Below are 72,089 nucleotides of genomic sequence, written 5' to 3' on the forward strand. Positions count from 1 at the left end.
TTTTTCTTTTATTCATTCATTGAATTAATTTGATTAACTTTTACTTCAGTTTAACAAGATTCCATCATGTTTTCACAAAAAAATTCGGTTTAGATCATTTTATTTACTGATAACATGAATTGATATACCAAACACAAACACCTAGACACTTAGATAACGTAAACAACCAAACCACAAATGTAATTTACAAACCATTGAAATCGAATCAAAGTTCGTGATTTTAAAACAAGACCAATGATCTTTGATTCGATTCGTTGAACCCCACCATAAAAGTGTATCCGTGCATCTGCTGACGACACCTGTTGTTGCTTAGGTTAATGGATGATGACATCGGCATTGGAGGGTCGAGGTGGACCAATTATCACTGTCGGTGTTAAGGTTAGGGTTTTCCTTTAGAAGTGGAGGAAGATATGGAAATATGATACGGCAGAGGGTAATTTACAGGCGACGGCGGGATTGTTAACGGACGGAATCAAGATGAGTTTAAGACGGGGAAGGGGAAGGGGAAACTGAACTTTAATTCCGACGCATGTCTTTGCTTCCTCTGATCTAGAATGTAATTAATTCAAGTTGTGCTCCTGTAAAGCACAAAGTCAAGATGGCCGAGTTGGTCTAAGGCGCCAGTTTCAGGTACTGGTCCGAAAGGGCATGGGTTCGAATCCCATTCTTGACATTTTAATTTTTTATTAAAACATTTCTGAATCTCTTTTACCCTGCAAAAATGGAAATTTGTAAAGTTGCAGTAAGGTATATAAACTTGATTAAAGGCTTAAATCATTTTTTTTGATAAATAGTTTACAAGTTAAATAATCTACCATCTACTCTAATAAATAAAAGTTTTTTGCCACACGTCTTCTTCTCTTTCATTTAGACACATGACATTTTTTAAAGATTTTAAATTTTTTATTTTCCACTTGTCATTTTATTGTATTTTTCATTTTATTAAATTAAAATTCTACATTTAATATGTAAAGTATTTATTAGAAAATGTTTATATATGTAATGTATTCAATACATTAAAGCCTCATTAATTTTAATAATTCAAAAAAATTCTCACTTTTCTTATAAATTCAAACTTTTCAAATTGTTAAAATTATATATATATATATATATATATATATATATATATATATATATATATATATATATATATATATATATATATATATATATATATATATATGTATGTATATATATAAACTCATGTAATACATAGGTGTCACACCTAGTTCTTTAATAAAAGTAATTACTCTATGTCACATGTCAATTTCTCATAATTTTTATTTTTTTCTCATATTCTCTAAAAATGACATGTGTAATTTTCTATGATTTTACTTTCAAACTTAAATAAAATCATATTGATTAGCATTAAGTCATTAAGATAACAAATCAAATTCATAATCCGTAATTAATTAGGATTAATGGTAATCCCTTATATTCAGTCGGTTGACAATTATAACATTTTATTCAAATTCAAAACTCAAACCAATCCATAAATCTCGCATGCTAAAGTGAGATTTATGGTCAACTCTCTTTTGGGTAAATGGTCTGTCAACTCTCTTTTTCTTTCTTTAATCTTTAAAATTGTCTTTTTCCTTGAGCATTTTGAAAGCAATTATGAAGTTCTTATGTGTTTCTCCCCCACGATGTCGATTGAAATGGAAAATAAACCTCCATGAATCGACTCCTACACCAAAGTTGACATCAACCACAACCGTCGCCACCATGGCTTGCAAATCCCTAATGTTTCTGCTCTTGGATGTGTGTTTTTCACTACCATTGATGATGGTTTTCGATTTCACACGTTTGAATTTTGGTTTCACAGGTCAGCCTTTTATACTCTTATCTTCATTTTGAATTCCCTATCTATATTTCCACCTTGTAGTTCTTCCTCGAATCACTTTCTTTCACTTTATTTAAGATTAATTTTAGGGTTTCATCAATTCCTCCCCCCTTTTCCGATAACATGCTTGTTTTTTTGTGTGTTCTTGAGTGGAAATGGCGAGAAAATGTTGTACCAATTGCACCTGACCACCACCTGATTGTTATGTTATCTTTAATTTTCAGTTTACATTTATTTTGAGAGATTCAAAATTCTCCCCTAAATGTTGGATCTGATGAGGAACACGTTTTTCTCCTATGGCATTCTCCCCTTAAAGTGTGAGAATCATCAAAGCACATACATCTGAAAACTCGAACTCCTCCTTGAACAAACAACTTTCCCTTTTAATCATCAAACACATGTTATGTTCCCATACATTCGCATAAACTACAAAATCTTCGAAGAACCAACGAATATTTGATAAAATATGAAATGAACCACTTGATAAAAGTTTTAACTAATTTGTAATAAAATTGACTACGATCCACTACAACCCACTACGATTGGTCGGAACACGTCACAACATGTCGCAACAAAAACAACATGTGTTTTGATAGGAATACATTTGGATCAGTAATACCAACGATCGCATCTGAATCCTTCCACATCATAACCATTTTCACATTGGAACATAAACCCGTTGCAAGATATCCAGACTCTAAAATACAACCTCTGAACACAAAACTCCGAACTTCAAAGTTTGGTGAGGTCCAATTATATGTGACACTTGCAACCTCTCGTAAAAAATTACCTTATATGTGCGAAATGGTCAAACTTCCGAAATCCCATTCATATCAGAAATTGAGGACAAGTTACGAGACTAATAGATGCGACCAAAAATGCTTTCGTTCCGAATGCTTTCGCTACGAACGGTCTCCATAACTCCTCATTTTGCGAACACGTTTTTTGATTTCAGATGTGACATTCGATGACACGCTTTTCAGAACAAGTTACCATTAGTGTCGGCTATCACACATGTTTTATCCTATTTGCTTTAATTCATTTTCGATCGGTTAGTAAACAAACGAAATACATTTTAATGTCGTGAGTCAGCACCCATTTGAATTAATATTGCGAACTTCATTTTACATTGACCCGAGATACATGTATTTTTCCAATAATATGAGCCCTCCCTCAAAATAGGCTTTAGTAACTATCATGGAATTTTAGGGACATGTTTGAGATTCAACATGACACTTTGCAAACTCATTGCTTTGAAGAAATATTAATGGTTGTTTTATTTTTATAATTAATTTAACATTTTATTATATCATTTATTTTAATTTTTTCACAAATAAAAATTGTCTCATATATTTTGAAAAATAGTTTCAAATATTAATTTGAATCAACGATCATAATTTTTACATAAATAAAAAAAGCATAAATCTCTTAAGTAATATTTTATTTAAAATAAATTATTAACAGCTTTTACTATAAAATTTTAATTATAAAAAACAACCGTGGTTAACACGGGATACAACCTAATATATTTAATATTTAAAAAATTAATTAGTTCTAAATTTCAAAACTTAATTATGAAAAAATATTTATAAATCAGACAACTCGATTAATGACTTCATGTATAGTTTTTTTTTTTTTTTTTTTTTGCTACATCAGTTTTCTATTATTTGTTTTTTCTAACAAAAACATATTATGTTAACCATTCTATGGTTATTCACCATTTGGAAATGTTTTTTTTTCAATGATTAACTTATTTAAAATGAACATCTATATGGAACTAAGTGATAACATGTAACTTAGCGGTTGAAAAAGTTCAAATAACTTAGAGATAATAAAAACTTAGTCATTGATAATAAAATATGTAAATAGTTATTTGCATACAACAATAGATGTTTCGTTTGTAATTTTATGATCGTTATTTTTTATTTGTATTCAAAATGTTTTGTAAACATTAGTATTGTTTTTTAAGTTGGGATTAATGATAAAGTTATTATGTTGTACAATAAAATATACAATTTAATAGATTAAAAAAACAACACAATCATACATGGTAAACCATAGTTTTATTTAAAATCAAAAAGTACAGTAATATAACAAACATATATGTACACAAAATGAATAAATAAGTCACAACTCACAAAGAATAAACATGTATTCTTAATAATTACTAAAGAAAAATATAAATAAAAAATATACTATTTTTAATAAATTTCAAAACACTTTTTTATATACAATACTAGTTGTGAGACCCATGTATTACATAAGTTAATTTAAAAAAAAAAGTTAAATATAAATGTCTAAATAATTGAGAACTTTGAATTTATAAAAAAATAAAAAAATAATGAATTATTAAAATTGAAACGATTTTTATATTTTAATTTTAAACAAATAATTTAAATAAATAAACAAAAGAAATCAATAAACTTTAATTTAAAATTTTTAAAATTAAAAGGTAAGCTCATTAATGAAATTGATATATATTTATTACTATTTTTATTGCAATTATTACATTAAAATATTATATGGAGTTTAATAAAATAAGAAAACCCATAAAATGATACGTGGAAAAAAATTAATTCAAAATTACCACAAATTAACATTTGTCAAATTGAAGGAGAACATGTAATGTGACAAAAAAGTTCTTATTTTATTAGGGCGGATTGGAAGTTGTAGTAGTAAGTCTACCATCATTATCTTAAGTTAACAGTTTTATTTATTTTCGACTTTTAACTCTATATAAGATAACATACAATCTGTTCATGCGTGAAAAACCAATTGATTGTAATTATTTTGTTAAAATGACTTAATGATATTCTTGGAATGAATGTCCAGTTTTCATTATTACTTCTAGATATTATCACTACTTTGATAACGCGTTTTCTCAATTATATCACATATAGTCTAGTACCATTACATAATCCATTTTGTATCAATGTTTTCCATTTTTTTATCAATGTTTTCGATAACCTAATGGGAACACCAACTTTTAAGAGTAACTTATGATTTAAAAAAATCTAAGAGTTTAAGACTACTAAGATCATTAGTTGAGTATAAACTTGCATCAAATTAATCATGAACATAATTAGATTGACAAAGAGTATCTGAACCCATACATTCATTTTCATCTCCTAATAACAATCATAATAAATGATTGCTTACTTTCTTAACTACTTTATGTTTCGTGTAAGAGATGTAGATATAAATCTTTCATAAACAACAAAATAAAAACCGTAAATAGGCTCGAGAGAATCCAAACACTTTACAATAGTTGTTTTATGATAGAAAATAACCCTTTATTTTTACCTATCACTAATAGCAAAAGTTGCACGATTCTATCCAACAATTAGAGATTTTATGAAAAAAAAAATGAAACTTTCCTCAAATGTGTGTGATAACTTAGAACCATTTTTGATAGACATCGGGTTGAATTTTGGTTCTATATTAACATAAAGAATTAAATTTTTGTTAAGAAAACAAATTCGTGCGTATTAAAGCAATAGATTATTGAAAAAACATAAATATATACTATAAATTTGTAATATACATTTTCATCCATAACTATAAGTGATTAATTTCGAAGGTTTGAATTTTATTTGATTTTAGGTTGCTATAAACGGAGTATGTGAAATTTAGCCACTCAACTTCCAACCCCCACACTCCACATTCTAAGAACGACTCAAACCGACTTTCAAAATAGTGGAAAAACGGCAAAAACCACTCCAATCAACCTCCAAATGCACCATTATTTTTGTGTTGAGATATAGTGACCGCCATATATAGTGGACCTTCAAACCAACACCAAATCCATTTTTTATATTATGATATTATATTATTTTAGTTTACATATTGTTTTTAAGGCTACCATAATTATCATAACTATCGATAACTATTTATTATAACTCATTTAATAAAAAATATATTGTATTATATTTTATTATTGTTAATAATATGATATTAACAATATTATAGAAATAAAAGAATAAAGACAATACGATTTTATTGTAATAAACTTAAAAATATATTTAAAATTCAAACTTCAAAAATGTTACAAAGATAATTAACAAATAAACAAAGAGAATCTAGAAAATATTAATTGAATCATATAAACTTAAGAAAATTATTATTTTATTATATTATTATTAAAATATGTTTTTAAGGTAAACTTTTGGTAAGTGAAACCGGTATTTTAATGTTAAAAAAAATAAAATAAAAAAATAAAAAAAATCACTTTAATGTTTTTTTAGTTATTTGTGGTTTGAGTGGTCTGATACTGTTTTTTTTTTTTGCACCTATGACCTCAACAAACTTCAACGGGCTTTTAAATTATTTCTTAGTTAAATTTGGGCAAATAAGAAGGCCCTTCAATGGGGCCCAACAACAACTCGTTTCATTTGGAGCATGGGGAAATGACAATTCGTTTCACTGGGTCGGGCTTTGCTTAAACAAGTCAGAATCCTTGTTTTTGGCGAAGCAATCAAGCAACTGCTTCTGTTGATTCAACAACCGATAATTTAATCCAGAATGTTAATTTATAAGTTAGATTTTAAGTTTATTTTTTTAGTAGAACAATTTGTAGAATTTGATTCTCTCATCCAATTATTAGCGAACAAGTGTTCAATGTTTGATAGCCTCTTGATTGGCATATGTTGTAACATAAAAAAAGTCAAAGAAAAGAAACATATATGTAGCGATAAAATATGTTCTTGATCATGTGCAATAAATTAGGTATTTTAGAATCAACAATATACAAAATAACAGCAGCAGTAATCAAACCAAGTAACCAACAAAAATACATTGTTAACTATGCCTTCATTGCACTAATGAGGAAGAAAAAGTATACATTTAAAGGTCGCAATAAACAAGCTAACAGAAGTACTTACTTGTATGTGACTATATTATATGTCTATATATGTGTGAAGTTATCTTTGGGGAACATTATTTTGCCTTGCGGGTAGAGAAAGGCATCAACTATACTATAGTAGTACCAACTGCATAAGTAAAGTATGGTTCTTTCTTGGTTTGTAAACTAGAAGTGGCCACCATGAACCACCACAAAGAACAACCTGAAGCCACCATCGACCTATCTTCTTTCATAGCACAAATCATGTCGTCTGAGAGCCGACTGAGAGATCGTGGTGGTGCCGCCTTCCAACCACCATATCTCAGAAACCCGAATCTTGAAGGCACGAATGTTGGGGCCTTGATGATCATTCACCGTGGTGGTGGCTCAGGGTTGTTATCCGGTGAGGTGAATGATAGTTGTGGTGTTAATATCTATGTAAATAATAATATTCAAGGGTTGAATAATTCTATAATGATTGGAAGTCGGTTGCATATGGGTGATCCTGGAGTGTGGTTGACATTGAAAGATTCAAAGTTGAAGAGATGGTTTTCCAAGAAAACTGATACAATGTGTTTATCTATTGGATTTTATGTGTTATTTGTTCTTGTGATTGTTTTGGCCTTCGTTGTGATGTTCATGTAAGTTAAATTGTTTTTTTGTTTATGTATACGGATTGTTATATATATATATATATATATATATATATATATATATATATATATATATATATATATATATATATATATATATATATATATATATATATATATATATATATATATATATACTAGGTTAAATACACGGATTGCCAAATTAAAATAGCAAAACTAATACATAATAAGTGGTTTGCAACAACAAAAAAAAGCAACAATATTCAAATCTATTTGCCGGAATGAATCGCAAAATGTTTCCGGGAGGAAAGGAAATTTGAATATGAGGAAATTCGATTACGAAGGAATTGTAATTCGTCATTGATAGGATATGTAACGAAATTCAATAATAAAATGTAAACAATTTTATAATTTAACTTAGTTATTTTTTTCAATATATAAAGAGGATAGTTTTCTTTTTTTATAAATGAGAAAAGAAAGAATGGAATTGAATTGAATTCATTCAAACCATATCTAGGACTTGTGAAAAGCATTAAACTTGGAAACCGAAGGAAGCCGGTGGAATTGGATTCCTTCCATTTAACAACCAAACACAAGATGGGATGGAACCACAAATTCCGATTCTGTAGGATTCCACCAGAATTTGCAAACTAATTTAAAACCAATATCACCTTGTATCCATGGGTACACCACCCAATGACAACAACAATCCGGGCCATTGAAGCATATATATGTAACTATAGTATTTATAATATCCTACAAAAAAATAAAAAACATATGTTACCATTTATAATCAAACTTACATCAATCATATCAGCAAGTCAAGGAATGGGGTTAAACTTCCACCAACACCTTTCGATGTAAAATCAATTCTAGGTTTTGGATGAAAATTTATATAAAGTTATTAGAAAATATGAAAAATACACATTAAATGATGAATTCATACGTCATACCTCGGAATAAAGGGTAAAAGTGTCCAAATTCATCACATCCTTTCCACCTGACAAAAATATTGCAAGACACTACCATTAGTACCATATAATAACCCTCAAAACTATTCCTCGTAGTAGTAAAAAAAATAAGGGGTAAGGAAGGGTATACCATCCTTGCAATCTACAACTTGGGTATACCAATAAGCAAAACTGGGACAAATACAGAAAAACTGATCTTCCCAAAAGCATTATCAATTAAAGTTAAATCACTAATTTGAGATCATTCCTGAACCATCCATCCCTAAAGTTCTTTCTATCATAGCTATGCCCATTATATGTAAAACCCCGTTTATTTATTAAACAAATAAATTAATTAATGGATGACTCGTAGCCCTAAAATTTATAATTATATAGCAAGGTGTTGATTTTGGGAAGCCAAATGTCATAAGTTGGATTATTCGGGGGTAAAATGTAAGTTCAGATTTAAATTGTAAGTAATTATGAAGGCAGGGACTAAATGGTAACTTCTAGGACTTCATTTGAAGTGATTTTGAGGCTAAGGGGCTGTTTGGTAAACTTGGGATCGGATTTGTGAGGAATTATGGAAGCAAGGGTGAAATTGGTAAATTTCGTACCTAAGTTGTAATGAATTTTTAATGTTGGGGGTTTAATGGGTAAATATAGGATTTGATTGGAAAAGGATCCTATGGGGAGGGACTAAACTTGTATTAGGAGCAAAGTTTTGAGAGGAGCGGGATTTAAACCCGATGTCCTTCCTTCCCGTTTAGAACATCGCTACCAAAAACCTAACCCAAAAACGTGGAGGCAGCCGTCATCTCTCCCAACAGCCGCCACCTTTACACCTTGTCCCTTCGGCCGCCACTCCAATTGCTGCGATGTCCGGCCGACGCCTCCTAGCCAACCGGTGTCGCCATTGAAACCAATCGTCGGATCGTGCAGCGTTGCGGTTGCTGCCGTTGCTGTAGAAGAGGAAGTCGCCGACGAGGACGGATATCGCCGCTTGCCGTCGTCGGTGCAATCGGGGAAAGCTGCGGTCGTTGTGTTTGACCATGTTATCCTCCGCTGTTAGCTGTAGCGTTGTCGGCCGCTAGAGCTGCTGCTTCACTTCGTCTTTTCCTTCTTCCTTAAATCGTCGAGACGCCACCAGCCATCGTCGTCGCACCGCCGCTACCTTTGTTTCTATGGTCACTTCGTTGCGCCACCGTCTGCCGCCCTCCGGGATTCCTCCATCAAGTTGCCGCCAACCACTGCTGTTAGGCGATGCATGGTGTGTGTGTGTGTGTGTATTTCATGTGTGCCTTAGCTTCAGTCAATCATTTGGTGTTAATAGGTGTTGTTGGTGCTTTGTTTAGCCGGAAATCGCAAGGCTGCCGCCATGCGCCACCGCCGGCCACCACTAGGTGGTTGTGTGTGTGTGTGTGTTTTTATTTAGATTAGGGTGTGTGCGTGTGTTAATCAGATTGGCAGTGTAAAATGTAAAAAAATGGAATAATGGAAAGAAATTCATAACCACCACCGGCCGCCGTGTCGGGTGGCGGTGTGGTTGCCTTGTGAGTTGATTCGTTTGGGAGGGGTGCTTGAAACCATAATGGGCTCAAAGGAGCTCTAATGGGCCCAATGAAGCTTAATGGACTCTAATGGACCCAATAAAACCCTAATGAGCTTATTAAGATTTTAGTGGGCTTAATAGGCCCAATAAAGCCCTAATTGACATAAGAGGCCAACAAATTGATAAGTGAGCTAATATTTGGATTGGAAAACCCTAATGCCAATGAAAACCAAACTTTAAGAATTAATTGGGTCACACACACAAGAATTATTTAATAACTTGAGATATTAAATAATAAACTTTGGCAAAGATTAATCTAAGAGATAATGGGCTTAATGGATTAAGTCCTTAATGGGTTAAGTAGGAAACTTAACCCTAATCATCATTTTATGTGAAACCCTAATTTCACTTGGGTTTATTGTTGGGCCTTTCTATTGGGCCTTGATGATTTGGGTTATTAAATGGACTATCCAAGATCAAGCAAATGGTCTAGAGTAATTTAATGGGCCTAGGGTAAGGCCCATGTATGGGGCTTGGGCCTAATTTGGAAAATTGGGCCATAGCTTAGGCCTTAATGATTATATGATGTTGGGCCTTAGAATGAGACCATGTATAGGCCTAGGCCCAATTTGGAAAATTGGGCCATGTGTTGGGCTTTGATTCCTAATTGACTTTGGGCCTACGGATTGGGCCTTGGGCTTGAATAAGCCAAGCGAGGGGTAATGTAGTAATTACCCAAAGAATGTACGTATGGTTATGTATTGGGACCCAATTATTAATTGGGTGTTATTTTGGTGTTGACAGTTCGGGAATCTGTCAGCCAGCAGCTGGGGTCGAGTCTGCGGGACTTCAGCAAGTGTGGGATTGTGTCTTCGGGACTTCAGCAGTGTGAGGTGAGTTACCTTCCAGTAGCGGTGGGTCTACGGCCACAATGCCGACCCACCAGTAGGAGTTGTATGTTAGATGATTGTCTTTGTGATATCATCTAGGTTTGCTACTACCTGATATGTTATATGCTGGCATGATATGTTATATGTGATAGTAGTAGAGTTCGGTTGTTAGGACTGAAGGGTAGGTCAGACACCCCAGATATGTCTGACAGTATGTGATGATATGTTTATATGCTGGCATGATATGTTATATGTGATAGTGGTAGTAGGAGGGGAATAGTCTCCAAGTTCGGTTGTTAGGACCGAAGGGTAGTTCGGACACCCCAGGTATGTCTGATAGTATGTTTGTGTTATGATATATGTGATAGTAGTTGAGTGTGGGCGAGGCCCGTATCTCAGAGATAGTGGAGTGTGGGCGAGGCCCGTATCTCCCAGTTAGTGGAGTGTGGGCGAGGCCCGTATCTCCTAGTTGTTCAGTATATGATTGTATATACTTGTATGTTATGGTTTAGTAGCTGAGTGTGGGCGAGGCCTGTATCTCAGAGATAGTGGAGTGTGGGCGAGGCCCGTATCTCCTAGCTAGCGGAGTGTGGGCGAGGCCCGTATCTCCATGAGTGTGGTCGAGTCTCGTATCTCCTAGGTGTTCATTATATGATTGTATGGTATGTGGTATGATGGGGGAAATCACTAAGCTTTGTGCTTACGGTTTACAGTTTTGGTTTCAGGTTCTCGTTTTCAAAGGAAAGGAGTCGGCTTGATCGCAGCGCATCACACTATGTTTTCCGCACATGAGATCCTTGGGGATTACGCTCTGATATGGTTTTATGATACTATGTTTTGAATTACTGACACTTGGGTTTTGACATGAGACGTTATTATCAATGTTTTTATACATATGGTTTTATGTAATAACATAATTAGAACAAAATTTTTGGCCTGTATTTTTGGGATGTTACAAGTTGGTATCAGAGCCTTGGTTTGAGGGATTCGGACATACTCGCGGGTGTATCTGAACTCAAACTAAGGGCTTGGTATGAAAGTTTTCAAAAGTAAAACCATTTTATAAAAGGAGTTTGAAAAGAATCTGAAAAGAGAAAAGAACTTTGAGAAGAACAAAGTGTGTGATGCGTGCAATCAGCCGAGCTCAAGTAAATTTTTCTCAAGATACCCATACATGTTATGATATGATATAATATGATTATGATAAATGTGTGCTAGATTAGGGCTAAGGATCTATTAGGATGCCTTATATGCCTATTGTATGTGCTTGTAGACTTGCATGGTAGTATAGATCATTCAGTGATAGGATATCCTGTTTAGGTTATGCCTGATTGTATGAGCCTTTGAATTGCATGTACAGATTCCTGATTAGAGGATAGAATGATTTGATTGGAATATGATGGTTAGAGTTTCCATTGTCTGAATGCTGCTTGCTTTGTGCTTTATGGGACTTTTAGTAATTTGAGCTAACTATTAAGTGAATATGCTAAGTCACATGTGGCACAGGCTGGATAATCTCAAAGTGATAGATTTGACCCTATTGTGCAGCTCTTGTTTGAGTCCAACCGTTCTAGGGATGGGTCTTTACTCGAAGGATTATCTGATCTCTGTTGCATGTGGCTATATTCATGAGGTAGCTAGTTGACATTACTGGGAATCTTTCAGCAGCGGAGGACTGGGTGAGTTCGGGAACCTAGGAAAGCCTAGGATACGTTTCAGTGGGTTAGTAGTGAGGTTCAGTGAGACTTGGGTGTACCAATTTGAGGAAGTGACTTAGAGGATTCGGGAGGATTGCTGAGGAAAGTATGGATAGGTGTGGAAGGTAGTATTGGGCCCGTACTACTGAAAGCACAGGATCCATACTCGAATCAGTGAGAGTCTTGGAGAATCTAAGAAGCTTCACGGAAGAGTTTGTGACCCAGTTTGGGGACATAGGATGTTCCAGTTGTTGCCGCTTAGCCATTGGTAAGCGAGCTAGTGCGCGTGATAGGGTGTCAGACCCTGAAGGACATGATTTCCAAGAGTTGCGGATGCGGGATTGATTTGGGAGCACCCTGGAAAGAGAGGTGTGTGCCAGGTGTGTATAGTAGAGGGTCCCAGGAAGAGACCCATGACTTTTGATCATCGGGTGAAAGGCCAGCAGGGCCTGAGTCAGTGCAGCACGTACGAGAAAGTACACGAGGGATTTTGTCACTCCAAGGGTTTAGGCTGCTACAGGGTAGCAGGATTGGTCATATCAGCAGAAGGGGTCAGTATTCCTCCAGTTGTTGCGGGTATGTCATCTTCTATGATATTATGTGGATGTTTGGAATGCGTACCGCTTTGGAATTGTGAGTGAGTTTGGATAAGTCAGACCTCGGGTCGGTTTTCTGCTAGTGTTTGGTTACCAAGGATCATATATGCCATCCTGCATGCCGAAAGATCCTTGATGAACCCAAAGCGGGACGCATCTTGCGGAGTGGGCTCCGCGCATACGGTAATCATTTCAGATCTTTGTCGGGATCTATGCAGGAGTATTATTTAGAGGATACTCGATCAGGGTTGGAGTGATTGTTCTCCAATGAAGTCAGCGCTCAGAGGTTCTATCATTGTTCAGGTATGGTCGGTAATTGTTTATGGATGAACTTTGGAGTTCAAGGCACTACCGTTGCTAGGACAGAACTGGTGACAAGAAGAGGATAGTGCCAGTCATGGGTGTTAGATGCATAAGTGGTTGGTCACTGGATGTTCAAGAGAATTGTGTTTTCGCATGGGCTGTGTTCGATTAGAGTTTAGTGGTACTGCAAGATTGGCAGTGGGAACGAGGATTCGTCAGCTAGAGTGAAGATTAAGGTATTCAATTGATAGCATGTTAAATGGATTGAGGTGTCAGACTGGATCAGATTTCAAGAGTACTCATCGAGACTTCTGAGGATGGGAGATCTCAAGGTTTAATCGGCGATTAAACGTAAGCATTCGCAGGAACAGGTTGTAGCACCCGGTCCATGGTACGTAAATGTTATTTGAGTATTTCCTTTCTTTTATCCTTGGACTCGGCGAGTCATAGGTCTGACTCGCCGAGTGGATGCGGGACCCGGGACACGTTTAAGTTGGCGACTCGGCGAGTCCATATCCTGGACTCGGCGAGTCACAGCTGTTGGATGAAACCCTAAGTTTCAGGGGTTTGCACCCTATTTAAAGGACTTATCCGCCCAGGCCAGCCCCCATTCTCTCCCCAGAGCTCCCAACCCTCGTTCTAAGCTTGTTCCTTGAGAGTTTGAGGCTATTGTGTGTGTTCTTGAAGGTTTTGAGGAAAAAGGAGAAGTAGATCAAGAGGAAGGAAAGGAATCCATGCATCTTTGCACTCTTTCAACAGTTCCTTTGAGGTATAATCCGTTTTTCCCCTGTTTCTATGCTTATTACTTCATGTAAGTCATTCTTGAGCCAAACCCCAAGTTTGTATGTGCAAATTACTTCGTAATAGGCTGATTTGCTCTTAGATCTAGGCAAGATTGAGCTCCAGGAGCTCAGATCTGTTAGCTTTATGGCCCCATGTTGCTTGTTCACCCTAGATCTACCCTTTTGAGGCATTTTGAGCCCTAAAATCCATATTGGTGAATATCCACACGTAAAGTTGGAAACTTTACGTGTGATTCGTGTCCTAGAAGTCCAGATCTATGAATGGCATGGACTGGAATCGAGCAAATCTGTGTATTTAGTGGGTGCATGGCAACGACTCGGTGAGTCGTTCATGTGACTCGGCGAGTCTGTTCGTGAGTCTCCAAGTTTGTCCCCTTTTCGTAGTGTCGAGTGAGCAGTGAGTCACGGGGTGTGACTCAGTGGGTCGGAAGCTAAACTCATCTATGGAGGTACTCGGCGAGTCAATGCCCTGACTCGGCGAGTTCAAGGCAATCTCCTTAGATCAAGAACAGACTCGGCGAGTTGTTCATACAACTCAGCGAGTCTTAGCATAAGTGTTCATCGGATGAAGATGAACTCGACGAGTTGTTCATACAACTCGGCGAGTACGATGAAGGACTTGAATATTGGTTAAGAAGGTAAACCCGTCGAGTCGTCGCCTAACTCGACGGGTAGGATCGGGATTCAGGGCAGTCGTTTGGGTAGGGACTCGGCGAGTTGGAAAGCCAACTCGGCGAGTCGGGTCAACTGAAAGTTGACTCTGACTTTGACTTAGGGCGTGGTCAGGGGTAAAATGGTCATTTTACCCAAAGGTCAGTGAGCAGTGTTTGATTGAGTATGTTGTGGGAATTGCAGCCGGAGGATTTCCGGAGCAGCAACAGCAGCAGTAGGCAGTCAGTTCCCGATCAGATCAGCAGCTACTTCGAGGTGAGTTACCTTCCAGTAGCGGTGGGTCTACGGCCACAATGCCGGCCCACCAGTAGGAGTTATTTGTAGATGTTTGTCTCTGTGATATTCATCTAGGTATTGCTTGCGTTATGTTGTGTGCCAGTATGTTATGATGCTGTGTGCTAGTGACAATAAAGGGGAGATAGTCCCCGAAGTATCCGGTTGGTAGGACCGAAGGGGAGGCCAACTTCCAGATATGCTAGGCAGTGTCCGGTCGGTAGGGCCGAAGGGGAGGCCAGCACCCAGATATGCTAGGCAGTATCCGGTCGAAAGGACCGAAGGGGAGGCCAGCACCCAGATATGCTAGGCAATGTCCGGTCGAGAGGGCTGAAGGGGAAGGTCGGGCACCCAGATATGCCTGACGATATATGTATGTTATGAGATTATTTGGTATGTGGTACGATGGAGGAACTCACTAAGCTTTGTGCTTACAGTTTTCAGTTTTGGTTTCAGGTACCTCCTCAGTTAGGGGAAAGGAGCCGGCTCGGTAGCAGCATGTCACACACACACTCTCCGGTTTCCGCATTACGAGCTTCACTGGGATTTGTACTCTGATATTTTGATTGAATGTATGAATTGGCTTTTAGACATGGTTCACTTTGTGTTATGATTTGATCAGACAATGTTTTTAGTTATTAATATTTTCTAAAGTAATGTTTTTAAAACAAAATTTTTGGTCATGAAAATTGGGTCGTTACACAGGTTGTCATCAGTGGGATATTAGAAAGTGAGAAGGATTGGTAACCCTTCAATTCTAAAGTAATGTGAAGACTTAGTCGAATCTAAGTGGGGGAGAGAATTTTATAAAGTTCTCCAACTGTGAGTTCTGGTTGCGCAAGGTGCAATCTCTTGGCCACCTTATCAACCAGAAGGGTTGATTCGGCCAAGATAGAGGCCGTGAAGCAGTGGGAGATTCTGAGGTCTCCATCTGAGATTCGGAATTCCCTGGGTATAGTGGGTTATTACCGGAGATTTATGCGGGACTTCTCCGAGATTGTGGTTCCTTTGACCCGACTAACCAAGAAGTCGGTGACCTTTTGTTGGGGGCCTGAACAGCAGGCAGCCTCGAGACTCTCAGACATTGGTCGTGCGAGGCACCGATTCTCACCCTGCCAGAGGGTGTAGATGATTTTGTGGTTTACTGTGACGCTTTGATCATGGGCATGAATGCAGTACTGATACAGTGGGGTCACGTGATAGCAGGTTTCGGGAACCAGGTTAGAGTTCCGGTTAGGACTCGAGTTCAGTTGAGGGTTAGGTCGAGTGCGTGTTCGACCCGGTTTGGGAAGTGTTGTAAGACTACGGGGGTAGCTGTAGCATTCACTAGTGGTCAGATAGTATGGAAAGTGTTGTAAGACTACATGGGTAGCCGTAGCATTCACTAGCGATCAGATAGTGTTAGAGTGTTGTAAGTCTGCGGGTGTAGCCGTAGCATTCGCTAGCAGCTAGATAGTGATAGAGTGTTGTAAGTCTACGGGTGTAGCCGTAGCATTCACTAGGTTGGTAGATGGCATGAGCGTGTTGTTAGAACGCGAAAGGTGATGGGTTTTTGGTCATAAGACATCCTATGTGCTCATACAAACCCTAAAGCTCGGATCTAGGTTTCTCTATTGTACATACTTTGAATCTAAGACTTTGAACCCTAATTCTAGCATATGGAAATCAGAATTCACATGTAAATAGGTTTAAGAACATACCTTGATTGTTATATAGCAATAACAATCCAATTCCTCCTTGAATTGACCTTGGAAAGCAAAGAGTCACAAGTGTCACTCCTCTAATGGCTTACAAACACCATAAGCAAGTGGAGAAGGTATATAGAGAGAGGAGAGAGGTTAGAATTCGTATTTGGGACTTCTTGGGAAGGGATACACGAATTCATGACCTTGGGGTTGTTTATATAGGTGTAGTGATAGGGTTTCAGTCATTATCCTTATCTAGTTGATTATCCATTAAGCAACCAATAAGATAATCCTTGAATCCTTATCATACTCGAATTCTAAGGCTTTCCAACCTTAAATTCGTCCACCATATATAAAAGATAATCCTTACCTTATTTTGTAACTATCACATAATTACAAATCAGCCCCTCTAGTTTAATTAATTACATTTGATCACAATACTAATTCTTAATTAATTATCGACCAATATTAATTAAACAAATATGATTTCTCCTTTAATATATTATTCTTATAACATATTAATAAATCATATTATCCTCTCTCTTTATTCATTTCTCCAATCAAGTTGCTTTGGTGAAGGCAACCCAAAAGGACCATGCACCATCGGGTCAAGTACATACCAAAATAGTTATGGACTTAGACACTAATCCAACAGTCTCCCACTTGGATAAGTCTAATAACTATTCTGCATATGACTTCGGATCCCGATCTGCAATCGTAGCTTTCCAAAGCCGCTGTCAACTCTGATCATATCAAATACGCGTGTCCTTAGATAAGGGATCATATATTCCTCCATTCTAGATATCATATGAGATATGATTTCAAATCATTCTCTTTGTACTATATCTCGATTTCCGATTTATGACGACAGACTAATTGAACAAATCAAATTAGCCCTAGCCCGGCCGAGCATTTACGTTTGTCATCACTAAACCATCGAGGGGCCCAAAGATATCGCTTTTATTCTACTTTGAATAAAAGGAACGGATAAACTTTGATACAATGCTTGCTTGCACTCACCCACCGAATTACACACAACAATATGTTTTATAACACCAAGTTACTAGTGCGTTTACATATTATCAATGTGCAACCGATTTGCAAGATACAACTCACACATCTCGGTTTCAAGAATATAAGATGTTATCGTCTCACTAATCACTCGTGATACAATTCATGGAGTGATCCAAGCGAGCGTGGGTCTAATCCAATGCTCAAATCACATTCATAAGCACTCATGAACGTTGCAGCAAACATTTGCTTATGTCTAATACTCTTTTAGACAATCCACACACCAATTCATGACAGTCTTCATTCATATCTACTTCCAACATATGAACGACTGTGGCCCGTTTGAATAATTCGATTATTCTTAACAAACTCAATTATTCTGGAAGTCAAAACATGCAAATGTGAAACACAAGAATAATACTAATCCCATATGGCCTCAAACCTTTGAGCATAAATAAAACACCTTTTATTTATCACCATATTGATTACTCATTATTTGTCGTTTCGGGTAATCAACTTCTTACTTGAATTACAACACTTGTCCCATGCTCCTAGCATGCACACAATGTTTACCTATGGTTCTTACTTTGTGAAATAGATCACATTGAACACATTTCCAATCCTTCTCATTTCACAACTCCAAATCCGTTTTTCATAAGTCAAAGAATATCAAATTCTTGCTACTTATAGAATATGCTAGATTCTAACATTCTATGCAACTATCCTTTCGTAATGTCACTGCACCAAAGTCACAAAGACTATTGCCAATGATATTACAAAGTCCTCTATCAGAGATTGTTACAAGACAATTCCATAGACGTGATGTCTCTCACTCAAAGTACATTCTTTGAACATCCTTTTGCATAGAAGTGTCTAATCTAGTCATAGATTTCTCAATATTCAATTCCCAATATGGACACACTTCCATATGTTCCATATGACAACTCATTCTTAATAGAATCTTATCTATTCGTAATGATGTCGATACGGTCCATCCAATATGGAAATATTTCCATATTTTCCAATACTATACTTCCAACTACTCACAAGCGACCAATCTTCGTCGAACTTGGATTGTCCTTTGATAGTTGTTTGATTATTTTAGTCAAAACCAATTCTAGTCCCTTTTCCCTCTAAATGCGTTCGACATTTGGAAAATTTTAGAATGGTCAAACATTAAGCATTTGCAATCGATCCTATACCCGAAGCGTATGGGACACGACGCATAATGTTTTATTTGCTATGTTCTCAAAATTCGGATTGTGAAAAGGGATGCCGTAATCATAATCGAAATTTTAAGAACACACTATGTACCTTTGACTAAATTTATTAACATTTCTCAACCTAATCCTTTAGATTTGAAATGAAGCATAATATTCTCTCCCTTAATTATAGTAAAACAACCTTTCAACTCTTACAACTTTGCAAAGTATGACTCTTGTTTTCTATAATTAATATTGCTAACCTTGCAATACTTTCCTTAATAATCATACAATCATAACATTTATGCTCCCACTATCATGATGATTATTATAAAACATAACACTTATGCTCCCACTAGCTTCGACATGTATTCATAAACATCTTAACTTTCAGAAAACAATACTTATTGAATTTCTTAAGTTCATGTTTCTAATACTTAGTGCTTTGATAATCCTTTATCAATGCTTCTTGAACTTATACACCTTTGCCTTCGATAGTTCATATGTGTGTCTAAACAATTAAGACTAATTGCCAAACCTCACAATTCAAATTATGGAAAGGGATGCCGTAACCATAATTGAATTCGAGAATGCAATTTTACAATCACTATCTTCTTAAAATCTGTCTTAGTGAAAGCATTTCCTCACAATCATTTTCATGAAGGAGGAAATCTTATGACACTTAGATTTAAATGGTGTATATGTTCCTATCCATGTGAATTTGTCAAAAACAAAGTTTACGACGAATTCAAACTCATATGGATCGAACTTTCTTAATCTTGATTTCTTGCCTTATGGTAGCACAGCTGCCCACCACGTCTTCCAAGTAGTTAAGCAGCTCACCTTTTCCTATCAATGTACTTTCCATTGATCAAGGTCCTTGCCTTTTATGCATTCAAATGAGAACTCATAGGACTCACATATATAATTAACTCGATTGGATTGGCACATAATCAAAATAATGTCAACACGATAGGTTGTAAACCTCAACTCGTGTGCTAGTGATGATCGATAAGGTTTATTTGATTTGTTCTTGAAACCTTTCAAGACAGTTAAGACTCCCACTGACTCCTTGACATATAAGGTTCTCTTGTCAATAACCATTTCTTGACAAACAAATATTCAAGAGTTAGTGTAGCTTTTATCAAAACACTTCATAAATTGGTCCTAGTTGGTCTTTGTCTTATCCAAGACATCACAACTTTCCACATTTAATGAAAGTTACAAACCTTCTTAATACCTTTTCACTCAATGCCACAATCTTAACTTTAAGACTTGTTTTTGGAACGAAGTATGATTGACTTTTTGATTTAACCATTTCTTCAATCTTTTATTCCTCTTCTTGGACATACAATTGTACCAAGACTCACTTAGAGGATCAATTGAGATATGGTTCTTAATCATTAAGACCTATCATAAAGCATAAAAGGTACTCTCCCTTCTTCTTAGAATGGAGAAACTTTTATCTTTCTGCCTACTTGATTCTTTTTATTCGTTCTGCTATTGATTTAAACATTTTCAATCAATTCAGAATTACACTTAATCTTATAAGCATAATCATATTTACTAAATCTTTAGTAAATCATGTCGAATATCTCGTTACTCTTGTGGTGGACTTTGATCAACACACAACTTTGTGTACTCGATCTCCTAGTCCTTCACTTGACACTTTGTCAATGAATTAGTCTAATTTCCAAATACGAAATTTCTCATTCATCGTGCATCCAAGTTGCATGATTCCAAATTTCTGTCCAATTGAAACTTGGGCGATGAGAAAACTCTCCCTATTTGGTAAATTCTTGACTTTTCCATAAACACCATAAATAAGAATCATATCCATTTGTTGTAGAAATATGCAAACACCAATTTTCATAACGATTTCATTGCAAGGAAATAAATAAATAAATAAGTCAAACAAAAATTTATTTTATTTATAAAAGCAGCGGAAAACATTTGTCCTTACAATGCAAAATCCATTGAAAACTATGTATTTCAAAAGAAAATTTTCTAACAACTCTATCATAACTATCTAAGCTCAAAATCTAATCTTCAAGTCCATGCGATCAAGATCCATTCCTTGTGATTAGATTCATCTTGCTCTTTCACCAAGCTTCCTTTCTTTTCACCGATCCTGTAAAACATTCAAATGCAATCTTATTACATTATGTATTAAGAATTAATGAATAGGAACTTAATGGAGTTAGATAGTGGATTTTACCTGAAGCGCAGTCATACCTTTGACTCTCCCATCTCTTAGATCTCTTAGGTAATTAGGGCAACTTCGTCTCCAATGCCCCTTCTCTTGGCAATAAAAGCAAATTGACTCTTTTGGAATAACACATGGAACTACTTCAGACATCGCCTTTCTCTTATGATCAAACTTTTCGATCATTGCATGTCTTTCATTGCCATTGTCTATATCCATAGAGTTCTTGAAGGCAGATTCACCAATCAACCTTGCTTTTCTATTGCGCCAAACCATTGCTGATTCGGCAGCAATAAGCATATAGGTGAGATCTATAAGGGTCACGTTGTGGTTCGTCATATAGTACTCTCTTACGAACTCACTATATGAGTTGGGAGGTGACTGAAGAACCCAATCAACAGCCATCTCTTCACTAACAACGGATCCCATGTCTATCAATGCGCGACTTCATCCCTAGGACGTGTGCACACACCGACTTTCCTTCTTTATGTTTACTTGCCAAAAGGGCTTGAGTGATATTGAACCTTTCAATTTTACAATCTTGTGGGTTAGGGAGAATAATTGGAGGAGGAGGAGGAAGTGAAGCATGATTTCTTGTTCCTCGATTGAATCGTGGAATACCATCTTCATGTGGAAAGCTTGTTCCACGGGATTTGGGAAAACCATAGTTGTCGAACTTTGACATCTACAATACGGGAGAAAACGAATTCAAGTTAGTTGATTGATTGAGTCCTTGGTAAATCACCCAAATGAAATTCCAAGGCTAGGACCCAACACAATATTCTACAACTCGGGAGAGGGATGCCGTAACCCTAATTGCAGAATATTTGAAGGTAAGTGAATGACGATTCACTAATTTCCACCATGAAAAACGAAAAAGAAATTTAAGTTTTAAATCTATGAAAATTCCTAGATCCTTTGAGATACATTGAACTTTCAATGACATGTTTATATCTCGATATGCCCCTCTTGTTTGTGACTGGGATGCCGAGGATCACAAAGCGGGTGTGAATAACCATGCAAACTACATGGTGCCCTCACATGTTACGGTCACCTATTCGATGTGCCGGTAAACCACACACGCTCCACCGAACTATGACAAACATTGAGTCACCCTTTGCTACCTTTGCTTAGAACCATTTAGTGTGCCGGTAAACCACACACGCTCCACTAACGTCTTCGCAAGGGCACAAAGTGTAATTTCATGGAATTGCATCAATTCACTTTTGCCTAAGTAACTAAGATTGGGAATTTTGAAAAACATTTAGTTACTTTTATAATTTATTATACTTATAATGGAAGGTTTCGTCCTATCCTACCCGTTCAGCTAACGACTCTCCACTAGTCAAGAGTGCGGTGGGTAAGAGTGGATACCCATTCAATCGCCATTTTATAGGCAATTTCCTTAAACACCCCTTATAGACCAGCTTCGTGAATGAGGCCTACTAACGGTAAGACTGACTTTTACTCATACATATATATAATGTTAGACTTTTAATGTTATATATAGTATAGGGTGTATTTTATAACTTTTAAAATACTATGTGGTTAACTTTAACAATTACACTTTTAATCTATTAAATGGTTAACCTAAACTTTTATGGATTTATTAAACCTCTTTTAATTATACACCTTAAATAATTAATAAAACCATAAGGGTGTGATTTGAACCTTTTCAAAACTTCTTAGAGTTTTAGAATTTAACATTCCTAATTAAACTTTTAATCAACTTTTAAATTCCAAAACTTGAGGGCAAGTTTTGAAACATTTCAACACATTAGGGTTTAGAATTTAAATATGCATCAAAATTAAACTATTTAATCAAAATTTAAATTCCAAAACTTGAGGGCAAGTTTTGAAACCTTTTTTTCAAAACATTAGGGTTTCAACTATTTAAATTTCAAAACAACAAAACTTTTGGGGTTCAAATTTAAACTATAAAACCTAAAGGGCCAAATATGAAACTTTTCACAACAACAAGGATCAAATAATTCAAATTAACATTTAATCACATAATTATCCATATTTGATTTATTTAATGATTTCTTGCAAAACAATTTATCAATTTACTCAAAATAATTAATCAATTATCTTATAAGGAAACAATTATCTTATTAATTGATAAATATCTTCAATTAGATTAAAATTATAGTCAAATATATCATATAATCGGATTAATATTAATCTAACATGATAAGGTAATTATCCCAATGCAAAAACAGCAAGAAATCCCGAGATAAGCACTATCTGACGCACCGACTCGCCGAGTCACCCTCTGGAACTCGCCGAGTAGGGCTGACTCGCCGAGTCCAAGAGTGACTCGCCGAGTCAGGTCGAACAGTGAGGCCAAAACACGATTTTCAGTTACATCAAGCATCAATACAATAGAAACCAATCATGGCTCTGATACCACTGATGGGTTTTTGGTCATAAGACATCCTATGTGCTCATACAAACCCTAAAGCTCGGATCTAGGTTTCTCTATTGTACATACTTTGAATCTAAGACTTTGAACCCTAATTCTAGCATATGGAAATCAGAATTCACATGTAAATAGGTTTAAGAACATACCTTGATTGTTATATAGCAATAACAATCCAATTCCTCCTTGAATTGACCTTGGAAAGCAAAGAGTCACAAGTGTCACTCCTCTAATGGCTTACAAACACCATAAGCAAGTGGAGAAGGTATATAGAGAGAGGAGAGAGGTTAGAATTCGTATTTGGGACTTCTTGGGAAGGGATACACGAATTCATGACCTTGGGGTTGTTTATATAGGTGTAGAGATAGGGTTTCAGTCATTATCCTTATCTAGTTGATTATCCATTAAGCAACCAATAAGATAACCCTTGAATCCTTATCATACTCGAATTCTAAGGCTTTCCAACCTTAAATTCGTCCACCATATATAAAAGATAATCCTTACCTTATTTTGTAACTATCACATAATTACAAATCAGCCCCTCTAGTTTAATTAATTACATTTGATCACAAAACTAATTCTTAATTAATTATCGACCAATATTAATTAAACAAATATGATTTCTCCTTTAATATATTATTCTTATAACATATTAATAAATCATATTATCCTCTCTCTTTATTCATTTCTCCAATCAAGTTGCTTTGGTGAAGGCAACCCAAAAGGACCATGCACCATCGGGTCAAGTACATACCAAAATAGTTATGGACTTAGACACTAATCCAACAAAAGGAACAGTAGTACCCACCAGTTCGGGTGAGGCAGTGAAGATATGGAAATCTCCATGTTGGATTTCGGTATTACCCAGATGGATTAGATCTGATTGAGCCAGTGATAAGACTGTAGGAACGCCACTATAGTTATGAGATCAGGGAAGTAATGGACTACGTAAGGGCGTTGGTGATGTAAGGCTACCATTGGTTAGGTAGCGATCACTTTTATTCTTGGATTGGATGATGACAGGATGCAATGCATGGACCTGATCGGTTAGATTAGGAGGTTGTTAGAACCACAATGACATGATAACTAGTCGCATCTAGTTCCAAAGAAAGATTTCGTTTAGAAGTAGTGTGAGACGACTAAGTGGGAGTCCTTGGGTTTCGCAGCTGGGCGGAAACTCGGTATTTCAGAGGATTGGCGAACGAATTGAGACTCAGGAGGTCTCGGTAGCTTTTGGTAAGTGGCCATGTGGCAGCATACTGCATCAGGCAGTTCAGTGTTCGGGAATTTTTAGCGTCTGGGAAGTATTAGTACTTGTGTCTTAGGTTGCAAGTACACATGGAATAACTGGTTTACTGCAGAGTGACAAGTCACTCATAGCAGGAGTATCTGGGCCTTGGCCAGGTACAAGTGATCTACAGAAATGATTAGGTCGGTGATCCTATTTTATAATGGGAACCTCGAGTTATCAGAAATTGAGTAGCCGGTTGAAGGATAAAGTGGATTGGGTCCAACGATAATAATTCAGTATGAGTGGTCTTCCAGGGATTCAGACCATCTCGAGACAACAAATTCAGATCGAGTAAATGTTACCTTGTTGCGAGAAATTCGTTCATCTACAAATTGTAGGGCCTTATGAGGATTGGTCATGGCTACCCTGGGAAGGCCAGGGTGTGCCCAAGTTGGTGAGCATGCTACTAGAGTGGTTGGGCGAGTAAGGAATGATTTCGAGGACGAAATCTAATTTAAGTGGGGGAGAGTTTTAAAACCCCGTTTATTTATTAAACAAATAAATTAATTAATGGATGACTCGTAGCCCTAAAATTTATAATTATATAGCAAGGTGTTGATTTTGGGAAGCCAAATGTCATAAGTTGGATTATTCGGGGGTAAAATGTAAGTTCAGATTTAAATTGTAAGTAATTATGAAGGCAGGGACTAAATGGTAACTTCTAGGACTTCATTTGAAGTGATTTTGAGGCTAAGGGGCTGTTTGGTAAACTTGGGATCGGATTTGTGAGGAATTATGGAAGCAAGGGTGAAATTGGTAAATTTCGTACCTAAGTTGTAATGAATTTTTAATGTTGGGGGTTTAATGGGTAAATATAGGATTTGATTGGAAAAGGATCCTATGGGGAGGGACTAAACTTGTATTAGGAGCAAAGTTTTGAGAGGAGCGGGATTTAAACCCGATGTCCTTCCTTCCCGTTTAGAACATCGCTACCAAAAACCTAACCCAAAAACGTGGAGGCAGCCGTCATCTCTCCCAACAGCCGCCACCTTTACACCTTGTCCCTCCGGCCGCCACTCCAATTGCTGCGATGTCCGGCCGACGCCTCCTAGCCAACCGGTGTCGCCATTGAAACCAATCGTCGGATCGTGCAGCGTTGCGGTTGCTGCCGTTGCTGTAGAAGAGGAAGTCACCGACGAGGACGGATATCGCCACTTGCCGTCGTCGGTGCAATCGGGGAAAGCTGCGGTCGTTGTGTTTGACCATGTTATCCTCCGCTGTTAGCTGTAGCGTTGTCGGCCGCTAGAGCTGCTGCTTCACTTCGTCTTTTCCTTCTTCCTTAAATCGTCGAGACGCCACCAGCCATCGTCGTCGCGCCGCCGCTACCTTTGTTTCTATGGTCACTTCGTTGCGCCACCGTCTGCCGCCCTCCGGGATTCCTCCATCAAGTTGCCGCCAACCACTGCTGTTAGGCGATGCATGGTGTGTGTGTGTGTGTATTTCATGTGTGCCTTAGCTTCAGTCAATCATTTGGTGTTAATAGGTGTTGTTGGTGCTTTGTTTAGCCGGAAATCGCAAGGCTGCCGCCATACGCCACCGCCGGCCACCACTAGGTGGTTGTGTGTGTGTGTGTGTTTTTATTTAGATTAGGGTGTGTGCGTGTGTTAATCAGATTGGCAGTGTAAAATGTAAAAAATGGAATAATGGAAAGAAATTCATAACCACCACCATGAGGTGGTGGCTGCCGCCACCGGCCGCCGTGTCGGGTGGCGGTGTGGTTGCCTTGTGAGTTGATTCGTTTGGGAGGGGTGCTTGAAACCATAATGGGCTCAAAGGAGCTCTAATGGGCCCAATGAAGCTTAATGGACTCTAATGGACCCAATAAAACCCTAATGAGCTTATTAAGATTTTAGTGGGCTTAATAGGCCCAATAAAGCCCTAATTGACATAAGAGGCCAACAAATTGATAAGTGAGCTAATATTTGGATTGGAAAACCCTAATGCCAATGAAAACCAAACTTTAAGAATTAATTGGGTCACACACACAAGAATTATTTAATAACTTGAGATATTTAATAATAAACTTTGGCAAAGATTAATCTAAGAGATAATGGGCTTAATGGATTAAGTCCTTAATGGGTTAAGTAGGAAACTTAACCCTAATCATCATTTTATGTGAAACCCTAATTTCACTTGGGTTTATTGTTGGGCCTTTCTATTGGGCCTTGATAATTTGGGTTATTAAATGGACTATCCAAGATCAAGCAAATGGTCTAGAGTAATTTAATGGGCCTAGGGTAAGGCCCATGTATGGGGCTTGGGCCTAATTTGGAAAATTGGGCCATAGCTTAGGCCTTAATGATTATATGATGTTGGGCCTTAGAATGAGACCATGTATAGGCCTAGGCCCAATTTGGAAAATTGGGCCATGTGTTGGGCTTTGATTCCTAATTGACTTTGGGCCTACGGATTGGGCCTTGGGCTTGAATAAGCCAAGCGAGGGGTAATGTAGTAATTACCCAAAGAATGTACGTATGGTTATGTATTGGGACCCAATTATTAATTGGGTGTTATTTTGGTGTTGACAGTTCGGGAATCTGTCAGCCAGCAGCTGGGGTCGAGTCTGCGGGACTTCAGCAAGTGTGGGATTGTGTCTTCGGGACTTCAGCAGTGTGAGGTGAGTTACCTTCCAGTAGCGGTGGGTCTACGGCCACAATGCCGACCCACCAGTAGGAGTTGTATGTTAGATGATTGTCTTTGTGATATCATCTAGGTTTGCTACTACCTGATATGTTATATGCTGGCATGATATGTTATATGTGATAGTAGTAGAGTTCGGTTGTTAGGACTGAAGGGTAGGTCAGACACCCCAGATATGTCTGACAGTATGTGATGATATGTTTATATGCTGGCATGATATGTTATATGTGATAGTGGTAGTAGGAGGGGAATAGTCTCCAAGTTCGGTTGTTAGGACCGAAGGGTAGTTCGGACACCCCAGGTATGTCTGATAGTATGTTTGTGTTATGATATATGTGATAGTAGTTGAGTGTGGGCGAGGCCCGTATCTCAGAGATAGTGGAGTGTGGGCGAGGCCCGTATCTCCCAGTTAGTGGAGTGTGGGCGAGGCCCGTATCTCCTAGTTGTTCAGTATATGATTGTATATACTTGTATGTTATGGTTTAGTAGCTGAGTGTGGGCGAGGCCCGTATCTCAGAGATAGTTGAGTGTGGGCGAGGCCCGTATCTCCTAGCTAGCGGAGTGTGGGCGAGGCCCGTATCTCCATGAGTGTGGGTGAGGCCCGTATCTCCTAGTTGTTCATTATATGATTGTATGGTATGTGGTATGATGGGGGAACTCACTAAGCTTTGTGCTTACGGTTTACAGTTTTGGTTTCAAGTTCTCGTTTTCAAAGGAAAGGAGTCGGCTTGATCGCAGCGCATCACACTATGTTTTCTGCACATGATATCCTTGGGGATTATGCTCTGATATGGTTTTATGATACTATGTTTTGAATTACTGACACTTGGGTTTTGACATGAGACGTTATTATCAATGTTTTTATACATATGGTTTTATGTAATAACATAATGAGAACAAAATTTTTGGCCTGTATTTTTGGGATGTTACATTATACTTTACTCACAGTTCAAAAGCGGATATCCAAAAAGCATAAGAATTTAGCATCATTGCATATCTGCAGGTAAATGAAATTCAAAGAAAATGAGAAAATTAAGATATCATGTATTTGAAACTCTCTTTACTATATTCATCAATTACCTAAAGTAATCTTGACTCTTCGCCTGTACCCTCAAACTCCACTGGTAATCGATGACAGTTATCACCAAAACTTGCAAGAAATCAAGATTCATGCACTATAAATGGTAGTAAAATTCCCACGAAGTGAGGATGCAATCAAATGAGCAACCAAGTGAGGATCTTCAAAAGTCTCAACACTTACTAATAAACAAAGAAATCCAGTAAACAACCAAGTGAAGATCTTCAAAAGTCTTAGCACTTACTAATAAACAAAGAAATCCAGCAAAGCTCAAAAACTTCATCACTTACTAATAAACAAAGAAAAAAAAAATATATATGTTTCCTATTTATTTTATCACTATTCAGAAAGAAAACCTAGCAAATAGATTAGATGCAAAACACATATGGGTAAATGAAAAAGGAATTAAACCTGGTGTCAACTTTTGAGCTATTCTATGATTTTGAAAATATTGGTATGCTCATCATCGAATAATCCCCCGTATAGATCTGGTTCTTCGTCTTCTTCATCATCTTGAGGAATCAACTGTGGAGTTAAAGGACTATCACCTCCTCCTCCTCCTTCATCGTCGTTTACCTCTTTCGTAATCGTGGTCCGAATGACACCATTCAGCAGCTGCTGATGATTTACATTCAGACGACAACTGTGACACTGTTGTGTGCATAAAGTTGCTTGATAATTCTATCTCTACGATGATTAAGCTTTCCGGAATAATCCATTGAAGCTAGGGTTATTGCCGCATTAATGATTCCTAAACATCCAATCCTAAAGTCGATAAAATCATCCATCTCATGCTATTGATTTGAAAATTTTAATTGATTGAAAGAAAACGGCGAGAAAAGGATTAGGGTTTAAGAGAGAATCTACCTTTTAAGAGTTGGTGATTAAGTTTAGATATGATTATGATTCCTTATTTCTTGCTATGAAATTGCTAATTTCTTGCTATCGAATTTGAAACTGATTGCCGATAATTTTGTATATCAATTCAAACGTCAATATTAAAGCTGAAGCAGAGGGCATTTGGGGAAAATCACTTTGATATTTTGAGCGGGAAAAATCTATTGGGGAGGGCTTAGAGAATGACTGGCAAAAATCTACTTATTTATTAGATTAGGGGATATATATATATATATATATATATATATATATATATATATATATATATATATATATATATAGGGTTAGGTTCATTTGAGACCACCTATATTTTGTGAGACCGTGAGGCGCATTTTTTATTTTTTTTATATTTTTTTTAGTTAATTCAAGTTCCGAAAATAATATTTAAAAAAAGAATTTTTTGATTTTTCCATTTATTTTGCATTTTAAAATTATTTTTAAAATATGTACAGTGTAATATTCTATTTAGAATATTTCACGTATTTAAAAAAAATAGATTTTATTTATTTATTTTTTATTTTTTTTAGTTAATTCAAATTCCGAAAATAATATTTAAAAAAAGAATTTTTAGATTTTTCCATTTATTCTGCATTTTAAAATTATTTTTTAGAATATGTCAGTGTAATATTCTATTTAGAATATTTCACGTATTTAAAAAAAATAGATTTTATTTATTTATTTTTTATTTTTTTTAGTTAATTCAAATTCCGAAAATAATATTTAAAAAAAGAATTTTTAGATTTTTCCATTTATTCTGCATTTTAAAATTATTTTTTAGAATATGTCAGTGTAATATTCTATTTAGAATATTTCACGTATTTTTAAAAAAAAACAGTTTTTTTTTTATTTATTTTTATTTTTTTTATATTTTTTTAGTTAATTCAAGTTCCGAAAATAATATTTAAAAAAAGAATTTTTGGATTTTTCCATTTATTTTGCATTTTAAAATTATTTTTAGATTTGGTCTCACGGTCTTACAAAATTAGATACAAAATTAGAATGGTCTGAAATGAACCTAAACCTCTATATATATATATATATATATATATATATATATATATATATATATATATATATATATATATATATATATATATATATATATATATATATATATATTATCAATTTATACAATCACGTTTCAATTTATGGTGGTATGTTAGAACATCAAAAAAAACAAACAAATCTTTGTGATTTGATTTAGAATTTAGATTAAAATAAATCCTTAAAGAAACAAACTTTTGTATGCTTGTTTGAAGCTGATCCAGGTGCCAAGAAAGTATATAAAAAAAAATCATGCAACATTTGTAACGTAAACAACCGAAAAATCAAGAGTTCTTGTTGGGTCTGTTTGATTTGGTGTCTCTGCGGATCCGCAGCCTTTTCACAGAACAAAGAAACATCCTGAAAAGAAATTACGAAAAACAGAGTCGATGTCAATCGTCAAAGAAAAATACTACTAAAACAATTTTTGTTCGTTTGTGCTGGAATCTGAGGTTAAAAAGGCAGAAAGCTTACTGCCATGGAACGTCTCCAACAAGCATACAGTCGCCATCTTTGTCTTCATAAGTGAGCAGAAACTCTGATGTTCCGTTGAATAATCTTGAGGATCCTACTGCAAAACAATGGAAGCTTCAAAAGATCAAATTTTGATCAATATATGAATATGAATGTGGGTTATGATGAATAAATCGTAAGCTCGACTTACGACTTCCATGGAACATGTCCTCCAAGGTCTGAGCTAATGTTTCGTAGGAGGTGTGAGCATTGAGATCGAGTTTTCTCCCGATTAGGGTTCCATCAATGTTCACCTTTACAGATAGATAACCATTGGTTATGTCGTTGTTTACTGGTCTTGAACTAAACTCGTCGTGTTCCGGCTTAATCCGGTTAGCCAATATTGGATTCCGATGAGCTCTTCCTATCGGAGGCCATCCAACCACACTTCAAGAACCCAAATCCCCATTAATCGATATCCTTTTTGATACAAGAAATTAAAAAATTAGATTTAATTACCTGGTAGCATTGGGAGATGAAATAGAGTCAACAGCAGCTCTCTTGGTACCAACAATGGAGGAACTGGGGATATTCACAGAGGAAGACGAAGAAGACGAACAAGAAGAGAAACCTTTATCACTCAAGATTCTAGAACCTTCTTCCTTCGTCTTCAATCCACCACCGATACTCAAGCCTAGCCCCAATTCAAGACCACCACCATCATCATCATCGTTATCATCTTGGTACGATGAACAAGATTCTAGAACCATATTATTGCTGTTGTTCTCTTCGTCATTTGACATGGCCACGATTGACCCACACGACGCCACTCCTCCTCCGCCACCACAGCCGTCGGCGCCGGGAATTCGACACAGTAAGCCAAGACTACAGTCCATTTGTCAAGAGCGTTGCAACTGAAGGAAGCTATTTGAAGGTGAAGAGGAGAAAGAAAACAGGTCCAAAGAAAGAAAGTTGAGGAAGATGTAGATGTAGGTGTAGGTGTGGGACCCGTGTGTCGGCTTCGTGCGCCTTAATTCATGATCGGTTTATAGGAACAAGTCCCCATCACGCACAAACACACACTTCTTTGTTTCCATTTGAACCAGACACTCTGCCCCCGCCATGAAAGAAAGCCTTCCGGAATTTCCCTTTTTCGTCAAAAGTACAACTATTCATGCAATGTATACATGACTACATGTACATGTGCCTGTACAATACAATACAATACTGTACTGCTAGTCATTTCATTCAGGAAAGGCTCCTAAAATATTATTTGTTCTTGAACTCTACCAAGTTAAATGAAATAATAATAAAAAAAACATTACTTAAAAAGGGAGGACAAATCAATAAAAATAATCGAGACAAAATTTCACAACTGGCCTATATGGTTTTAGAAAGTGACACTTTCAAAATATCTTTCTAAATTGTTACACCGATGTTTTTTATGGTTCAAAATCAAAGAATGGTAAAGTCATTTTTGTTAACTTTGTTAAAAATAAGGGTTAAACATTTGTTAAATGAACAATTTACTCCTGTCATTTTATTTCGATTTTATTGTATTTTACATTTAGCATTTTATTATATTGGAACTTTCAATCGTTACCCTTACCCACCCTTTTCCGCCTCTATCCACCACATTTTCATCTTTACCTCCTACTTTTCCTGCATCCTCTATTGTCCGTCTATCCCCATCATCTTTATCTAAAAAAAACAATGGATAATGAGGTAAGAAAAGACCAACAAATTGATTAGAACATATTTTAATTTTTGGGTTACATGGGAATTCCCAAATATAATGAAATGTATCACAGGTTTGAAACTAAAGCCAATGATTTCAAGGGAAGATTCACCTGTATTGGAAAATTGGTGGTCTCGCTAGCAGCATTGTAAAGACTAAGGAGACACATTTCGCTTCTTTTTTCCGAGTCAACTTGGGCGAAATAGGGTTCTACCGGGAATGTAAAAACAGGCAAGAAATAGACAACACCAAAGTTCGTCATGAAATTAGGGGATGTTAAATCTGGTAAGCAATAAGAGCAACAACATGATGAGATTGAATTAAGGCATCAACTTAAGATTGAATGAAACCATAAAAAAAGCAGCATCATGAAAGTAATATCCTTCTGACATCATAAGTTTCTTGTAACAAATCCCAAATTTCAAACCAATTTTTTTAAATATATTTAAGGGATAATGACTTAGGAGGGTAATAAAGTTTCAAGTTTGTCCGTATTAGGTCACTAAGGTTTTTTTTGTGCGTATTAGACCAATATGGTTGTTATTACCGTTTAGAAATAATCCTTTTTACCGGTTAAAAACCGGTAAAAATGACTATTTCTAAACGGTAATAAGTACAAAAAAAACCTTAGTGATCTAATACAGACAAACTGGAAACCTTATTACCCTCTTAAGTCATTAACTCTAATTATTTAGAAAACATGATTACTAATCAATGCGACTGATTTGTTTGACTGAAAATAGTTGCTTCCATTTAAACTTATCTCATAACCCTTCCAGAATTTCTAAGTCCAAAAACTCATATGATTGATGATCTTCATTATATAAATATGCAACATTTTATCAATAACTTCTTTTTTGTCATTTAAATGTTTATATGAACACATCCATATGTATAAAAACAATCTTACTTTGATACCTCCCATCAATGTCTACATTTGATAATGAATGAAAATGTAAAACCAACGGGGACTTGTAGAGGATGTCTATTATCAATTATTTTGTAAAAAGCAAAACCACAACATGAATTAAGAAACTGAAGTTGCAAAATGAATAAAAAAATCAGCACATAAACAAACACATACAAACTATGTACAACACATAAACGGAAGTTTATAAAGCATGAAACTTAATGACAAGAAAAGTAACTTAAAGGAGACTTTATAGAAAGAAAGATCACCCTTACTTGCCACACATGGTTGAAGACATCAACAAGAAGATCAATCTGACCATGGAATCCACATGTTGTCTGATCATGACTTCAGTAGATGAACTACTGGAACGTAAGTATTGCAATTGAACTCTGTTAGCATTTGAAAAGGGAATGAGGGTTCCAGAGAAGACGACGAAGGGTTAAAAAATTTTTTGGACCATTTCTCGATTTGTGTGTGTCATCCTTGCACAGGGGCCATGCTAATCTTCTCTGTATCGTTCCAATTTTATCGGATGTCCCCAAAGGGACGACTATAGATGAAGAGCTTCGCCATATAAAGGAGTAGCAGGTTATATGAGACGACGCGAGTTCTAAACGAAGTAGTTTACTGTTGATAGTCATATATTCTCAATGTCTTTAAAATTAGGGATAATGACTTAGGAGGGTAATAAGGTTTCCAGTTTGTCCGTATTAGGTCACTAAAGTTTTTTTGTGCGTATTAGACCAATATGGTTGTTATTACCGTTTAGAAATAGTCCTTTTTACCGGTTAAAACCGGTAAAAGGACTATTTCTAAACGGTAATAACAACCATATTGGTCTAATACGCACAAAAAAAACATTAGTGATCTAATACGGACAATCTGGAAACCTTATTACCCTCCTAAGTCATTAACTCTAATTATTTAGAAAACATGATTACTAATCAATGTGACTGATTTGTTTAACTGAAAATAGTTGTTTCCATTTAAACTTATGTCACAACCCTTCCAGAACTTCTAAGTCCAAAAACTCATATGATTGATGATCTTCATTATATAAATATGCAACATTTTATCAATAACTTCTTTTTTGTCATTTAAATGTTTATATGAACACATCCATATGTACAAAAACAATCTTACTTTGATACCTCCCATCAATGTCTACATTTGATAATGAATGAAAATGTAAAACCAACAGGGACTTGTAGAGGATGTCTATTATCAATTATTTTGTAAAAAGCAAAACCACAACATGAACTAAGAAACTGAAGTTGCAAAATGAATAAAAAAATCAGCACATAAACAAACACATACAAACTATGTACAACACATAAACGGAAGTTTATAAAGCATGAAACTTAATGACAAGAAAAGTAACTTAAAGGAGACTTTATAGAAAGAAAGATCACCCTTACTTGCCACACATGGTTGAAGACATCAACAAGAAGATCAATCTGACCATGGAATCTACATGTTGTCTGATCATGACTTCAGTAGATGAACTACTGGAACGTAAGAATTGCAATTGAACTCTGTTAGCATTTGAAAAGGGAATGAAGGTTCCAGAGAAGACGACGAAGGGTTAAAAATTTTTTTTGGACCATTTCTCGATTTGTGCGTGTCATCCTTGCACAGGGGCCATGCTAATCTTCTTTGTATCGTTCCAATTTTATCGGATGTCCCCAAAGGGACGACTATAGATGAAGAGCTTCGCCATATAGAGGAGTAGCAGGTTATATGAGACGACGTGAGTTCTAAACGAAGTAGTTTACTGTTGATGGTCATATATTCTCAATGTCTTTAAAATTAGGGATAATGACTTAGGAGGGTAATAAGGTTTCCAGTTTGTCCGTATTAGGTCACTAAGGTTTTTTTTTATGCGTATTAGACCAATATGGTTGTTATTACCGTTTAGAAATAGTCATTTTTACCGGTTTTAACCGGTAAAAAGTACTATTTCTAAACGGTAATAACAAACATATTGGTCTAATACGCACAAAAAAACCTTAGTGACCTAATACGGACAAACTGGAAACCTTATTACCCTCCTAAGTCATTATCCATATATTTAAACAACACCAAAACCACCTTTTTCAAAAGTACATTAAACCCATTTGTTGAATATAATAAAAAAATAGTATCAAATCAGAGTTATATCATAAATTTAGCGGAAGTTTCAAAGCAGATTGAACACCAACGCGAGTATATTCACGCCACACTCTTCATTTTCCATTTAAATAACCTGAAAACATTGAAACTTAAAAGAGTAAGCATAAAGCTTAGTGAGTTCCCCAATAAACCATATATCATTGTTGGATTAGTGTCTAAGTCCATAACTATTTTGGTATGTACTTGACCCGATGGTGCATGGTCCTTTTGGGTTGCCTTCACCAAAGCAACTTGATTGGAGAAATAAATAGAGAGAGAGAGAGAGGTTATTATGATTTATTAATATGTTATAAGAATAATATATTAAAGGAGAAATCATATTTGTTTAATTAATATTGGTCAATAATTAATTAAGAATTAATTTTGTGATCAAGTGTAATTAATTAAACTAGAGGGGCTGAATTGTAATTATGTGATAGTTACAAAATAAGGTAAGGATTATCTTAAATATAGGGTGAACGAATTTAAGGAGATAATGCCTTAGAATTCGACTAGGATAAGGGTTTCTAAGACTTATCTTATGGTTGCTTGGTGGGCAAGCAACTAGATAAGGATAAGGACTAAAACCCTAATCTTTACACCTATATAAACCCCCTAAGGCTCATGAATTCATCTAAGCCTTCCCAAGAAGTCCTAAGGACGAATTCCTACCTCTCTCCTCTCTCTTTATACCTTCTCCATTTGCTCTTGGTGTTTGTAAGCCATTAGAGGAGTGACACTTGTGACTCTAAGCCTTCCAAAGTCAATTCAAGGAGGAATTGGGATTGTTATTGCTACATAACAATCAAGGTAATATCATAAACCTAATTATATGTTAATATTTATTTCCATATGCTAGAATTAGGGTTTATAGTCTTGGATTCAAAGCATGTACAATAGAGAAACCTAGATCCAAGCATTAGGGTTTGTATGAGCACATAAAATGTCTTATGACCAAAACCCATCAGTGGTATCAGAGCCTTGATTGGTTTCTATTGTATTGATGCTTGATATGTTTGAAAATTTTGAATTTTGTGTTTCTGGAGGCTGGACTCGCCAAGTCCAAGGTGACTCGACGAGTCCATGCCTGACTCGACGAGTCGGCTCGTCAGATGGAGGGTATTCCGGGATTTCTTGCTGTTTTTGCTTATGGATAGTTACATTATAATGTTAGATCAATATTAATCCGATTATATGATATATTTGACTATATTTTTGATCTAATTGAAGATATTTATCAATTAATAAGATAATTGTTTCCTTATAAGATAATTGATTAATTATTTTGAGTAAATTGATAAATTGTTTTGCAAGAAATCATTAAATAAATCAAATATGGATAATTATGTGATTAAATGTTAATTTGAATTATATGTTATTTGATCCTTGTTGTTATGAAAAGTTTCATATTTTGCCCTTTAGGTTTTTATAGTTTAAATTTGAACCCAAAAGTTTTGTTGTTTTGAAATTTAAATAGTTAAAACCCTAATGTTTTGAAAAAGGTTTCAAAACTTGCCCTCAAGTTTTGGAATTTAAATTTTGATTAATAGTTTAATTTTGATGTATATTTAAATTCTAAACCCTAATGTATTGAAATGTTTCAAAACTTGCCCTCAAGTTTTGGAATTTAAAAGTTGATTAAAAGTTTAATTAGGAATGTTAAGTTCTAAAACTAGTATAGTTTTGAAAAAGTTCAAATCACACCCTTATGGTTTTATTAATTAATTAAGGTGTATAATTAATAGAGATTTAATAAATCCATAAAAGTTTAGGTTTACAATTTAATTGAATTAAAAGTATAATTGTTAAATTAGACCACCTAGTATTTTGAAAGTATAAAATACACCCTATACTATATATAACATTAAAAGTCTAACATTATATATATGTATGAGTAAAAGTCAGTCTTACCGTTAGTAGGCCTCATTCACGAAGCTGGTCTATAAGGGGTGTTTAAGGAAATTGCCTATAAAATGGCGATTGAATGGGTATCCACTCTTACCCACCGCACTCTTGACTAGTGGAGGGTCATTAGCCGAATGGGTAGGATAGGACGAAACCTTCCATTATAAGTATAATGAAGTATAAAAGTAACTAAATGTTTTCATAAAATTCCCAATCTTAGTTACTTAGGCAAAAGTGAATTGATGCAATTCCATGAAATTACACTTTGTGCCCTTGCGAAGACGTTAGTGGAGCGTGTGTGGCTTACCGGCACACTAAATGGGTCTAAGCAAAGGTAGCAAAGGGTGACTCAATGTTTGTCATAGTTCGGTGGAGCGTGTGTGGTTTACTGGCACATCGAATAAGTGACTGTAACATGTGAGGGCACCATGTAAGTTTGCATGGTTATTCACACCCGCTTTGTGATCCTCGGCATCCCAGTCACAAACTAGAGGGGCATATCGAGATTTAAACATGCCATTGAAATGTTCAATGAATCTCAAAGGATCTAGGAGTTTTCATAGATTTAAAACTTAAATTTCTTTTTCGTTTTTTCATGGTGGAAATTAGTGAATCGTCATTCACTTACCTTCAAATATTATGCAATTAGGGTTACGGCATCCCTCTCCCGAGTTGTAGAATATTGTGTTGGGTCCTAGCCTTAGTATCTCATTTGGGTGATTTACTAAGGACTCAATCAATCAACTAACTTGAATTTGTTTTTCTCCCGTTTTGTAGATGTCAAAGTTCGACAACTATGGTCTTCCCAAACCCCGTGGAACAAGCATTCCACATGAAGATGATATTCCACGATTCGATCGAGGAACAAGAGATCATGCTTCACTTCCTCCTCCTCCTCCAATTATTCTCCCTAACCCACAAGTTCGAAGGCTTGAAAAGTTCAAGCTCACTCAAGCCCTTTTGGCAAGTAAACATGAAGAAGGAAAGTCGGTGTGTGCACACGTCCTAGGGATGAAGTCACACATTGATAGGTTAAGAATGTTGGGATCCGTTGTCTGTGAGGAGATGGCTGTTGATTGGGTTCTTCAGTCACTTCCTAACTCGTATAGTGAGTTCGTAAGAGAGTACTATATGATGAACCGCGACATGACCCATATAGATCTCACCTATATGCTTATTGCTGCTGAATCAGCAATGGTTTGGCACAATAGAAAAGCAAAGTTGATTGGTGAATCTACCTTCAAGACCTCTATGAATATAGACAATGTCAACGAAAGACATGCCATGATCGAAAAGTCTGATCATAAGAGAAAGGCAATGTCTGAAGTAGTTCCATGTCCTGTTCCAAAAGAGTCAATTTGCTTTTATTGCCAAAAGAATGGGCATTGGAGACGAAGTTGCCCTATTTACCTAAGAGATCTAAGAGATGGGAGAGTCGAAATGTGTGGCTCTAATATAGGTAAAATCCATTAACTAACTCTTTTAAGCTTTTATTCTAGATTCTTAATACATAATGTGATAAGATTGCAATTGATGTTTTGTAGGATCGAAGAAAAGAAAGGGAGCTTAAGGGAAGAAGTGAGCAGAATCTAACCGTGAAGGAATGGATTTCGATCGCATTTCTCGAAGATTAGATTCTTGAGCTACTACTTAGAGTTAGAATTAGATTGCTAAGAAAGATGTATTAGCATAAGTTTTTCAATAAGTTGCATTGTAAGGACAAATTTTTCCGCAATAAAATAAATTTTGATTTTGAATTTTATTTATTTATCCTTACAATGGCGTGTATGAAAAATTGATGTTAAAATGTTTCTATTATTAGCAATAATGGAGTTGATTCTTAATTATGTTGTTTATGGAAATGTCGAGAATTTACTAAATAGGGAGAGTTTCTCATCGCCCAAGTTTCAATTGGACAGAAACTTGGAATCATGCAACGTGGATGCACGATGAATGAGAAATTTCGTATTTGGAAATTAGACTAATTCATTGACAAAGTGTCAAGTGAAGGACTAGGAGATCGAGTACACAAAGTTGTGTGTTGATCAAAGTCCACCATAAGAGTAACGAGATATTCGTCATGATTTACTAAAGGTTTAGTAAATATGATTATACTTATAAGATTAAGTGTAATTCTGAATTGATTGAAAAGGTTTAAATCAATAGTAGAACGAATAACAAGAATCAAGTAGGCAGAGAGATAAAAGTTTATCCATTCTAAGAAGAAGGGAGAGTACCTTTTATGCTTTATGATAGGTCTTAATGATTAAGAACCATATCTCAATTGATCCTCTAAGTGAGTCTTGGTACAATTGTATGTCCAAGAAGAGGAATCAAAGATTGAAGAAATGGTCAAATCAAGAAGTCAATCATACTTCGTTCCAAAAACAAGTCTTAGAGTTAAGATTGTGAAAATGAGTGAAAAGTATTAAGAAGGTTTAAAACATTCATTAAATGTGGTAAGTTGTGATGTCTTAGATAAGACAAAGACCAACTAGGACCAATTTATGAAGTGTTTTGATAAAAGCTACACTAACTCTTGAATATTTGTTTGTCAAGAAATGGTTATTGACAAGAGAATCTTATATGTCAAGGAGTCAGTGGGAGTCTTAATGGTCTTGAAAGGTTTCAAGAACAAATCAAATAAACCTTATCGATCATCACTAGCACACAAGTTGAGGTTTACAACCTATCGTGATGACATTATTTTGGTTCTGTGTCGATCCAATCGAGTTAATTATGCATGAGAGTTCTATGAGTTCTCATTTTGAACGCATAAAAGGCAAAGCACCTTAATCAATGAAAGGTACATTGATAGGAAAGGGTGAGCTGCTTAACTACTTGGAAGACATGGTGGGCAGCTGTGCTACCATAAGGCAAGAAATCAAGATTAAGAAAGTTCGATCCATATGAGTTTGAATTTGTCGTAAACTTTGGTTTTAACAAATTCACATGGATAGGAACACATACACCGTTTAAATCTAAGTGTCATAAGATTTCCTCCTTCATGAAAATGATTGTGAGGAAATGCTTTCACTAAGAAAGATTTTAAAAAGGATAGTGATTGTAAAATTGCATTCTCGAATTCGATTATGGTTACGGTATCCCTTTCCATAATTTGAATTGTGAGGTTTGGCAATTAATCTTAATTTTTTAGACACACATATGAATTATCGAAGGCAAAGGTGTATAAGTTCAAGAAGCCTTGATAAAAGATTATCAAAGCACTAAGTATTAGAAACATGAACTTAAGAAATTCAATAAGTATTGTCTTTCTGGAAGTTAAGATGTTTATGAATACATGTCGAAGCTAGTAGGAGCATAACTGTTATGTTTTATAATAATCATCATGATAGTGGGAGCATAAATGTTATGATTGTATGATTATTAAGGAAAGTATTGCAAGTTGGCAATATTAATTATAGAAAACAAGAGTCATTCCTTGCAAAGTTGTAAGGATGGAATAGTTGTTTTGCTATAATTAAGGGAGAGAATATTATGCTTCATTTCAAATTTAAAGGCTTAGGTTGTGGAATGTTAATAAATTTAGTCAAGGGTACATAGTGTGTTCTTAAAATTTCGATTATGATTACGGCATTCCTCTTCAAAATTCGAATTTTGAGAACATAGCAAATAAAACATTATGCGTCGTGTCCCATACGCTTCGGGTATAGGATCGATTGCAAATGCTTTAATGTTTGACCATTCTAAAATTTTCCAAATGTCTAGCGCATTTAGAGAGAAAAAGGACTTGAATCGGTTTTGACTAAAATAATTAAACAACTATCAAAGGACAATCCAAAGTTCGACGAGGATTGGTCGCTTGTGAGTAGTTGGAAGCATGGTATTGGATGGACCATATCGACATTATTATGAATAGAAAAGATTCTATTAAGAATGAGTTGTCATATGGAAATTATGGAAATATTTCCATACCGGATGGACCATATTGACATCATTACGAATAGATAAGATTCTATTAAGAATGAGTTGTCATATGGATAATATGGAAGCGTGTCCATATTGGGAATTGAATATTGAAAATCTATGTCTAGATTAGAAACTTTTATGCAAAAGGATGTTCAAAGGAATGTACTTTGAGTGAGAGACATCATATCTAAGGAATTGTCTTGTAACAAATATCCGATAGAAGACTTTGTAATATCATTGGCAATAGTCTTTGTGACTTTGGTGCAGTGACATTACGAAAGGATAGTTGCATAGAATGTTAGAATCTAGCATATTCTATAAGTAACAAGAATTTGATATTCTTCAACTTATGAAAAACGGATTTGGAGTTGTGAAATGAGAAGGATTGGAAATGTGTTCAATGTGATCTATTTCACAAAGTAAGAACCATAGGTAAACATTGTGTGCATGCTAAGAGCATGGGACAAGTGTTGGAATTCAAGTAAGAAGTTGATTACCCGAAACGACAAATAATGAGTAATCAATATGGTGATAAATAAAAGGCGTTTTATTTATACTCAAAGGTTTGAGGCCATATGGGATTAGTATTATTCTTGTGTTTCACATTTGCATGTTTTGACTTCTAGAATAATTGAGTTTATTAAGAATAATCGAATTATTCAAACGGGCCACAGTCTTTGATATGTTGGAAGTAGATATGAATGAAGACTGTCGTGAATTGGTGTGTGGATTGTCTAAAAAGCATTAGACATAAGCAAATGTTTGCTGCAACGTTCATGAGTGCTTATGAATATGAATTTGAGCATTGGATTAAACCCACGCTCACTTGGATCACTCCATGAATTGTATCACGAGTGATTGGTGAGACGATAACATCTTATATTCTTGAAACCGAGATGTGTGAGTTGTATCTTGCGAATCGATTGCACATTGATAATATGTAAACGCACTAGTAACTTGGAGTTATAAAACATATTGTTGTGTGTGATTCGGTGAGTGAGTGCAAGCAAGCATTGTATCAAAGTTTATCCATTCCTTTTATCCAAGGTAGGATAAAAGCGATATCTTTTGGGCCCCTCGATGGTTTAGTGATGACAAACCTAAATGCTCAGCCGGGCTAGGGCTAATTTGATTTGTTCAATTAGTCTATCGTCATAAATCAGAAATCGAGAAGTAGTACAAAGAGAATGATTTGAAATCATGTCTCATATGATATCTAGAATGGAGGAATATATGATCCCTTATCTAAGGACACGCGTATTTGATATGATCAGAGTTGACAACGGCTTTGGAAAGCTACGATTGCAGATCGGGATCCGAAGTCATACGCAGAATAGTTGTTAGACTTATCCAAGTGGGATACTGTTGGATTAGTGTCTAAGTCCATAACTATTTTGGTATGTACTTGACCCGATGGTGCATGGTCCTTTTGGGTTGCCTTCACCAAAGCAACTTGATTGGAGAAATAAATAGAGAGAGAGGTTATTATGATTTATTAATATGTTATAAGAATAATATATTAAAGGAGAAATCATATTTGTTTAATTAATATTGGTCAATAATTAATTAAGAATTAATTTTGTGATCAAGTGTAATTAATTAAACTAGAGGGGCTGAATTGTAATTATGTGATAGTTACAAAATAAGGTAAGGATTATCTTAAATATAGGGTGAACGAATTTAAGGAGATAATGCCTTAGAATTCAACTAGGATAAGGGTTTCTAAGACTTATCTTATGGTTGCTTGGTGGGCAAGCAACTAGATAAGGATAAGGACTAAAACCCTAATCTTTACACCTATATAAACCCCCTAAGGCTCATGAATTCGTCTAAGCCTTCCCAAGAAGTCCTAAGGACGAATTCCTACCTCTCTCCTCTCTCTTTATACCTTCTCCATTTGCTCTTGGTGTTTGTAAGCCATTAGAGGAGTGACACTTGTGACTCTAAGCCTTCCAAAGTCAATTCAAGGAGGAATTGGGATTGTTATTGCTACATAACAATCAAGGTAATATCATAAACCTAATTATATGTTAATATTGATTTCCATATGCTAGAATTAGGGTTTATAGTCTTGGATTCAAAGCATGTACAATAGAGAAACCTAGATCCAAGCATTAGGGTTTGTATGAGCACATAGAATGTCTTATGACCAAAACTCATCAATCATATCAGCTTAAAAACCACTCTAAAACACCAAAACACTCCTTTCAAACTTCAAAACACCCCCTTCAAACTTCAAATTGTACATCGAGTCAACGAAGCAACTCTCGATCAATCAATCACATGTACGCACAAAATTCATGAATCGCAATTGTTGCAACTCATTATACCTATGTTTATCGTATACTGTGGACCATATAAGCTTAAAAGATCCAACGCCCAACAAAGTTTTTTTTGAGGAACGTCTATGTATCTTCATAATGAATCTCGATTTGTAAATATGATTCTTAGTCGTTTCCGTCTTCACCAAAGGATATATATGAGCCTTGTTGTATTTGTTCTTATGGGTATCTTGTAACATCCCAAAAATCATAGTAAAAATATTCATTTTTCGAAACCATTTTAATACCCACAAGTCATACAAAACATTGTTTCCAAAAACATAGTTATCAAATTAGAGTGCCCAAAAACATATCTCAACATAAATCTCATGATGATGTGTACAATCACGCCTTCTTCTTGCCCTGATCACCTGATATACCTGAAGCCATAAAATCAAATTGTAAGTCAAAGCTTAGTGAGTTCCTCTAAAGTATCACACATAACTAAACAGATAACAACATGCATATATGAGCATTCAGCCTGACTGGACTGCCTCTCAAGGCCTGCAACCTATCTGGACCGCTCCATGGGCCTACGACCTGACTGGACCACCTTACAAGGCCTATAGCCTATTCAGACCGCCCCAGTTGTAACACCCACATTTCTCACTAGGCGTTAATAAAATGATGTAATAGTTATGGTCAACAATTTTAACCTATTTGATGCAATAAAGAACAATTATTTGAGTATTATTTGATTTATGTGCAATATATGTGTTTATGACGATATAATAAAATAGGAATAAAATACGTGTCTAAAATAAAGTAATACTTAGACTAAATATCCTTGAAGAAATTTGAAGAAGCAGTGAAAAGGATTTTGGAAATAGAATAAACGCTTAAATTAGACTTATAACGAAGATGTTATGATCTGTTGAAGTTTTGCGATTAAACCGGTATGACTCTGCATATCGTAAAAAGTGAGATTTTGATAAAATACCTTTTAGCCTTAGTGATCTAAACAAAAGTCGTAGTAGTCATTAAACTGAGATTGTACATAAACAACGTCAAAACATGACTTCATTAGAAGAAGTTATCATTTTTCTAAGATTCAACGTAGCAATATACATCCTAGAAATCGAATTTTAGATCGGTCGATTTCTATCCGAAATAATCTAAATGAGAATTGAAGATCTCGTTAATAGGAGTTCAAAGATATTGATAAGATTAAAATTTAATCTTGAAGATCGATTAGATCTTAAACAGGTAAGTAAAGATTAAACAGCAAGAACACGAAAATAATGAACAACTCAAGAATGAATCAAACGTGTCGAATGATTATAAAACAATCCTCAGAAGAGCTCGATGAAGAACTACAACTGTAGAGGATTAAAAGGTTTACAGGAACAATAAAGAAAATCAAAGCTATCGTAATTCTCTATCTTGTATTCTAGATCGTTAACCTAATATGTATGCAAGCACATTATTAAATAGTAAACCTAACAGGCTCACGGTTGGACAGGCCCAAACCGGAGTACAAAATAATTGGACTAATAACCGAGCCCAATGACGCAATACTTGAATGTATCTTCAACTCAACAATCTCCCCATTTGCGTTAATTGGAGCGAGATCTTCACTTCTTACTTGAGCCAGCAGCAGCAGCCGGTACCTTCTTCTTTACAGTCTGAAACAGACGAGTGATAAGAGCAAGTATCGTTTGTCTGAATCTGATGTACCAAGATAGAGAATTACGATAGCTTTGATTTTCTTTATCGTTCCTGTAAACCTTTTAATCCTCTACAGTTGTAGTTCTTCATCGAGCTCTTCTGAGGATTGTTTTATAATCATTCGACACATTTGATTCATTCTTGAGTTGTTCATTATTTTCGTGTTCTTGTTGTTTAATCTTTACTTACCTGTTTAAGATCTAATCGATCTTCAAGATTAAGTTTTAATCTTATCAATTGGTATCAGAGCAGGAGGCTGTGTAATCGATACACTTCTTTTCTGTGAAAAAGGTTTCAATTAGGGTTTTCCGCAATTACTGATATTTATTGAGCCGTCATCTCATTATTGACGTATCTTGATATTTATTATTTTGCCCTAATCTGATTTATTACAAGTCTGATCTTTAAACAGGTTATTCAATCATTATGGACGAGTCGCAATCAAATCCCATCAATATTTCGAACAACATTGGATCAACCACGAAGATTCCCATCCTATACACCCATGATTATGAAGTCTGGGCGCATCACTTTGAAGACTATGTTATAGGATCTGAGGATAATGGATACCTCATCTGGGAAGCAATTATTAATGGACTGTTTTCTCACTCTGCAACGTCAAGGATTATTAAAACTCAAAAGGAGTATAATGATCTACTAAAGGACGTTAAAGATATTGTGCAAGATGAAAAGGATAAATTCCTGTGCAATATCAAGGCGTTAAGATTGATAAGATTCGCCCTTCAGTCCGACACTTTCAGGTTAGTAAGTTCATGCACGACGGCAAAGGAAGTTTGGGATAGACTTCGTGAACTATACTCTACAGACGAGGATCTTGAACATTCTATCCAAACCTTACTCTTATCTGAGTTTGGAGAATTCAGGCAAGGAGCCGAAGAAACTGTGACCCAAACGTTCGATCGCTTCAATCATCTTCTCAGCAAGATGATCAAACATGACATCGAAAGGAAACTTATTGAGCAGAAGGTTACGTTCTTAAGTGGTCTAAGATCAGAGTGGAGAGCAGTGGTGTCTACAGTTAAAGCCCATGAGCAATTTAAATCATATTCCTTGGCGAAACTGGTGGGTATTCTCAAATCTCAGGAGAAGATTGTGTTGCAGGAGAAGAATGTTGTTTCAAGCCTAGGTTCGCTAGCCCTCTTGTCCAAAAGTAAAGCTGTAATGGAGGACGAAGACCTCAACTTGGAGGATTATGATCTCACGTCTGAAGATTATGCTATGATGGTATCTAACCCCAAGAGGTTCATCAAGAAGAGATTCCCCAACAACAAAAACCGAAACTGGTAGGGGAGTTATAGCTCAGAAAAAGTTAAAGACGAAACGAAGGTTGAAGAGTCTAAGAAGGAACCGAAGGCAGAAGGTGATTCTGGAGTAAGCTGTTACTATTGTGGGGGAAAGAACCACTATGCAAAGGATTGTGTCCTCAAAAAGATGGCTGAAAAGGATGAGGAAAAGGATGAAGAAGCTTTGTTGCAGAAAAAGCTTGATGAGATAAGGAAGAAGAAATCTACCGCTAACCCTTCTATGAATGCTCTAATTGTGCAGGGTTCGGTTGTTGATGACGAGTTCGGTGGCGTGGAGGTTTGGTCAACCGATTCTGAAGACGATGAAGTGAGGAAGCCTTCTCATGGAAAGGCTTGTGTGACAAAAGAGGAAAACAGTGGAGGAAGATGCTTGATGGTGTCTGACGTATCTCAGATGAGGGGATACAACACTGATGGTGGAAGCAATGAACCGAAGGAGCAGCAGGATATGTGCTTTACAGCCAAACCGCTCAGTGTGCAGTTCAACGAGCTCGATGAACTCATCAAGAAGGTACAATCAGTGTTTGTTTCATTTAAAGTCCCACAATGCTCATATGAAAAAGAACTAAAAAGCGTTAATTCAAGAATTTCTCATCTAGATAGTAGTTTAACTCAAACTCGAGTCACCAATTCTAACCTAACTGATCAATTAAGCAGGGTGTCTTCGAAGAGTGAGGAACGGCGCATGTGGATCGAATTGAAGGAGTCAGAATTAGTCAAAATAAAAGATGAAAACATTTATTTGCAAAGAGACAATTTAAAGTTGTTGAAACAGCGAAATGTTTTTTGTTTAATTGCCAAACGTCTTTACACTAATATTACTCAGCTTCACTTGGATTGTGAAATAGGACAAAAGATTCATCGCATGATTTTGCCCTTCCTTGAGTTTAAGGAGGATGAAATTGATGCTGAAGCTTACAATTGTGAGAGTGTGATATCATCTGATGACGTCAATCCGACCTATATGTATGGACTGGACAAAATAGAATCTTTCATTAAATCCAAGGACCATAAGAACATGCTTAAAAACCTTTTGGATGAAAATGATAGACTTAAACTGAGAACCAAAACCATACAAAAATTTGACTCTTTAAACTCCAACTTGAGCTCAGAAAACAAAATTGATGTTGAAAATGCATCTGAGCTTAATGAGGATGACAATATGAGTGAAATTTCTGTAGAGGACACGGTTGACTGCTCAGAATTTGTGAAAAGCGAACCTGAAAACCACAAGAATTTAATTTCAGAAAATTCAGTGGAATTCGCTCGATTGTCCCAACAAAAGTCCCCGATCTTAGCAGAAGAAGCCGTTGTATATCAAAAGGTTAGGACCACTCCAAATCAAGTGTACAAGGTCACAGGAGTAACCGAACATCAAACTGCTGAACTCACAGCTATTGTAAACGAAGACAATGCTGATGGCTACGATGAGTTCTTCTGGTCAGCTCCAATCGATAATGTTGATGAACCAGTAGGTTTGTCTGAAAGGACCTCATGGAAAAGCAAAGGGAGATATGTACCAGAACCCTTGAATAAACCTGATAACTTCGACGTGCCAAGTACCAGTGGTACGAAAGACATTCCTCAAGAAAATGGAAGTTCGGCAACAAAATATGTTCCCTCTAGTTCCTCAGTTCAAAGTGAAACTTCCTCAGTTCAGAGTGAACCAGCCATAGAAAAACCAAAACCGAAAGCTAATATCCATCATCAACCGAAGCAGATGAGGAATCAGAAACGTCAAAGGAACCAGAGATACAGGAAGAATCTCTCTGAAAGGAAACAATTCTGGCAATCCCAGAACGCATATTTCTCTCATCAAGAAAAGAACCTAAAGTCTGAGAAAAATCCTATCGAATCACAAGAGAGACACAACAACCGAAAGCAGAGGTTCGGTTCGGAGAAAAATATCAACCGAAAGCAGAGGTTCGGTTCAGAAAATGATTCCAACCGAAAGCAAAGGTTCGGTTCAGAGAAAGAAACCAACAGAAAGCAAAGGTTCGGTTCTGAAAACAAAAGACATCAAAACTCTTAGGTCAGTCCCGCAAATGATCAAAAGCAAAAGGGTCACCTAGAGTCTCCAGCCAAGAAGTCATCTCAATCTAAGCCCTCTTAACCTCACTCATCTACTTCTTCTAATTCTTCCAACTTTTCTTCACATCATTCTAAATCCCATTCTGTTCCTTCTCGAAAATCTCAATCTTCAGCTGAACAAAAAGGGAAACAGAAGGTTTCGGTGTCTAAATCTGAGTCTAAACCGAACGCACCTAATCCTAATAAAATCAAAGTTTTTACCATAAAAAAGAAAGATGAAACAACTCTAATTAAACGAACATATTTTGTTGACATCTCTATTACTATTCCTGTTCCTGTGAAAGGCTCACGAGGACCCAAGAAACTTTGGGTTCCTAAATCTGCTTAATTTTTGCATGTTATAAGTGACGAGCAGTTTGACGAAGAATGGTACATCGACAGTGGCTGCTCGCGTCACATGATAGGGAGGAAAGAAGAGCTCAGGGAATACAGGTCTCTTACAAATGGTGGCAACGTTAAGTTTGGAAATAACTCCTTCGGCACCATAAAGGGATACGGAATGATTACTAATGGTGATTTTACTATAAGGAAGGTGGCATACATGGAAGGACTACAACACAACCTCATCAGTGTATCTCAGCTTGTTGGAGGTACAAGTTTCAAAGTCTCATTCGACGATGAAGGTTCTGAAATTATTGAGAAGAAGACGAAGAAAGTAATTCTCAAATCAGAGCGTAAGGGTGAAATGTTTCCTCTAAACCTCAAACCCATCAAAGGAAACCTAGCTATATGCCTTTTATCAAAAGCACAATCTGACGAAAGCTGGTTGTGGCACCGAAGACTCTCTCATCTCAACTTTAAAGATATCAACAAACTTGTTACTGGAGGTCATGTTCGAGGTCTTCCATTGCTCAAGTTCGATAGAGATCATTTGTGTGCTGCATGCGAAATGGGGAAGCAGAGTCGTCAAAGTCATCCATCTATAATTAACACGAAAGTTGTTGAACCACTTGAATTACTTCATATTGATTTGTGTGGTCCATCATCTATCGAAAGCATCGGTGGTAGCAAGTATATTCTTGTTATTGTTGATGACTTTTCACGATTTACATGGGTGTTCTTTCTAAAGCTCAAATCTGAAGCGACTCATAAGCTGAAAGTGTTCATCAAGCAGATTGAAGTACAGCTCAAGAAGGTCATTCGCAACATCAGGAGCGACAATGGTCTGGAATTCAAAAACAGAGAATTCGAAGAATTCCTGGCAGAAAAGGGAATAAGTCACAACTTCTCAGCTCCCTACACACCTCAACAGAACGGAATTGTCGAAAGACGAAACCGATCTTTGTGTGAAGCCGCCCGAACCATGCTAAGTTTCGCTTCCTTACCTCTTTATTTTTGGGATGATGCTATTTCTACTGCTTGTTTTACACAGAACAGGTCATATCTCAACAAGCGATTCTCGCTCACTCCTTATGAGATTCTCAACAACAGGAAGCCCAATGTGAAGTTTTTCCATGTGTTCGGTTCTAGGTGTTTCATTTTCAATTCCAAAGAACACCGAAACAAGTTCGATGTCAAAGCCGACGAAGGGATATTTCTGGGATACTCTCTCACTTCCAAAGCATACAGAGTTCTAAACAAGCGTTCGAGGAAAATCGAAGAGACTTACTACGTAACCTTCGATGATAGCTATGTCAAAAAGCTAAAGGCCAGTGAAAACACTGCAGGGGAAATCTTTCCTCTAACTAGCCAGGTTACGGTCTCGATCGCTAATCTATATGAGAAGTTTCTGGAGCTATTCGACGAACCAGAGAAAGCCACTCTCTCAGAAGCAGGCGCAGCAGATAATAAAGTAGATCACATGAGGCAAATTGTCGAAGAAGCTGCAAGGAGAATAAATGAAGGAGGATCAATCTCTGTCGAACCTCCATCACATAATACTTCAGTCGAGGGGGAGGATCAACCATCGTCAACCCAACCGACCTCACAAGTTGAGGGGGAGCCAAGCACTTTGCCAACCAAAAGCACTTCATCAACCGAAAGTGCCACACCATCCGAAGGTGCATCAACGCCTGAAAGCTCAACACCTCAAGAAACCTCTGAAGCTCAAAACATTCCTGAAAGCTCATCTTTCGAGGGGGAGCATGCTGACTTGTCTTACGACGATGAAAGCCAGTCCGGACCAGAAGAAATGATAAATGCTGAATTAGATCCAACCTTTGATCCAAACTACCCTCCTCTTACCAAATGGACCAGAGATCATCCTATCTCTCAAGTTGTTGGTGATGTTTCTGAAAAGGTTCTAACCCGATCACAATTCAAGGCAAAACAGACATCCTTATTTTCCAAAGTTGAATTTTGCATGTTTAACTCATTCGTATCAAAAGTTGAACCGAAGACAGTTAACACTGCTCTCGATCACTCCAATTGGGTTCAAGCGATGCAAGACGAACTAAACGAATTTGAAAGGAACAAAGTTTGGCGCCTCATTCCAACTCCTCCAGATGCCTCTGTTGTTGGTCTCAAATGGGTCTTTAGGAATAAAATGGACAAGGAAGGGAACGTTATAAGGAACAAAGCTCGTCTAGTAGTAAAAGGATATTGTCAGGAGGAAGGGATTGATTATGAAGAGACTTTCGCTCCTGTAGCTAGGCTGGAATCTGTAAGAATATTTCTTGCTTATGCTGCCCACAAAAACTTTGAAGTTTTCCAAATGGACGTCAAGTGTGCCTTTCTTCATGGGGAACTCGAAGAAACAGTGTATGTGGAGCAACCTCCTGGTTTTGTAAACGAAAAGTATCCCAATTATTGCTACATTCTGGATAAAGCTGTGTATGGACTCAAACAAGCTTCGAGAGCCTGGTATGAAACGCTAACTAAATTCTTAAAGATGTCCAAATTCAAACAAGGTTCGGTTGACCCAACCTTCTTTCGCAAAAAGGAAGGTAACCACCTTATGATTGTTCAAATTTATGTCGATGATATCATCTTTGGCTCAACGAATCCCAGCCTAACAGCTGAATTCAGAAAGCTGATGGAGACTAAATTTGAAATGAGCTCAATGGGTCCTATTAACTTTTTCCTTGGCTTAAATATTAGACAGGGACCCGAAGGTATCTTTATAAATCAGGAAGCTTACACGAAGACTCTCCTAGCAAAGTTTGGTATGATGGGAGACTCCAAAGTCAAAGTCCCTATGGCATTCGGCACCAAGCTAACTCCATCCCTAGACAAACCGGCTGTTGATATCACGGTCTATCGTCAAATGATCGGCTCATTAATGTATCTTACTGCTAGCAGGCCTGACATCATGTTTTCTGTGTGTTACTGTGCTAGATTTCAGGCAAACCCACGCGAACCTCACATGCTTGCAGTGAAGAACATTTTATGATATCTCAAGCGAACTGCCTCCTTAGGTCTATGGTATCCTTCCAACTCAGGCTTCTTCGTTCAAGCCTACTCAGATGCAGACCTTGGAGGCTGTGGACTCGACAGAAAAAGCACCACTGGCGGCTGTCAATTCCTTGACGGGAAGTTGGTTAGCTGGCAATCAAAGAAACAAACGTGCGTGTCGTTGTCTACTGCCGAAGCTGAATACATAGCCGCTGCATCCTGCACCTCTCAAGTGATTTGGATCCAGAGTCAATTCAGAGACTATGGACTCAATATGAAAAAGATCCCACTATATTGCGACTCTGAAAGTGCAATTAGGATCTGTCATAACCCAGTGCAACACTCCAAAACCAAACACATAGCACTGAGGTATCACTTCATCAAAGATCATGTGGAAGATGGAAATGTTGAAGTTCACTTTGTTAGAACCACTGATCAACTGGCTGATGTCTTTACCAAAGCTCTTCTCGAAGCCTCATTCAATAAAATTCTACAAGGGCTAGGTATGATGGAATCAGAATCAGTACCACAAACTACCTCTCGACCTCAATCATAAGAAGCGAAATTGACCGTACGTTCAGGTTCGGTTGCATCATCTGCACTCGCTCATCATTTCAAAGGTAGTTTTCTTGGTTGTAAATTTATTGTACAAAGTTGTTGATCTATTCGTCTAAAGTATTACCTACTTGAATGTCAAAATTCCTTGGTTTCTAAAAATTTTTCAAAACCGAAACCTACCGAAGGTTCGGGTTCGGTTTTCCAAAATTTTTCAAAACCGAAACCAACCGAACGCTCGGGTTCAGTTTTTCAAAATTTTTCAAAACCGAAACCAACCGAAGTTTCGGGTTCGGTTTTCCAAAATTTTTCAAAACCGAAACCGACCGAACGCTCGGGTTCGGTTTTTCAAAATTTTTCAAAACCGAAATCAACCGAACGCTCGGGTTCGGTTTTTCAAAATTTTTCTCAACCGAAACCAACCGAACGTTCGGGTTCGGTTACCAAATTTTCCAAAGTTTATTTTATTTTAATTTAATTTCTTTTATATATATCAAAAACTCCAAAAATATTTTTTATTTTATTTGTGTGTTCGTTCGTCTATGGGGATAAAAATTGCTTGATTAGTTAAGTGTCCCTAGAAGCATGCTGCTGTATGTGTCCCAAGCCTCATAAGATTCTGAATAATAGCCTTAATGACTTGGTATAAACAAACCTTGTCTTCCCAATTAGGCTATCACATTTATTCTAATCATGAGCTACCTCACTCTCTTCTTACATGAGATAAGAGTTTTCTGCTTGGTCCTTATTTTAGCAGCAGAGGTACTTTAATTTCTTACACCATCTCCATTACATTTCTCCATTACATTCGTTTCATCAAAGTAACCCTTGAGACTCTCAGAATTTACCACTGAGGTTTATGGTTACACAACAACTGTGTTTATGATCTCAGTTTCGTGCCACTACGAGCTAAGTGAAACCCAAAATTCAACACCAAATCTGAATTGACGGTGAACAATAAATTTGCTCAAGTTTTCACCAAAGAATTGACGGATGTATCTTACTGAAATCTCAAATTTTTATTTTTGTATGATTCCTATGAAATTGTTAAACACCCTAACATTTCTTCCCTTGGAATCCAGTTTTTAATTTTTTTTTGAGATTTTCTATTTTCCAAGCCACTTTAAAATTAATTCCTACCTACTTGTTCAACAGACTACACCGGTCTCACAAGTACTTTGTTCACTTTCTATCTTATTTCAAGATTAGAACTGTTGAATCAAAGCTAAAGCCACCCTAAGGAGCCTAATTAAAAGAAGCCTTTCAACACTTCTTAATAAGTGTTTGATCGTACTTCAACGGGACACCACACTAACACTTTAAGGTCTCTCTTGACTTTGAAGGAAGAGATTCGTGCCCGGGATCATTTGTTTCGTGTCATTATTGACATCACGTTTATTCCTAAAAAGAGTTGCTTTATTTCTTTTCTTTTTTACACTCTTAGCATGAAAATCTCTGATTTTCCACTATTATGGTACTAATAATTACAGGCTGTATTATTGCTTTGGTGGTTAATTATCGAGTTGTGGTCAAAGATCATCCACGTGGGAAATTAATTCACAAGATGCCATTTAAAAGATAACATTAAGGGTTGCTGACTCAGGCGGGAGATCAAAGGATTAAATTTCAAACAACGGTTAAAAAGGGACGCGTGCGAATTTCAAACGCCCATTCTTTTACTGCCATAATGGACGCGTGTGCGAATTTCAAGCGGTTCCTCTCTGGCACTTAAAGGCGCGTGTGGATTTGAAACGGTTTGTTCTGAAACGACGCTTGTTGGGTGGCGTGTTCCTAGGAATCTGACACTCTCTCTCCTACGTGATCATCGCATGCCTTAACTGTCACACATCTGTCATTCCGGAAAACCTTTTCGTATTTCCATAGAAGATTTGAACCGATTTTTCTCTCTCCTTTCACCCACTATAAAAGGCAGTCTACACTCCCATTTACCTCTTTACTGCATCCGAATTTCCAAGAGAGCAAAAAAATTCCCTAAAGCTTTCCTGTTCATCTTCTTCTTCCTACCTTCAACAATGGCAGAATCATCCTCAGTCCATGCCACCTCCCACATTCTTCCCATTCGCCCTCAACAGTGTTTGGTGATTGACCTAACCCCTCTGGCGTACGATTCCTATATGTCTCCGATCATTGAGTGCTTGAAGTACTCACAAATCGCTCCTGCACTTTCTAGGGTTGAGTCTGTGCCCATGGAGCTCCTATCGCAGGTGTATGCGACTGCACATTACGATAAAGCAGTCGATAGGGTGTTCTTCGAAGTTTCTGATCACAAGACCTCCATTTCTAGACACCGATTCAGCACACTGCTAGGGTTGGCTGCTGACCCTTCAAGAATTAATCCGGAGACGATTCCGATTGGGCATCTTTACAACATGTTTTACAATATGGGGTACACGGAGGCGCTCCCCTCCATCGCGAAGTTTAAAAAATCCTGCTTGCCGCCATAGTGGAACGACATGTTCACAGTCCTCTTCAAGGGCTTATCTGAACGGAGCTCAGGATCTGATGGTTCTAGTCGACTGTTCTTGTCGATTATGTATGGCGTCTACAACGGAGTCAATCTTGACTATGGGTTTGTTCTCTGGCAATAACTCATCCAGAGTCTCTCTTCTTCTTCACGACACTCTGAGGTGTCGTATGCCCGGTTCTGGACTCTCATCACAAAATGGGCGATGGAAAAATTTGATATTCCCACTGCTGCCGGTGCATCGATGTCTTCGATTGGTACTTTTCATACCACGAAGATCATCGTCTCTGATGCATCCAAGTTTTATTTCATTGGCTCCATTCCGGCGACAATGTATGGCAATGTTCCATCTGACAGCAGGCTCATCCGGACGATTAAGGAGTTCAAGACGTCTGGACCGAGGGAACTCACACAGGAAATGCTCAAGTCCATCCATGATGCTGACAAGCCTGTTAATAGGGGCAAAAAGGCGGATAAAGGGAAGCAAGTGACCAAAGCTGCTAAAGGTCCTTCTCCCAAAAAGAGGAAGGCTACTAAACCTGCTCAGTCCCCGCAGCAGAAGAGGCGAAAGACAAAACCAAAGCGAAAGCTCATTATCGCTTCCTCTTCCGACGAGTCAGAAGGCGAGAGTTCGGGTTCGGACGGCTCTCAAAGAGGCGAAACCCCTCCCAGAGGCAACACCCCACCCCGATCTCCTACCCCAGACATGGATATCCATGTCTCACCAATTCCCTCTCCTACTCACACAATCCCCACTTCCATTCCCACCATAATCCCCACTACCAACATTCCTAAAACCTCTTTCCCTATACCACCACCCATTTTTACAGATGCAACAACTGCTACTGCAAAGGTTCCAACCAACGTATCTGATACGGGGGTTCATACCGATGCAACTGAACCACCACCAGTAACCAAACCCATACACACAACCGAAACCCAACAACCACCCGAACCTACCACCACTCAAACACCAACCGAACCTACCCTTTCTCAAACTCAACTTGAACCCACTCACACCACTACACCACCAGCATCACCATTACCCCCATCTCCCGGTCATGCCTCTGACGGAGATAACCCTTTCCTTGGAAGGGAAAATATGACCTTCGATTCGGTCTACTTTAGTCCGTTTCAGGTTCAAAGCGACGACGAGGATGATGCTCCAGTAACAAAGAAACATTTTAAGGAGCTAAATGAGAAGGTTGACTTGCTTCTTGCTTCATCCTCCAACACTCAGTCCTCTCTCTCTGAAGCCGCTCTTCAGAAGATTGTTGATGCCTTCTCCAGGGCTCAGCATGATTCCGTCGCTTCAGCCACTGCAGCAATTGACGCCTCTACAAAATCTTGTGAGGTTGCGACCGCAAAAGTCGATAAACTATTCTCTGAAGCCTCTTCCTTGTTGAAGTCCTTATAGGAGAGCGCTGATGCTACAAAGACAACGTTGGAACCAATCGTTCAACAATTGGTTACGTTCGTCTCAACGGAGTTGCAGTCGTTCGCTACCCTTCGTCAATCCATCAACGACGATAACTCGGCCCTTCGTGCCTCCATTGACGAGCGCCTCTCTAAACTCCAAGAGGATCTCGCTGCAGAAAACTCGTTGATGGACACCCTTGCAAGCAAAACCACCGCCCTCAAGGTCAAGAGCGCTCAACTTTGCAACTCTCAGCAACAACTTGACGCTCTTCGATCCGAACGGGAGGTTATCAAAACATGTGTTTCGGATGTACACTCTGCCTTATCCAACATCCTGGAAGCACACGATCCGATTCTCAATCATTCGGTGAGGCGAACCCTTGCTGAAAAACTTGCTCCTGCCCTGGACCTCCTCAGCAAAATTGAAGGGCTACCTAGTTTCGTGTCCGATCCGAAACAAGGGGGAGAAGTGAAGTCCGGATCGAAACCACCTCCTTCCTCAACAGCTGCTCACACAACCGAACCACCTCCGACTGGTCAAACTTCGGGTTCGGGTGTGAAGGATAAAGGAAAGAAAATAGCTGAGGAAGAAGATGAAGATGATAAAGAAACCATTGCTGACTTACTTAAACGCAAAAACAGTCGCAATGTTGATAATGACAACATTCGTGTGGCGCGAGAAGCTGAAGAAGCTGAACGCAGACAAAAAGAAGCCCACGATCTCCTCGAGAGCAGGAAGACTCTTTTCTTTGCTTGGACTCGAGAGAGAATGATAAAGGAGGCAATAGATACTGCTAGCATCCTATGGCTCGAACCGGTGATCTCCTTCGACTGCTACAATTCTGTCGATTCGCAGTTCGATATGCCCTTGACCCGAAAGGCGTTTATCTTCCACGCCTTCTCCAGCATTTTTGAAGTCCCTCATCCTAATCCTGAGGTTGATAGGGAGTTAATCGATTTCTATCTGAAGGCCGCTCAACCACAATACCAAACATGGAGTGCTCAGAAGATCGTTAATGTTCGGGTTTTAAAGCCGTATACCGAAGGGAGATTCATCAACGTTCGGTTCAGGGTGATCCGAGGGTCTGCAAAAACCGAACATCTCATATCTTTAGCAGATCTACCGAACCTCAACCCCCATGACTTGATTGTTCTGCATAACATCCTCTTGACGAATGAAGCTGAATATGGTCCGATTATAGACCATCTCAAAAGGATGTTGGTATGTTATATCATGGAGGTAGCATTGATGGATCAGGAGGTAGCCACTGTCTTTAAGAAGAAACCGAAGATATCTCCTGTTGGATCGGCGAGTGATCTCAATCAAATGAAGATGGGCAAGATTGACCCGAAGCGTAATTCGGTCATGTTCACTAGAGCATAAGGACATAAATGTATCTTTGCTTTAGCGGATAAACATCTTTATACCACTGCTTGTCTTGAGCATGTGTTGTCGATCATCCGTCGGTGTAAAGAGAATGCAGCGGACGATGTCAAATACTTCCACGATATGATCCAATGGTACATCAGATTCAGACAAACGATACTTGATCTTATCACTCGTCTGTTTCAGACTGTAAAGAAGAAGGTACCGGCTGCTGCTGCTGGCTGAAGTAAGAAGTGAAGATCTCGCTCCAATTGACGCAAAGGGGGAGATTGTTGAGTTGAAGATACGTTCAAGTATTGCGTCATTGGGCTCGGTTATTAGTCCAATTATTTTGTACTCCGGTTTGGGCCTGTCCAACCGTGAGCCTGTTAGGTTTACTATTTAATAATGTGCTTGCATGCATATTAGGTTAACGATCTAGAATACAAGATAGAGAATTACGATAGCTTTGATTTTCTTTATCGTTCCTGTAAACCTTTTAATCCTCTACAGTTGTAGTTCTTCATCGAGCTCTTCTGAGGATTGTTTTATAATCATTCGACACGTTTGATTCATTCTTGAGTTGTTCATTGTTTTCGTGTTCTTGCTGTTTAATCTTTACTTACTTGTTTAAGATCTAATCGATCTTCAAGATTAAGTTTTAATCTTATCAGATATTATAAGGATAGTCGAAATCGGACGTTGGATGACAAAGTTATGCATTTTATACGAGATTTAACAATCCAAGCCTGTGTAAAATAAATAAAGTCAAAATTAGCCGATCAAGTCTAAATGAAAGTTGCAGATCCCATCGATATTTACATGTTGATGTATAGAACGTAAAAAATGGAGCTCATATAAAGAAGTTATGCAGTGTTGAAGATTTCAAAATCGGTACGCACGTGTGCGCGGTGTGCTCAGCGTGTTCTCGAAGTTAGACACGCAACCCCACCCCTTCTTGGACACGTGTCAGCGTGTAACACCCCAAATTCAGAAGACCTAGAAAGTTCAGAAAAACCTCAAAATTAGGAAGCGACTCGTCGAGTTGATGGCATGACTCGACGAGTAGACGCACTTTTTGGGGCCGTGGGTTAAGTGACCTACTCGACGAGTCGGGGGACCGACTCGGCGAGTTGGTATGGGTTTGGAAAACCCTAAGTTCTAGACTTGGTACCCTATTTAAGCATCTAATTCTCTTCTCTTGGTCTCACTTCCAGCCTCCAAGACCATAACCCTAGATCTTGAAACCTTAATGCTTGTGAGCCACTTTTGAGAGAGTTTTGTGTTCTTGAAGTCAAGAAGAAGAAGAGGGAACTTGAAGGCACAAGGAAAGGCTTGTGGATCCAGAAGTAGCTTCTCAATCTCATCATTTTCTGGTAATCAAGTCTCTAACTTGATCATTGGTTCATTAGATCTATTCTTTTCCCCTTTTATGAAGATTTTGGTCCAAGAATGGTTGTTTGTGGGATTTGGACGTCCCCAAGCAAGATCCCTTCAGATCTGGAAGTATTTAGGGTGGTTAAGGCATAAAGGTGGAAGCTTTATGCCATTAGAACTCCCCATGCAAGGTTTAAGAGGTTGTTATGGCCTTTTGAGCAAAAAGGGTCATGCAAGGATGTAAAGGCAGAGGGTTTGCGTGTTATTTCGACCCTAGAAGGTTAGATATGGGTCATGGATGCTTTGTGCTCGACTGAAATCGTATGAATAGAATTGGACTTAGAGGGAATCGACGAGTTGCTCATAGGAATCGGTGAGTCAAGCCGTTTTCTTGCCCCAAACCCTTCTGTTAGTGGGTGTGAGTTGAGTTGGAAGAGGACTCAACCAGTTGGGTTCATTATGGACTTGAAGATCATCGTACTCGACGAGTTCAAGGAATAAACTTGGTGAGTCCAAGGAATGAACTCGGCGAGTCCAAGGCAAAATCCCTAACTTATGAAGATGGACTCAGACGAGTTCAAAGGTGAACTCGGCGAGTCAGTTGAATAAGGGTCCCGACGTGTTTGAAGGTGAACTCGACGAGCTCAAGGAAGACTCAACGAGTAGGATCAAAGTCCAGAGCTACGTGTGGATTGTAGGACTCGACGAGTTGGTAGGTCAACTCGGCGAGTTGAGTCAACTCGGAGCGTTGACTTTGACCAAGTTTGACTTTTGAGGGTATTGTGGTCTAAGTGTTATTTTGGGTATTAATAGTTCGGGGAGTCGAAGGATCAGCAGTTCAGGAGTTGCCGGTTATCAATCATAAGTGTTCAGCTAGTCTTCAGTGGTGGAAGGTGATTCTCCTCACCGTTGCATGGGTCTAAGGCACCAATGCTGGCCCATTATGTTTATTTATCATAGGAAGACTTGAGGGTTAGCCCTATGCACTTATTGTATATGTTCCGGATTACAATCCGATGTCGGGCGAGGCCCGAGGAATGTTGTATGCTAAAAGTAGTTGTGATTCTTGTATGTGTCGGTGCGATAGGATCCGGACCGAGGTCCAATGTCGGGGTAAGCCCGAAGTACGTTTATATGGTAGTATGTTCCGGACTAGGGTTCGATGCCGGGCGAGGCCCGAGGAAGGTTTATAAGTGCATGTTAGGTTATACTTGTGGTCATTGTGATACTTGTATGTGCCTGGTAGGGAGGTGAGTGTGGGCGAGATCCCGTATCTTAGCACTAGCTACGTATGGATGAGGTTCCATATCTTAATATTAGCAGAGTAGGGGTGAGGCCCGTGATATGAGAGAAGTGAGTGTGGGTGGGGGTCTATATCTCACTAACAGCTGGAGTGTGGATGGGGTTCCATAACTCATTAGTAGCAGACTAGGGGCGGGGCCCAAGATAGGAGAGGCCTTAGTACAGGAGTACAGTAGAGAATCTTTTCTTTATGCGCTAGTACATTATTTGATTGCATGTATGTGTATAGCGGGCGAGGCCCAGAGATAGGCGGGGCCTAAGAGAGACAGATGTGTATACCGAGCGGGGCCTAATGTCGGGCGGGGCCCGATCCCAGGCAAGGCCCGATGCAGCGGGTGGGGGCCCAGTACGTGGTTATATGTATGTGGTTATGCGTATTTGGTATGTGGTAGGTTGGGGAAAGTTACTAAGCTTCGTGCTTATAGTGTTCATTTTTGGTTTCAGGTACTTCCGGTAGCGGAGGGAAGAGCTTAGGATGATCGCATGGCACACACCAAGAAGTTTTAGCGTAGGATGTTTTTACTCTGATAATTAGAACATGTTTTGAAACAATACTATAATTTGATATATCTATCTTTAATTATGGTTGAAATGATTGGATACTTATGTTTTTATTAATGTTTTAAAAAGAAATTTTTGGTCATGATTTTTGGGATGTTACACAGCGCACCTGAGGATCCACTTCGACCCTATGTGCGATGTGCTTGGCCCTTTCACGGTGCGCAATTTTGGTTTCTAGCCTATAAATAGCTCATTTGTGCTCCTTCTATTCCACACATCTACATATATATATATATATATATATATATATATATATATATATATATATATATATATATATATATATATATATATATATCGATTTCACTCCATTTTGGTCGGAATTTTCTTAGAGCTTAGGATATTTTGACAAGTTCTGCGATTCTTAAGAGCCTGACGTCTAGTAGCTATCAGCTCGGAGTTCCGACTATGTAATTTCCAAACTTTTGTCTAGGGAATCCCTATAAGTTAAATTACACTCTATTTTATTTTAGTGTAATTTTTATTTAAATTCATAGTCGGTGTTATGAATTTATAAATAAGAACTATTAATAATTCCAAATTATAATACTGATTGATATACTTACAGGAAAGGTTTCTAGAATGGTCATGTTGGTCTGGTTGTTAGATTTCAAAAAGTTATTATGTCGAAATGGTCCTACATCCTAACTGTCTTGCCATGGCTGATCCTTATTTGATAGAACTATCAGTATTCATTGGAATGGTTGATAGGTCTAGACTATTTCAGTCACGTAGAATATTAGAATAAGACATAATCGTAATGATACTAGGTTATGTCAAAGGAAAAGTCAGTTGCTAGAAGCGAAGCGCTGCCCGAGTTTCGAGTCATTACTTTAACAGGTAAGTGCATAGTTACTTTCATCTTACACATAGATATAATGTATTTAACAAAATTACATACTATATGTGCCTATTATTCGTGTTCCCGTTATCTATGTTAGATGAATGAATTATACATGTTTTACTTGATTTAAATTGTATATGTATTTTTATACCTATAAATATATTAGGTACAGATGGGTAGATAAAAGATGATATAGATGATGAGAGATGAAAGATGAAATAGATGATGAGAGGCTTTGACTTTAAAGATGATATAGTCATTTAGTGGAGTATAGATGACGACCACAAACTATTCTAGACAGTCCGGTGGAAGGTTAGCAGGCTTGTAACCTGTAGGTGTTTTTGAACTAAGTGTTCACCGGGTGTACTCCACCCCCATGGTTGCCTTGTTAACATATACTGCTAAGGAATCCCTTAAATATTATTGTCTATCCTGAATATAATCCTTAGGATAGGTCCCCTGAATTAAATGCTTTAAGGAAAGTAAGTGAGGATAACGGGAATGGGTAATCAGGTTGAATGTTTTGATGAAAATATATAATTAAAAGAATTTAATTATTGTGGGTTGAAAATCCTATGTGCTCACCAAACTCCCAAGCATGACCCACTCAGTTTCTTGTATAAGAGGTAGTGGCACATGAACACAGGTGTGATTATTAGATGAAAGATCTATGGATTATAGGCCGGTAGAATAATAGATGTTTGTAAGGCATTTATTATTTCTGTTTATGCTTATGTATTGTATTGACGATGACATCCAAATGTTTTCAATATAAATAAAATACATTTCTTTGGAAAAGCTTTGATAATATCTTTATCATATTTTTGGGAACAAATTCCGCATTATCATTCTTCATAAAGGATACTCTGATTTTAAATAAGCATAAACAAATTGGTCTTTTTTGGTCGTGAAATTTGGGGATGTCACAGTTGGTATCAGAGCATTAGTTTAAGCGAACTACGAATTTGTAGGATTTATAGACTTAAACTTAGATTGCTAAGCGATGACTGTGAGTTAAGTGTCTGCTATACTTAGGAAGTACGCCTGAATAGACACGAGTACTAGCTTATTTCAGGGAAGATGCTTAAATTGCTTTTATATGCTTAATGATTTATGTTATAGCTATAAGATGCCTTATATGCTTTAGGATGCTATTGTTTGATCAAATTTATGGTTTATTGTCGACCGGATCTAAAAAATTTATGTGTTCAGGTTTCTAAACGTTTAACTATTATATTAGAGCTAACATATAACATTTCGGAGTGATAAGGAGATTTGTACATCATCATAAGTATAATCTTCCTTATCTTAATTCTCATCACTATACACTGAATGTATGCTTTGGTGTATAGAATTTCATGGTAAGAACACACATCAGATTAGGAACGCTAATGGGAACCAACAGCCCGAGCCACGAGTGATTGAGCTTGCACTAGAGGTAGCAGCTGCACCTGAGCCAATCATGATGGAAGGAGTACATGCAATGATGCAGATGATGCTAGACCGTCAGATGGAGGAGACAAGGCGTCTACTCTGGGAAAATAGGAGAGAACCTACTACACCCCTTGTGCAACGTGAGTTGGAAGAGGAGCAGTTGGAGGAAGGAAATTACAGCCACACTATGAGTCAAGCTGAACCCCGAGTGGTAATGAGAAAAAATCCGTTCATGGGGATTGACAAGGATGGGTGTAAGTATAAAGACTTCATGGATTCCAAGCCACCAATTTTTTCTAGAAGCCCAAAGCTAGTAGAGATTATGGGCTAGATCTCCAAGATGGAGATGGTATTTGGGAGCTGCAACTGCAACAACAAGTAGAAAATCGTCCATGCAGGCAGGCAACTGAATAACGGAGTTTTAAGTTGGTGGAAGTTATTAGTGGATACAATTCCATAGGGAGAAGCCTTGAGGATGTCTTGGGAAGCATTCCTGGAGCAGTTAAAGATACATTACTACTCGGAGGTGGATCTGATAGACTTGAGCAATGAGTTTCAAAACCTGAAGAAGGGGAAGATGAGTGTTGATGAGTATGCCACCACATTCACCGAAATGATGAAGCTATTCCCCAACTTGGTGCCTACTAAACTCTCCAATATAGAAAGGTTTGCTAATGGACTACCAATGGATTTTGGTCCAACGGTAAAGATGGAGGCTACTTTGAAGACAGCTATCAGAGAAGCCAAGAATGTGGAGAACCAACTTCGGGAGAAGGGTCTGGAGAGGACAGAGGTTAGAAAGAAAAGGAAGTTTGATGGATCTTCAAGGTCTAGCAAGAAGAGTAGATTTTCTAAATCTGGTTCCAAAAAGTCCGGAGTAGAGGAGAAGCAAAATGGTACGAGAAGTGCAAGAAGAAGCACTCTGGGAAATGTGGCGAAGAGTTGACCTGTTACAAGTGTGAGAGAACTGGTCATTACGCCAATGAGTGTACATCCAACAAGAGGTGTGTTAAGAATGTAATGAAGAAGGGCATATTGTGAAGGACTTCCCGAAGAAGAGGGAGGTTGCAAAGCCTAATGTTGCACCTAGGCGAAAGATGAGAGCATTCCAGATGAGAATGGAAGCAACAAGGGAGGAAAAAGATGTCACATCGGGTACATTTCTTTTTAATGGATTTCCTGGCAATATACTCTTTGATTCCGGAGCTAATTACTCTTTTATATCGCATAAATCTGGTAGAAGACTAGCATTGCATGTAGATAAACTAGATAGTGCACTAGTAGTAGAAGTTGCTAGTTGCAAATTCGTACCTATTAATGATTGTATTAAGAACATCTTCATCGATTTGAATGGGAATAAATTCCAAGAGTAATTGTTGCCCATTTAGTTAAACGAATTCAACGTGGTGTTAGGGGTGGATTGGCTTAGTGCAAACGATGTCGTCATTAAGTGTAGAAAGAAGATTGTAGTGATCAACCCACCTGGAAGAGAACCATTTATGGTGTACGGGGACAAACATAGAGTAAATTTTGGAATCGTCTCCCTGATGAAAGCTAGAAAGTGTTTGTCGAAAGGATGTACATCATACTTGGCATCCGTAATCGATGCAAAGAAGGAGAAGAAGGAGATGCAAAGGATACATGTGGTGTGCGATTTTCCGGATAAACTTGTTACCAGGAACCACACCTATAGTGAAAACACCTTAGCGATTAGCACTAATGGAGATGAAGGATGTTATGATGCAACTTTAGTAGTTGTTGGACAAATGTTTCATTAGACCTAGTTCATCACCCTGGGGAGCTCCTGTGTTATTCGTGAAGAAGAAGGATGGGAGCATAAGGATGTACGTAGATTATAGAGAGCTAAACAAAGCAACAGTAAAGAAAAAATATCCTTTGCCAAGGATTGATGACCTGTTTGATCAGCTGCAGGGTGTGAGCTATTTCTCAAATATCGATCTTAGGTTAGGATATCATCAGCTAAAGGTGAGAGAAAAGGATATAGAGGAGACTGCATTCAGAACGAGATATGGACACTATGATTTTTTGGTTATGTCGTTTGGACTAACCAATGCTCCAACAACATTTATGGATTTGATGAGTAGGGTCTGTAAACCTTTACTAGACAAATATGTAATAGTTTTATTGATGACATTCCCGTATATTCAAAGAGTTAACATGAGAATGACAAGCACTTAAGAGAAGTGTTAGAAGTTCTGAAGAAAGAGAATTTGTACACAAAGTTCTCCAAGTGTGATTTTTGGATTTGGGAAGTCCAATTCTTGGTTCATGTGGTTAACCAAGAAGGAATAATAGTTGACCCAGAAAAGATTGAAGTTGTGATGAAGTGGGAATGACCAAGAAGGTTCACCAAGATTCGAAGCTTTCTAGGACCACCTGGATATTACAAAAGGTTTTGTTTAAGGGTTTTCTTTGATAGCTGCTCCATTAATAGCTTTGACCCATAAAGGAGATACATATACATGGAGTGAGCAGCACGAAAAAGATTTCGAGAAATTAGAGAAGAAGTTGTTGAAGCACAAGTTCTTTCGTTACCTGACGGAGTTGAAGACTTTGCAGTTTATAGTGACGTGTCTGGAGTTGGGTTAGGATGTGTTCGGACCCAAAGAGATAAATTGATAGCAGCGGTAGTGTTTGCATTAAATATATGGATGTATTATCTTTATGGCATGAAGTGTAAGCTTTACACTGATTATAAGAGTCTCCAATATCTCTTCTATCAAAATGAGTTGAATATGATAGAACAACACTAGCTAGAATTACTCAAGGATTATGATTGCGAGATACTTTACCACCCTGGTAAAGCCAATATCGTAGTAGATGCTTTGAGTAGAAAGATAGATCTAGAAAGGAAGAAGCCAGGGGCATTAAGAATTGAGATTGTCTCAACAATTGTAGAGAATATTAAGAAAGCTCGGGAAGAATCTTTGGAAGGAGATAACCAAAAAGAAGAGCGTTTAGGCAAAACATTGGAATTCAGTACAAACAACCAACGGTTGAAGGTATTCCTAGGATTTAGGTGCCTAAGATGGGAGGAATGAGAGATCTTCTTATGGAAGAAGCCCATAAGACCATGTACTCGACCCATCCCGGCAGTACGAAGATGTATATGGATTTGAATCCTTATTACTGGTGGTCAATGATGAAGCTCGATGTTTCTAAGTATGTGGTTGAGTGTGTGACCTACACAAGAGTTAAAGCACAACATCAGAAACTGGTGGGAGTTCGGATCCCTTACCGGTGTTGATGGGTAAGTGGGAGGCCATTACCATGGATTTTATGACTAAACTACTCAGGACAAAGAGTGGTTATGACATGATTTTGGTAATCGTGGATCGATTCATAAAGAGTGCACACTTCATAGCAGCCAATGAGAGATGGTCTATGGATAAGTTTGCAAATGTTTACATGAAAGAAATAGTGAAAATTTATGGTGTTCCCTTAACAATTGTGTCAGATCGTGCCATCCGTTTCACTTAAAGGTTTTGGAAGAGCTTACAAGAAGAAATGGGCACAAAGTTGTGTTTGATTATAACCTACCATCCATAAACTGATGGTCAAAGTGAAAGTACAATTCAAACACTGGAAGATATGTTAAGAGTATGTACCATAGAATTCCAAGGTAACTGGGATGAGCATCTACCCCTGATACAGTTTTCCTACAATAATAGTTATCAGTCGAGCATTAAGATGATACCTTATAAAGCCTTGTAAGTCCCTAAAATGCATGTGTATCAATCAGATACTTTTGATGGTGTGGAATCCTAATCAAACGGATGATTTTAGATCAAATAGAAGAGAAGGAGAAGAAGAATAATATGAATCTTGTATGTATTGATATGAATGAAGATCTGGATATAAAAGATTCACACACACAAAACTTCTCTCTAGTTTCTCTCTTGGCCGTACAATCCTTGTGTTTCATCACTCTACTCCTCAAGCCTAATACCTATATATATACTAGGGAATATGGGCTTGGTGAACATGGGCCGTAAATGGGTTTACGGCCGTAAACCTGTTTACGGCCGTAAACACTGACCGTAAACACCCCACCTGGCCGTAAACTAGACTGTAAGCTCATAAAATATTACATAAAAATACAATTGCCCAGAAAAGCAAAGTATAAACCATATTTTGACCCAACAATCTCCCCTTGGTTTATAGCTTTCTTTTCTTAATTGACCCAACAAGCTCCCCCTAAAAAGTAGCTGGCTTTTCTTGTCAATCTTCATCGAGAGCTTGGCTTCAACATTAATCTTCAAATTCATCACAGCTTCAAGATGAACTTGATGAATCTTCAATGAATGACTTCATCTTAAGCACTTGAGATTTTCTGCAGAATTTGACATTGAACGCACATTGGGTGAGGAGACTTCTTGTACTGATTCTTGAAAGATATCGCTTTCAGTTTGAGGATCTTTAGAGAGAACATTAAAGAGAACAAATCTTCTTGATCACTTCAGCAGGTTTAAGATGTCAGCAGACTGATTGAGGAGACTTCAATGCAATCCGTCAAATAATCTTCAATTTTAGCTTCTCCTTGCTTCTAGGGTTGAAGGATTGAATGTCGAAAGAATAATCTTCATTTCTTGCTCCTTCGAATGAGAATTCGTCGATGCTCACGGATGAAGCCTTCGCTCAGAAATCTTCGACACAAACTCCATGAGTCTCATCTACACCTGAATTCACTTTTCAAGACAAAACAAAACTAAAAGAAAACTTAGCACACAAATTAAAATAGAAACAAAAATATTTTTGGATTTTTGATATTTTCTGAACAAAAAGTAAAATATAAATAACACTATTTTTGGATTTTTAGTTTTCTGATTTTTGTGTGATTTTTTTTGGTTCTCCCCCTAAACTTGTGCATAGGGGAAAACTATGAACAAATTCAAGAAAAACAAAAATAATAGCTAACTTTAAGAGTGGTTTGGGATCAAAGTTTTTAGACAGCCTTTATCCGTTTATTAGTACCTCTCCCTTCATGAATAGATCTAGTCAATCGCCGGTATTGTGGTCCACTTAAACACGAGAGATTGTGACAAAATTAAGACATACTACAAGTGACAAGACAATGTGATCCTAAGTTCCTAGATAATATTCCTTAAGGGCCATTCAACTGACGACGACCAAAGATATTGTTGTCCACCTAAATTGAGCAGCGAGATCTATAGATAAACTGTATGTGTTCAATTTTAATTGTACTAGAACGTGTTTCCCGCTTCCTGATATGCTCTAGCCATCAAGGACTTCCAGAATACTCCTTACACCGGGTGAGCAGACAATTATTAAGAGAGAAGATAGATTTAGAATGTATATGTTGTACATCCAGTTCGGATCTCTTCCAATCACGCAAAGGATGAAACATATGACTAACTGAAGTTTTTAGAGGGATTGAGAAGGGAATGGTGCATATACTGTGTACCAGGTCAGATTTTGAGTCACACAAAGGAGACAGTATATGGCTAACAGATAGAAAGAATCGCATAGAGAGAAGATGCAGAGAGATAAAATTGCATATGTTACAGTCCAGGTCGGATCTATCGATCACGCAAAGGAGGCAACATATGGATAACAGACAGAGAGAAAGAAAATAACTTTCTACAGACCTAATTTATCGGAATTCCCCAGTCACCCCATCAAACCGGAATGAAGGACATAATCCGCACATCGAGGAAAAATTAATCCACAGTTCTAGATACGGGTTCATTTATTGTGATCGGTAGATTCTCATGTATATCTCCCTTCTCAACCTATCCGAGCATCGTATTGTCAGGCTAAATGGATCTATCTTGGTCAAGATTTTTCAAGTCTCTAGATTCCTTAAGTTCATCTATGCCTAGTCAAGTCCATTTTAATCTTTTGTGCCTACCAGCGCATCGAACACAGAGCCTAGACAATTCAGATTCAGTACCTTACACAAATTCAGATTGCCTGTTATCACATGATTATATCACTTCCCAAAACATCTCCTGCAAACACATTCCATTAACACCATATTTTTGATTTTCTGATTTTCTAATGTTTTTGGATTCTTTTTATTTTTTTAAATTAAAATTTTCTAATTTTTGTTTTGTTTTTATTTCTCCCCCTAAATTTGTGCATAGGAGAGAAACGAAAGTAAATGCGCAAATTTAAACTATCCTAAAACAAAAATTAGTCTTTAAAGTGAATCAGCTTAAGAAAAACTCAGGAGTATAGAGAAGAAAATTCAAACCATAAGTCACCAATTAAATTTGCATCCAGAAGATCTGAGAACAGCATGCGCAATCTCAGAACAAATCCAAAAATTCTTCACATCGTTAAGCATTAACCCCATGAGTGATCACTTCCTTTCTTCCCTTCCCGCAAGGACACATACTCTCAAACAATGTTTTGAGTGTTGTACAGTTGAGAGATGCCTCAATATCATGTGCCTGGAACAACCACTACCAACAAACTGAAGTCTGATGATATGCCTCCATAGCTGCCCCGACACAGAGCGGGATCAGTTGGTCTTTGGAACCTAATCCATTTTGAAACTGGGTCGACCTTTGTTATCCGTGCACGGTACTCTCTCCCATGACATATCCTGCTTATCACAAACAGAAGATGTAGAAATATTAGAAGCATTAGGAGTTTTGGGAGATTGAGCCTTCGGAACCCATCTATAGTCGGATTTAACCCATTTCTGGTTTGAGCAGATGGGTGCCTCAGTACTTGCTTTGTAACTTGAAGCCGGTTGCCGAGATGACTTTGACCTAACCGGTCTTGGCTTCATAGGAGCATCTCTTGGATTTGGCTTCTTGGTCGGCATTCCCTTCTTGCCCATGGGATTCAGATTCTTTGCCTTGTGGGTTTGATTCTTGGCCTTCTGCGCGTTCCAGTCACCATTGTCTGAACGTGAACTGGAAGGATTTCTTTTGAAGTATCTCCCACTTGGCGCGTTTTGCCATCCTTGTGCGCAGTAGGGAACGTATGCACGATTTGGACAGTTTCGGGCAATGTGTCCAGGTGTTCCACAGTGAAAACATGTCTTTTTCTTCACTGTGAAGTTGTTTCTTCCTGCCCCTGGTGGCGTATCCTTGCCTTGTCTCTTATTGTTCCCACAAGCACAATTGCAACAGGCACTCTGTTTCATTTGAATTGGTGGCCTATATTTCTCAACAGTAGGCTGATCAGAAGCAGCTTAGTTCGAAGCAACAGACTCAAAGCTCAAAGAGATGTTAGTTTGTTCAATGGTTTTCTCCTTCTTCTTATCTTCTGCTACTTTACCTGCACATGAAGTAGACACATTAGTATTTTCAACCTGAATACCTCCTGACACAAATCCAGCTGGTTTTCCATATTGAAGATGTGCCTCCCTGTCAATTTCTTCCTGTGTCATAGGGATGGATGTGTAGTTATGATTGAAAGGTGGAGGAACACTATCATACCCTAGACCCTTGTTTTGATTATCTTTGAATTTTAATTGGGTTTCAAATAATGACTCGACTGTCTGACTTGACACAATATAATTTTTGAAACTAACGTCTGTTTTTCCACACTTAATTTTCAAAGTGTCAAGTTCTTCAGTTAAAGCAGCAAGTTGTCTCTTAATATAGTCATAATTTTCACACTTGTTGCTATACTATTCCCGAAGTTTCCTAAAGTCCTTGTTTTTTGCTTCTAATTCAGCCTTCAGGGGTTTCTGTCCTTTCCTGAGTTGATATCCTTCATATCTCAGGTCCTCAACTTCTCTTTTTAATAAATCAATTTGTTCCCGAAGAAATTTAATCGTAGTTTCACAAGCTGGAGTACATGTAACTTCAGTGACCGGAATGTTTTCAGAACTCATTGTTTTTCCACACTTCAAAGCATCAAGTTCTTCAATTACATCAGCAAGACTAAGATGATTGAGATCTTTTGTCTTCTTGATGATAGCCACGTTCATATCCCACGATTTCGGAAGTGAATTTAGTAGCTTTTTGTTTATCTCAAACTTAGACAAGAAGATCCCAGCTATATTCATCTCAGTAGTAAGTGTAGTAAATCGCTGTAACTGAGTTTCGAGGGTTTCTCCAAGGATATAATTGAAAATGTTGAAATTTTGTCTTAACATATCCTGGCGACTCTCTTTCATGTTTTCAACTCCCTCGTAGACCTTAAAAGCCATTAAAAAGCACAACTAGAAGCTAAATTAAAACTTAAACATCAAAATAAAATTTAAGAATGCCCTTTGACTATAACCCTCAAAAGTCAACCTTAAAAGTCAAATTTAAAAAGTCAAACTTGAAAATCAAACTTAAAAGTCAAACCGAAAAGCTAAATTTGAAAATTTAAAAATTAAACGAAAAAGTCAAAGTTTAAAGTCAAAGGTCAAACTTGAAAGAATAAAAAGTCAAAAAATTAAAATATAATTTTTATTAT

General features: G+C 37.4%; 2 protein-coding genes and 3 non-coding genes across 7 annotated transcripts in view; 1 reads left to right on the plus strand and 4 right to left on the minus strand.

Annotated features, from left to right (window-relative positions):
- Positions 1-473, minus strand: part of LOC111909855 (uncharacterized) — a 2,824-nt gene extending 2,351 nt beyond the window's left edge. For all 3 annotated transcript variants that reach the window (XM_023905624.3, XM_023905623.2, XM_023905622.3), the window contains exon 1: positions 1-473. This exon is cut by the window's left edge and continues 652 nt beyond it. The gene's annotated coding sequence lies outside the window, so the exon portion shown is untranslated.
- A 119-nt stretch (positions 474-592) lies between these two features.
- Positions 593-673, plus strand: TRNAL-CAG (transfer RNA leucine (anticodon CAG)). Its single transcript has one exon. It is a non-coding gene; the product is annotated as a tRNA-Leu (tRNA).
- A 29,964-nt stretch (positions 674-30,637) lies between these two features.
- LOC111909856 (auxin-responsive protein IAA12) lies at positions 30,638-31,987 on the minus strand. The gene is made up of 4 exons (XM_023905625.3): positions 31,482-31,987; positions 31,174-31,409; positions 30,984-31,080; positions 30,638-30,869 (listed from the first exon to the last, which is right to left on the minus strand). Exons 1-4 carry the CDS (start codon positions 31,856-31,858, stop codon positions 30,794-30,796), a joined length of 786 nt encoding a protein of 261 aa, XP_023761393.1. The 5' UTR covers positions 31,859-31,987; the 3' UTR covers positions 30,638-30,793.
- A 2,068-nt stretch (positions 31,988-34,055) lies between these two features.
- LOC111909858 (U6 spliceosomal RNA) lies at positions 34,056-34,161 on the minus strand. The gene has a single exon (XR_002856365.1). It is a non-coding gene; the product is annotated as a U6 spliceosomal RNA (small nuclear RNA).
- A 1,039-nt stretch (positions 34,162-35,200) lies between these two features.
- Positions 35,201-35,308, minus strand: LOC111909859 (U6 spliceosomal RNA). Its single transcript, XR_002856366.1, has one exon. It is a non-coding gene; the product is annotated as a U6 spliceosomal RNA (small nuclear RNA).
- Between the last annotated feature and the right edge of the window lie 36,781 nt (positions 35,309-72,089).

This window comes from Lactuca sativa, chromosome 8, assembly GCF_002870075.4.
Source record: "Lactuca sativa cultivar Salinas chromosome 8, Lsat_Salinas_v11, whole genome shotgun sequence".
NCBI classification, from domain to species: domain Eukaryota; kingdom Viridiplantae; phylum Streptophyta; class Magnoliopsida; order Asterales; family Asteraceae; genus Lactuca; species Lactuca sativa.

Excerpts from the sequence above, each read along its gene's own strand:
- LOC111909856 (XM_023905625.3), bottom strand. The coding sequence starts at position 31,858 with ATGGACTGTAGTCTTGGCTTACTGTGTCGAATTCCCGGCGCCGACGGC. Across the intron at positions 31,081-31,173 it reads GGACATGTTCCATGGAAGTC|TAGGATCCTCAAGATTATTC; the intron begins GTAAGTCGAGCT and ends ATTGTTTTGCAG. Across the intron at positions 30,870-30,983 it reads GTTGGAGACGTTCCATGGCA|GATGTTTCTTTGTTCTGTGA; the intron begins GTAAGCTTTCTG and ends ATTTCTTTTCAG.